Below are 72,089 nucleotides of genomic sequence, written 5' to 3' on the forward strand. Positions count from 1 at the left end.
TCTATCAGTGTGATAACTGCCCCCCCCCCAATTGCTAATATAAAGGATTTGTCTTCAAAGTGCTTAATAATTTATCTTGTAATCCAAATGGAGGAAATAAATCTTTCTGGGTCTGTTAAAACATCAGGGAATATTGAATGAGAACACATTACCTGAGAAAATCACTGCTGAAACCCAAGTTTAAACATTTTTGAATAGCATGTACCAAACATAACCCCGTTGTCATGGCCTGATAGAAATAAGAAAGTTCTTCAAAGTCTTAGAGCTAAAAAGTAGACCCTGGACAGCAAATGGCTTTTGAATCTTATCCCTTGACTATTGTAGGTTTGATTTTTTATAGAAGGATTAAGTCATAGTTGTACTGTTGACGTTATATTTTTCATATTCAACTTCTTTACACTCATTCTCAAGAAGAGGGTAAAAGTAGAGAATATTATTAGTACGGAAGTGTTGCTGGAATATTTTCCTCTCCTATTACTTGTGTGTTTCACTGTCTCTTCTTATTATTTGCATTTCTTCTTACAGTATATGGGAGAGCTACAATGAAAAAGTTGTGTAGTGGATTAAACGCTTTTACAGGTCAGTGGGAAGTTATATAAAACCAAGATCTGCAGACTTTATATAGTAGTATAGTTTTAAATCATATTTTTTACCATTCTATTGCTGGTTTGTAAATTGTAGCTTTCAACCTTTTCTAATGAAACATTTGCTCCTAATGTCCCCCAGTTTACCTTTATATATAGTAATTAAAAGCCTATAATTTACTAATAACTTCTGAACTTTCTGGAGTTTTTATACTAATAATACTCACTTCAACATTATTAATAGATTCCCAAGTCAGAGTATATCAAGCAACAGCAAAATAAAGCTTTTTTTTCCCATTCTTGGAACTGGAAAGAATTATGCTGAGTGAAATAAGTCAGAGGAGGACAGATATCATATGTTTTCACTCATATGTGGATCTTGAGAAATTGAACAGAAGATGATGGAGGGAGGGAAGGGAAGAAAATAGTTACAAACAGAGAGAGAGGGAGGCAAACCACAAGAGCCTCTTAAATACAGAGAGCAAACTAAGGGTGGATGGAGGGGTGGGGGAGAGGGGAAAATGGGTGATGGGCATTGAGGAGGGCACTTGTTGGGATGAGCACTGGGTGTTGTATGTAAGCCAATTTGACAATAGATTATATTCATTTAAAAAAGCTTATTTGTTGTCAGTATCAAGAGCAAATAACATATTTCAGAAAAAAAAATTTAAATATATAGTATTCTCTGGTAAGATGTATAAATGAATTGATGTTGATATTTCATTAATCAGACAGTTATTTAGGTAAAATCTATTCTCTTCGACTTTGACTTCTTGTCAGATTAAGAAATCATACTTTTCAGTATTTTTAAGCAAATTTGATCTATGACCCTTCTCAATTCTGTATGGATGTATATATCTTATTATATCTTTGAACTTCCTCAAGTTAGGAAGAAACATGCTTAACAGTATTAAATTATTACTTGAAATAATTCTATAAAATTCTTGAATGATCACGTTTCATATTTTCAAAGGAAAAAACATTAATGTGCAACATCTATCAGATTTTGTGAGGAACATGGGTATTGAGCTAACAGATAAAGAACAAAAGAGGCTGCTAAAGAAGCTTCCAGTTGATGGTGAGCCATAAAGATACTTTAGTAGCTTTCTAGAATACTTAGCTTTATGATACCATGGGAGAAGTTTTAAAAGTTCTCTTTTAGGGGCGCCTGGGTGGCTCAGTCGGTTGAGCGTCCAACTCTCGATTTTGGCTCAGGTCATGATCTCACAGTTCGTGAGACTGAGCCCTGCTCCAGGCTCTGTGCTGGCAGCATGGAGCCTGCTTGAGATTCTTTCTCTCTTTCTCCCTAGCTCTCTCCGCCCATCTCCCACTCACTCTCTCTCTCTCTAAATATATAAACTTAATTTTTTTTATTTCTCTTTTAGCATTTAAAAATATATATATATATTTAAAGTAATTAGAAAAGGCAGATTTTAAGTTATATCTATCAATCTATATATCTCTATCTCTCTATATAACCCAGGCCACCAGGGGCAAAATAAATGCTGTCATGTCATGCCCTCTAGCCAATGACAAAACTATAAGAAAAAAAATGAAGGAATGTGATTAGGGGAGAGAATTTTAGAAGAATTGGACAAGAGAAATCAAAGGATAAAGAAACCAGCATAGGGAGACTGTCAAGTGTTCTGTCAGGGGTTTAGAATGGCATAATTGTCACTATTGTATCCCGTCTCATTTTTTTGTTGTTATTAGAGGATGAATAAGAACATATTTACTCAGTAAATGAAAACCCTCCCTGAAATTCTGAAGTATATGTATTATGTTTCTGAGCATCTATATAATGCTTTGTCTGACATAGAGTGTGATTTGCATTGTAGCTTCTGGGAAGATCTATCAAAATAGATTGTTGGATGGTCTGAAGTCTTTCAAAGGTGAGTTAATGAGCAGTTTGAGATTTAACATTTTAATTTATATCATTAGAGCTTTACCCAAGCCATCCTTTTATGAACTGATTTTTAAATGTAGTTTCTTTATTTTAAAAGAGGTATTTTGTGATGAGTTTTTTTAAATCTTTGTAGGTCCCACATTTTCTTGTATTTTTCATAACTTAATCTTGAAAGTGTAAATTGAATTCTAGGTAGATAAAACAAAACATGAAGAGAATGGTAGGTAGTCTGAAAATTAGTTAAGCAAAGAAAATAAAAATAGTTTCTATTGTTAGAAATATTGGACATTGTTTCCTGATAGAATCCAAATCATAAATTAATGTTCATTATAATTCCCCTAAAAAGAATGTGTTTTTAGTGTGAGATTCAGTTAAGACAAAAAAAAAAAATGTAGGCAAAGGTACCAACTTGTGCCTAGGATTTGTTTTGGTTTTGCTTTCCCTCCTAGTGCTTAGTCCAAAAGAAGAGAAGAACATAAAGAGAATGAAGAAATGACTTAAAAGCTCTGCCACTTGGTACCTATTGAGAGGAGTCACCTGTCAAAAGAAGAGTGCCTCTTCGCACTCCTAGGCCCTCCAGAAGAGTGGGAGCAGGATTATTTTTTAATTTAATGTGGAAGTTGTCCACCATGCTGCCCATTTGATAGCATCTTGCTATGTGTCTTTATCAACTAAATCGTCACCTTAACAATGAGACAATGATAGCCAGATACTTGTCGGCCTCCCTGTAGTTCTCTTTCCCTACCTATCTAGTTTTTCTAGTCTCTAGGCCTCCTGTTTTACAATTTTAATAATAAATTTTCCTTTCCATGCACTCTGAGCCTCAGCTCCTGCTTCAGCTTCAGAACATTTTTAACTAAATTTTTAACATTTTAACTAAAGCCCTCTGTAAACTACCATGCTAGGTAGTTTACAAGATAATTATCTATTCTTTTTAACTAATACAAATAGTTTTCTATCTTAAAATATTCACCAAAAACTCGGTGTTCATAAACTGTTTCACAGTATGGATAAACCAGGCATAAAGTAATTGTCAGGTTCCAGTGGAAAGCAGTACAAGTTTTTTGGCAACTGAGAGTTTTTTTTTCAAAATCCTTCTCTACTGCAAATTCAATTAGTTGTCTTTAGCTTAAGTTGCAAAATCCCTTCATAAATTATTTCTTGTCCATAGTTTCATCAAGGTAAAGCTTAAGGCTCTTTAACACAATGTTAAAATAGAGTTTGGTACTCATGTTTCAAAGCAATATTAATAGTACTGAAAAGGATTCTATTTTTCCTTATTCCTAGTTTTTTCATATTAATAGTAAAAACATTTTCAATATAATAGTAACAGAGCACTGATAGATTTCTAGTATTTAATGTTCTTTCATATTTTAATATTTTTTGTCATTCTTTGTGTCTCTTTCCTAAGGAGGGAAGGTTGAAAGAAGTAAGGTCAATACTGTTCTAGAAAACATGGGAATCGTGCTCACAGGAGAGGAGCTTCAAAGTCTAACAGATAACCTACCAGTTAACGGTAAGCACTGTGGTTATTACTCTGTGTTTCTGCAGAGCTTTGCCTGTGAATGTGCATATGAGAATTTTTGAAATTAGGATTATTTGATGCTGAAAGGAAATGTATCTTAGAGTAGAACCCATTCTAAAGTAAAAAGAAATCCTGCCTCATTTTTAAAATGTAAAGTTATCAACATGTTTTCATATAGAAACCAGAGAAGCCAGAATGTTTATCTGAGGAATAGTCAGAATGTAGAATAAAACTTCTACGGATTAAATTTAAAAGTGATCATACGCTTGCTAACGCTTCATTTCTTAGTTCTTCCAATCTGAACCATTTGCTTTTTTGCTTTATGTGTTCTCCCTGAGTGATTTTATGAACCCCTACTTTTAACCATCTGTTTGAACCATCAGTTATATTCTTTCCAGTCTTCTCCCCAGTCTTCAAACTATTTTATTCTAAATCTTCTGAGACATTTCTATTTAGTCCACCCCAAATAGCTGTTCAAGGATAAAATTCGTAATCTAATATATTCCATATCTTTTTAAACTGATCATCCTTTTTTCTCCTTCACTGACCCTGCCAGAAATCTCTGTCCACTTAATTACTTGCTGCTGCCTATTTAAACTCCTAAATATTTTTAAAATCCATTCCTACTCTTTAGCCCTGTATCACTACCCTTATTTCTATTTCTTTTTATCTCTTCTTAGACTGCTAGATAACTCTCTCTCTCTCTGCCTATAATTTTGTTACTTTTAAATCCACTCTACACACAGTGGGCAGAATGATCCATTTCTATGAAACTAGTTGGGGTTTTTTTCTCCCCATCTTATCTTCCCCTCTTCTACTTTTCTGTACCTTCTTTCAAAACGTTGAAATAACTCAAGGCTCTGATGGGTTCTCTAAGTGATCTTACCTACTTTTTGAGCTCTGAATTCTATCTGTATGGTAATGAATCACTGATAGATATTCCTAACCTAAAACACTCCTTGGATCTCTATTTGGCTTATTTACTACCTATTTGCAATCTCCACTTGGATAGCTCAAATAACTTGTAACTTAACTTGTCTTAGTCTGAGCTCTTGATTTTTCTACTAAAACTCATTCCTTCCCAGTATCATTACAAGGCATCACCACTGGAGTTTGTCTTGTGATGTCTTTGTCTAGCTTTCATATTAAGGTAGCACTAGCCTCATAGAATGAATTGGTGTTTTTTCCCACTTCTGTTTTCTGAAATAATTTATGTAGGACTGATATTATTTCTTTAATTATTTGTAATAATTTACCAAAGAAGCCATCTGGACATAGTCCCTTCTCTCTGAGAAAATTTCCAATGCTTAATTTTCTTGTGTGTTACAACACTATTCAGATTTTCTGTTTCTTTTTTATTCCATTTTGGCAGCTTGTGTCCATTTTGGAATCTATTTCATGTAAGTTGTTTAATTTCTGGCATAAAGTTGTTCACAGTATTCCCTCTTTAGCCTTTAAATTACTGTTAAGTTCAATAGGTTAATCCTTTCTTTCATTACTAATTTTAGTCATCTGTGTCCTCTCTCTTTTTTTCTTGGCTAGTCAATTTTGATGATGTTTTCGAAGACTAAATGTTTGGTTGCATTGAGTTTCTCTGTCATTGTTCTCATATCCACTCTAATCTTCATTATTTTCTTCCTTCTGCTTGTCTTTGGTTTGGCTTGCTCTTACTTCCCTAGATGAAGATAAAGACTTAATTATGGATTTGAGATCTCTCTTCTTCTCTAACATAGTTATTTAAGGCTATAAATTTTACTTTAAGCGCCACCTTCACTGTGTCTCATGTATTTAATTTTTATTCAGATAAAAATACATTCTAATTTCTCTTGTAATTTCTTCTTTGACTCATGGATTACTTTGAAATGTGTTGTTTGATTTCAAAATATTTGAATTTCTCGGATTTCCTTTGGTTGTTCATTTCTAATTTAACTCTGTTGTGGTCAGCGAGCATACTTTGCATGATTTCAGTCCTTTGAATTTTGTTAACACTTGTTTTACGATTTAGCATACAAGACAATCAGACGCTCTTTGGAGTCTCCAAAAACTTCTAACAGCGTAAAGGGATTCTGTGACCAAAATATTTGTTTTAGAGCCTTTTTTTTTTTTTTTTTTTTTTTGATAATTCTAACACTTGAGTCATCCAAGGATTGGCATGTGTTGATTGCCTTTTCACTTGATAATTGATCTCATTTTCCTAACTTTTTGTATGTTAAATAATTCTGAATTGTATCCTCAACTTTGTCAACTATTTTGTTGTGTAGACTCTGGGTCCTTTTAAAATTCATTGAACAATGCTGGTGGGTTTTGTTTTAGCAGGTAATCAACTCTGAGATTCAGAACACAAATTCCATCTCCCATTTCTCTGGATGGTTCCAGTCTCAGTTCATTCTACAAAGCTTTGTTTTACTGCTGTGGGTCTGTCTGCATGTGCCACTTGGGTTAGTCTGAGACTTGGGCCCTGGTTTAAATCTTAATTCAGTTCTCAAAGCCGTTGCAAGAATGCTTTCTTTGTATCTGTCTCATGCATGCACAACTCAAAAGTGAGCCCAAGACTTTTACAGATTCATACACAGAATTAGGGGATCCCTTTCTCCATTGTTCTCTCCTCTCTGGAATTACGCCATATTTTCCAACCTGAAGGGGCCTCTTTTCCAGGTTTCCCTGGTCAAAGAGATGGAGTTTTTATCAATCTTAGCTTCCTGCTCTGCCTCGCAGTTCTGTGATTGGGGCCCCACCCTCAGGACAAAGACATTAGGGAAAAGAGAAAACAAAAACAGAAGGCTCACTCCCCTTGCCAGTCACTTCTGCAAGTTTTGGTTCTCTTCTACAGTCTAGTGTTGTTGCTTTTTGTGTTTTCTTTAGACTTTTAGTCTAATCATCAGGAAAAATAGATTGTAGAGAGCTGATACGGCCATGGCAGAATCAGAATCAGCCTCATATTTCATTATTTAAAAAATATATATTCTTTAAAATTAAAAAAAAATTAAAAAATATATATATGTAAATAATACTTTCACATTTTAGCATGTGAATCAGGATGCATCTTATAATTGTTACCAATCACATAGTAGAGTTATTACATTCTTGTCATTGAGTCTGCATTTGTGAATTTGGTTTTAGCCTGTCACTGTGGCACGTTACCACTTTAAGTTGTGTATTGTTGGTACCCCATGTGTGGAGTTTAATTGCTGTTTAAAAACTTCTCCAAAAAAATTGCGCTGTCATTAAGAATTGAAGGGAAAGTTGTGTCTACAGGAAAAGCATGGAAACAGTGGCAAAGTATAAATTTATGATTAGTGAAGAAAACATCTCACCATTGGAGGAAAGACCACAATTCTGTTTTTCAAAATTTTATTGCAAAGCTACAACAAAATGCTTTTTGGACCTAAGAAAGAAAGAAACCCACAAGTAGAAAATCTATACTACCTGTTGTTAATGATGCATACACAAAAGAATTGCCTATGATACACCATACAGTGTAAGTGAAGGCAAAAGAAACTGCCAAATCCCTCACAAAGGTAAAATAAAGTTCAAAGCAATGAGGATGGACATCAGACATCAACTTGTCAAAATTTCTTGTTAACTTTAATTGCACCAAAAAGAATGAAATGGGAATAAACTTAACCAAAGAGGGAAAAAAATCTGTGCTCTGAAAACTATAACACATTGGTGAAAGAATTTGAAGATGACACAACAAACAAATAGAAAGATATTCCATGCTTAGGGATTGGAAGAACAAATATTGTTAAAATGCCCATACTATCCAAAGCAACCTACAATTCAGTGCAATTTACCAAAAGCGCGTTCTACAAAACTAGAAAAAATAATCCTAAAATTTGTTTGGAACTGCAAAAGACCCCAAATAGCCAAAGTAATCTTGAGAAAGAAAAACAAAGTTGGAGATATCACAATTCCATATTTCAAGATCTACTTCAAAGCCATACTAATCAAAACAGTATGATGCTGGCATAAAAATAGACACATGGATCAAAGGAACAGAATAGAGAGCCCAGAAATAAACCCGTGATGACATGGTCAATTAATCTATGACAAAAGAGGCAAGAATATACAATAGAGAATAGACAGTTTCTTCAACAAATGGTATTGTTGGACCATTTGTCCGGAAAACTAGACAGCTACATATAAAATAATGAAACTGGACCACTCTTTAATACCATACACAAAAATAAATTCAAAATGTATTAAAAACCTAAATGTGAGACCTGAAACCATAAAAGTCCTAGAAGAGAACACAAGCAGTAATTTCTTTGATATCAGCTGTAGCAACATTTTTCTAGATATGTCTTCTAACACAAGGGAAACAAAAGCAAAAGTAAACTATTGGGACTACCTCAAAATAAAAGCCTTTTTTGCACAGTGGTGGAAACTCAACAAAACAAAAAGGCAACCTACTGAATGGCAGAAAATATTTGCAAATGATATATCCAATAAGGGGTTAATATCCAAAATATATGAAGAACTTATACAACTCAACACCAAAAAAAAAAAAAATCTGATTTTTAAAATGAGCATAGGATCTGAATAGATACTTTTCCAAAGAAGTCATACAGATGGCCAAAAGACACATGAAAAGATGCTCAGTATCACTATCAGAGAAGTGCAAATAAAAACCACAATGAGATATCAACTCAGACCTGTCAGACTGGCTAAAGTCAAAACAATGAGAATAATAAGTGTTGGTGAGGATAACAATTGTTGGTGAGGATGTAGAGGAAAAGAACTCTTGTGCACTACTGATGGGAATGTAAATTGGTACAGCTACTATGGAAAACAGTATGGAGGTTCCTCAAGAAATTAAAACTAGAAATACCATATAATCCAATAATTCCACTACTGAGTATTTACCCAAAGTAAACAAAAATACTGATTCAAAAAGATAGATGCACTCTATGTTTATTGCAGCATTATTTATAATAGCCACAATATGGAAGCATCCTAAGTGCCTATCAATAGATGAATGGACAAAGAAGACACACACACTGGAATATTACTCAGCCATATTCATCAAGAAAGATGAAATCTTGCCATTTGGGACAACACGGATGGACCTAGAGGGTATTATGCTAAGTGAAGTAAGTCAGAGAAAGACAAATATATCAATTCACTCACACGTAGAATCTAAAAAAAAAGTCAATAAACGAACAAAAAAACAATCAGACCTGTAAATACAGAGAACAAACTGATTGCCGGAGGGGTGGGGATGTGAGTATTAGCAAAATGGATGCAGAGGAGTAGGAGATGCAGGCTTCCAGTAATGGAATGAATAAGTCATGCAATAAAAGACACTGTATAAGGAATATAGTCAATTGTATTGTAATAGTGTTGTATGGTGACAGATGGTAGCTAGACCTGTGGTGCTATGGCATCACGTGTAAAAACCTATCAGATGACTGCGTTGTACACCTAAAACCAATGTAGCCTTATGTGTCAACTACTCTCAAAAAACATTTTTAATTTCTTGTTAGCTTTAAATAAAAAACTCTAGTGGAGCCCTCATCTAAGAAATGCTGTGTCACCAGTGCTGTTGATAGCACACTGGACAATATTTTGGAGACAAAAGCAGACACCAGTGATTCTGAGTTGAAGAGCTGAATGGCAATTTAAAAGAATTAGATTCTAAATATGAAATTATAGTAATTGCAAGTTTATCTCGCATATTTTTATGTTTACATAAGCATGACATTTTAATTTTTTTTAATTTTTAATTTTTTTTAATGTTTCTTATTTATTTTTGAGAGAGAGAGAGAGAGACTACAAGGAGGGAAGGGGCAGAGAGAGAGGGAGACACAGAATCTGAAGCAGGCTCCAGGCTCTGAGCTGTCAGCATAGAGCCCGAGGTGGGGGGCTTGACCTCACAGACTGCGAGATCATGACCTGAGCCGAAGTCGGATGCTCAACCAACTGAGCCACCCAGGCGCCCCTGCATAAGAGTGATATTTTAAAAATCGGTTTAACTCTAAACATCATTCAATGATATAAAATAAATATTCTAAATTATAAGGAAAAAAAAGCAAGTTAGCCGATTTCCAGGCCTAGATGATTTTCATATTCTTCTTACAGTTTGTAATCTATCTTTTACAATAGGACATATGTATATTTAAAATACTTTGCTTAAAGGCAACAACCTCTTTGACCTCAGCCACAGCAATTTCTTGCTCGACACCTCTCCAAAGGCAAGGAAATTAAAAGCAAAAATGAACTATTGGGACCTCATCAAGTTAAAAAGCTTCTGCACTACAAAGGAAACAATCAACAAAACTAAAAGGCAACCGATGGAACGGAACGGGAGAAGATATTTGCAAATGACACATCGGATAAAGGGCTAGTATCCAAAATCTGTAAAGAACTTGCAAACTCCACACCTGAAAAACAAATAATCCAGTGAAGAAATGGGCAGAAGACATGAATAGACACTTTTCCAAAGAAGACATCCAGATGGCCAATGGACACATGAAACGATGCTCAATATCACTCATCATCAGGGAAATACAAATCAAAGCCACACTCACGCTGAGATACCACGTCACACCAAGTGATCAGAGTGGTCAGAGTGGCTAAAATGAACAAATCAGGTGATTATAGATGCTGGCCAGGATGTGAAGAAATGGGAACCCTCTTGCACTGTTGGTGGGAATGCAAACTGGTAGAGCCGCTCTGGAAAACAGTGTGGAGGTTCCTCAGAAAACTAAAAATAGAACTATCCTCTGACCCAGCAATAGCACTGCTAGGAATTTACCCAAGGGATACAGGAGTGCTGATGCATAGGGGCTCATGTACCCCAATATTTATAGCAGCACTTTCAACAATAGCCAAATTATGGAAAGAGCCAAAATGTCCATCAACTGATGAATGGATAGAGCAAATATGGTTTATATATACAATGGAATACTACTTGGCAATGAGAAAGAATAAAATTATGCCATTTGCAGCAACGTGGATGGAACCAGAAGGTATTATGCTAAGTGAAATAAGTAAGTCAGAGAAAGACAGATACATGTTTTTACTCATGTGGATCTTGAGAAACTTAACAGAAGACCATGGGAGATGGGAAGGGGAAAAAAAAGAAATAGTTAAAAACAGAGAGGGAGGGAGGCAAACCACAACAGATACTTAAATACAGAGAACAAACTGAGGGTTGATGGAGGGTGGGGGAGAGGGGAAAGAGGGTGATGGGCATTGAGGAGGGCACTTGTTGGGATGAGTATTGAGTGTTGTATGTAAGCCAATTTGATAGTAAATTCTATTAAAATATATATATAAATAAATAAAATACTTGACTCAACAATAATAGATAATAATCTCCTAATTTAACTTGTTATTTATGGAAAAGGAAAATTACTATGTGGTGTATATGGGAAAATTTCAGGCAATTTGATCAGAGTCTTCCATAAAAGTACACTATCTCTGAATTTTATTTACTCAGCATACCAGTTTTTCTAAACTCTGAAGTCCTTGAAAGTAGAAAGTGTACTTTAATTATCTTTGTACCCTTAAGACCTAGCATATTTCAAATATTAGATATGTAATTTGAGGGAAATGGTTCTTCTCTAACAACTTTGCACATCTCCACCTAGGCCACATAAATATATCTTGACCACAATCTTACCAAAGTCTTTCTTGAAAGCGTCACACTTCCTCCTGGAATAAGGAGAAGTAGACAGCCTTGTGAAGAGCTGCCACCAAGCAGTGTCTCCATCTGTTTCCCTATCTACAGGAGACAGTCACAGGTCATTTCTCATTCATCTCCCTAGTTTCAGTTGAACACAACTTTCCGCCTCTCTCCCTTAGGATACAGCTGCAGATTTCTGTATAAGTCTATAAAACTTGCTGCGTACCATTTGAGTGAGCTCCCCAGCAGCAGAACAACTCATCGTATGTCCCACCAGTCCACTGTCCAGCTGGTTCCGTGTTGTACTCTGGGACTAAAGTGTCAGAGATCCAACACCATGCTGATCTTACTTCTTGGGTATAAGTAATAAACTATCTTAATCCATTTGGGCTCATTGTCTCATTACCATCAAAATCTGTGGAAATGTGACGAGCCAACCTAGCAGTTTCAGTGGCAATCTTTGTGATCCTGTTAAATACCATACCTCTTCTTAGGAACTTCTTGACCACTTGTCAGTAACTAATGTATGATGACTAAGTAAATAAAAGTAGTGGAAAATAAGAAAAAAAAAAAAAGGGAAATTTGCCTATAATGAGATGAATGAAGTTTTTTAACAATTGCTTCAAAAATACACCAGTCATATGTCACTAGCCATTCCATGATTATCATAGTAATTGAAAAGACTTTTTTAAAAAATTATATTGGGAATATATGAAAGATTACTTCATTTTTCCTTTTATTATACAATGATAGGTAGGATTTATGGATATACCATAATTGAGGAGGGTCATAGAACATGGCCAACATCAATAATAGTTTCTTCCAGGTTTATAAAGTAGGGTGAATCTAAACAATTCAGGAGTATAAATTGCCTCTGAGTGGACTCTATCTTCTAGGGCAGGGTCAGCAATGTTTCTATAAAGGGCAAATAATAAATACTTCAGGCTTTGTGGATGATGTCATACTTCTCAATTATGTTGGTGTAGTACAAAAGCAGCTGTAAACAATGTGTAAACAAATCAGTGTGGCTGTGTTCCAATAAAATTTTATTTATGGACACTAAAATTTTAAATTTGTGTAAGTTTTATGTGTCACAAATAATATCCTTTTGGGTTTTACAATCATTTGAAAATGTAAAAATGATTCTTAGCTCATGGGCCATATAAAAATAGGTGGTGAAAAAATAAAAAGATACGTGGCAGTGGGCTGGATTTGGCCAATGGACGATAGTTGGCTCATGTCTGACAGGGAATAGGGCACGTCTTCTATCACAGGATTTCTGAAGAACTGGATTTATAAGTTGAGGATTGACATAGAGCACAACGAAGAGAAGTGGACTTTCACAATATAAGGTTTTCATACTCTGTTTTTCTGAGTCTGCATCATTTTATTATTTTTATCTTTACCTTTTTTTTTATAGATAATGGGAAGGTTGATCTTGATAAATTGATGGATGGAGTGAAAACTCTTACAGGTGAGAAGTTAATATAAATCTAAGAATATACTCAAAATTATATTTCAAAGACTTTTATTTCTTTGCTTATTCTACCATTTTATCCTTCATTTAATAGATCGTTTTTTATCTAATTTCTTAGAGTTAGACTTTTAAATCTCTGCATGTTAGTAATAAAATTTAAATTCTGGGGTGCCTGGGTGGCTCAGTTGGTTAAGCAGACGACTTTTGATTTTGCCTCGGGTCATGGTCTGAGGTTCATGAGATCAAGCACCACATGGGGCTCTGCCCTGAAAACATGGAGCCTGCTTGGGATTTCTGTCCCTCTCTTTATCTCTGCCCCTCCCTCACTCATTCTCTCTCTCTCTCTCTGTCTCTCTTTCTCTTTCAAAATAATAAATAAGAGTAAATAATTTCAATTCTGTGTCTTGGTAGCAAATTCTTTTTTTTTAAATTTGACATTAATATATGACACCTCTTCTATGTTGGGGAAAAATATTCTGTATTAAATCAGTGAATAATAGAGTTAGGACGGAGGGGAAGATGGCGGTGTAGGAGGATGCTGGGCTCACCGCGTCCTGCTGATCACTTAGATTCCACCTACACCTGCCTAAATAACCCAGAAAACTGCCAGAAGACTAGCAGAACGGAGTCTCCGAAGCCAAGCGCAGACGAGAGGCCCACAGAAGAGGGTAGGAAGGGCGGAGAGGCGGTGCGTGCTACGGACTGGCGGGAGGGAGTCGGGGCGGAGGGGCAGCCCGCCGGCCACGCGGAGCCCCCCGAGTCTGGCTGGCAGAAGCAGAAGGGCTGGACGGAGTGTGTTCCGACAGCAAGCGGGACGTGACATCTGGAAGGTTATAAGCTAACAGCTCTGCTCGGAGAATGGGAGGGCTGGAGGACAATGGGAGGGAGAGTTGCTGAGCCCCAGGACGACAGAGCTCAGTTTGGCGGGGAAGAAAGGCACTCGCCAGCGCCATCTCCCTCGCCCACCCCCCAGCCAAAATCCCAAAGGGAACCAGTTCCTGCCAGGGAACTTGCTTGCACCACGCAAACACCCAACGCTGTGCTTCTGCGGACCCACACCTCCGGCGGCGCACCTGACTCCCTCCAGCTGCCGCAGGGCCCCTCCCAAAGCGGATCACAGAAGGAGAAGCGAGCTAAGCCTGCCCCTCCCGCCCCCATGCACCTTGCCTATCTACCCCAGCTAATACGCCAGATCCCCAGCACCACAAGCCAGGCAGTGTGCAAGTAGCCCAGACGGGCCACGCCACCCCACAGTGAATCCTGCCCCTAGGAGAGCGAAAGAGAAGGCACACACCAGTCTGACTGTGGCCCCAGCGGTGGGCTGGGGGCAGACATCAGGTCTGACTGCGGCCCGCCTGCCAACGCGAGTTATTCAAGACAGCACAGGGGAAGTGCCCTGCAGTTCCGCACCACTCTAGGAACTATCCAAAATGACCAAATGGAAGAATTCCCCTCAAAAGTATCCCCAGGAAATAACAACAGCTAACGAACTGATCAAAAAGGATTTAAACAATATAACAGAAAGTGAATTTACAATAATAGTCATAAAATTAATCGCTGGGCTTGAAAACACTATAGAGGACAGCAGAGAATCTATTGCTACAGAGATCAAGGGACTAAGGAATAGTCAGGAGGAGCTAAAAAATGCGATAAATGAGCTGCAAAATAAAATGGAAATGACCACGCTTCAGACTGAAGAGGCAGAGGAGAGAATAGGTGAACTAGAAGATAAAATTATGGAAAAAGAAGAAACTGAGAAAAAGATAAAAAAAAATCCAGGAATATGAGGGGAAAATTAGAGAACTAAGTGATGCACTAAAGAGAAATAATCTACACATAATTGGTATTCCAGAGGAGGAAGAGAGAGGGAAAGGTGCTGAAGGTGTACTTGAAGAAATCATAGCTGAGAACTTCCCTGATCTGGGGAAGGAAAAAGGCATAGAAATCCAAGAGGCACAGAGAACTCCCTTCAGACGTAACTTGAATCGATCTTCTGCACGACATATCATAGTGAAACTGGCAAAATACAAGGATAAAGAGAAAATTCTGAAAGCAGCGAGGGATAAACATGCTCTAACATATAGAGGGAGACCTATAAGACTCATGATCGATCTCTCTTCTGAAACTTGGCAGGCCAGAAAGGAATGGCAGGAGATCTTCAATGTGATGAACAGGAAAAAATATGCAGCCGAGAATCCTTTATCCAGCAAGTCTGTCATTTAGAATAGAAGGAGAGATAAAGGTCTTCCCAAACAAACAAAAACTGAAGGAATTTGTCACCACTAAACCAGCCCTACAAGAGATCCTAAGGGGGATCCTGTGAGACAAAGTACCAGAGACATCGCTACAAGCATGAAACCTACAGACATCACAATGACTCTAAACCTGTATCTTTCTATAATAACACTGAATGTAAATGGACTAAATGTGCCAACCAAAAGACATAGGGTATCAGAATGGATAAAAAAAACAAGACCCATCTATTTGCTGTCTACAAGAGACTCATTTTAGACCTGAGGACACCTTCAGATTGAGAGTGAGGGGATGGAGAACTATTTATCATGCTACTGGAAGTCAAAAGAAAGCTGGAGTAGCCATACTTATATCAGACAAACTAGACTGTAAATTAAAGGCTGTAACAAGAGATGAAGAAGGGCATGATATAATAATTACAGGGTCTATCCATCAGGAAGAGCTAACAATTATAAATGTCTATGCGCCGCATACAGGAGCCCCCAAATATATAAAACAATTACTCACAAACATAAGCAACCTTATTGATAAGAATGTGGTAATTGCAGGGGACTTTAACACTCCACTTACAGAAATGGATAGATCATCTAGACACACAGTCAATAAAGAAACAAGGGTCCTGAATGACACATTGGATCAGATGGACTTGACAGATATATTTAGAACTCTGCATCCCAAAGCAACAGAATATACTTTCTTCTCGAGTGCACATGGAACATTCTCCAAGATAGATCACATACTGGGTCACAAAACAGCCCTTCATAAGTATACAAGAATTGAAATCATACCATGCATACTTTCAGACCACAATGCTATGAAGCTTGAAATCAGCCACAGGAAAAAGTCTGGAAAACCTCCAAAAGCATGGAGGTTAAAGAACACCCTACTAAAGATTGCATGGGTCAACCAGGCAATTAGAGAAGAAATTAAAAAATATATGGAAACAAACGAAAATGAAAATACAACAATCCAAACGCTTTGGGATGCAGCGAAGGCAGTCCTGAGAGGAAAATACATTGCAATCCAGGCCTATCTCAAGAAACAAGAAAAATCCCAAATACAAAATCTAACAGCACACCTAAAGGAAATAGAAGCAGAACAGCAAAGGCAGCCTAAACCCAGCAGAAGAAGAGAAATCATAAAGATCAGAGCAGAAATAAACAATATAGAATCTAAAAAAACTGTAGAGCAGATCAACGAAACCAAGAGTTGGTTTTTTGAAAAAATAAACAAAATCGATAAACCTCTACCAGGCTTCTCAAAAAGAAAAGGGAGATGACCCAAATAGATAAAATCATGAATGAAAATGGAATGATTACAACCAATCCCTCAGAGATACAAGCAATTATCAGGGAATACTATGAAAAATTATATGCCAACAAACTGGACAACCTGGAAGAAATGGACAAATTCCTAAACACCCACATGCTTCCAAAACTCATTCCCATTGTATATATGCCCCATATATACCCTCATATCCCATTGTATATATACCCCACATTTGCTTTATGTATTCCTCCATCAATGGATGCTTAGGTTTTTTCCATGTCTTTGCTATTATAAATTATGCTATAATGGATGTGAAGATGCAGTTATCTCTTCAAGACAGTGATTTTGTTTACTTTAGATATATACCCAAGTCATAATTTCTGGATCATATGTAGTTCCATTTTTAATTTTTTGAGGAACCTTCATACTCTTCACGTTGACTGCACCAATTTACACTTTCACTAGCAGTGCACGAGGCTTCCCTTTCCCCCACATCCTTACCAGTACTTTCTATCTCTTGTCTTTTTGATGATAGCCATTCTAACAGGTGTGGGGTGATACCTCATTGTGGTTTTGATTTACATTTCCCTGATGATTAGTGAGGATGAGCCACCTTTTAATGGACCTGTTGGCCATTTGAATATCTTCTTTGGAAAAATGTCTTCTCAGATATTTCACCCATTTTTAAATTGTGTTATTTGGTTTCTTTGTTATTGAGGTATATGAGTTCCTTATATAGTTTGGATATGAACCTCTTATAAGATATATGGTTTGTAAATATTTTCTTCCATTACATAGGCTGTCTTTTCATTTTGTTGATTCTTTTTTTATTATTATTATTCTCAAGTTAGTTAACATACAGTGTAGTCTTAGCTTCAAGAGTAGAACCCAGAGATTCATCTCTTACATATGACACCTAGTGCTCATCCTGAAAAGTGCCCTCCTCAGTGCCTGTCACCCATTTACCTCCCCTCCAAACCTCATCAACCTCAGTTTGTTCTCTGTATTTAAGGGTCTCTTATGGTTATTTTGCCATGCAGAGAAGCTTTTCAGTTTGATGTAGCCCTACTTATTTGTTTATTTTTTATGTTGTTGCTTGTGCTTTATAGGAGTCACATCCAAAAAATCATTCCCAAGAGCAACATCAAAGAGCTTTTTTCTCCGTTTCCCTTGGGAATTTTATGTATGATTTCAGGCCTTACATTTAATTCTTTAATTCATTTTGAGTTGATTTTTGTGAACAGTTTAAGACAGTGGTCTAATCTCACTCTTTGTCATATAAATATCCAATTTTCCTAACACCATTTAATGAAGACACTCTTTTCTCCATTGAGTATTCTAGGCTTGCTTGAATATTGTTGGCTTCTGTGTCAAATAGAAGTTGGCCATATATGTATGAGTTTGTATCTAAGCCCTTGATTCTCTTTCATTGGTCCAAGTGTGTGGTTTTATGCCAGTGCCATACTGTTTTGATTACTATAGCTTTATAATATGGTTTGAGGTAAAAAATTGTGATCCTCCAGCTTTACCCTTCTTTTGAGGATTGGTTTAGCTTTTGTGGTTCCAAATGAATTTTAGGATTATGTTTTATGTATGTGTAAAAAATGCCATTGGAATCTTAAGAATTACATTGAATCTATAGATGGCATTGCCTTAGTGTGGACATTTTAATGTTAATAATTCTTCTAATCTATGAACACAGGATATCTTTCTATTTGTGTCTCTTCCAAATTTACTCCTAAGTACTTTATAGTTTGTGATGCTGTTGTAAGTGAGATTATTTTCTTCATTTCTTTTTCTGATAATTCATTGTTAGTATATAGAAACACCATTGATTTTTGTATGTTGATTTTGTATCCTGCATCTTTACTGAATTCATTCATTAAATTTAACAAGTTGTTATTTTTTTTTTTTGGTTGAGTCTTTAGGATTTTCTATACTTAAAATAATGTCATCTGCAAATAGACACACTTTTACTTCTTTCTTTCTTTCTTTCTTTCTTTCTTTCTTTCTTTCTTTCTTTCTTTCTTTCTGATTCTGGTGACTTTTATTTCTTTTCTTGCCTAATTGTTCTAGCTAACACTTCTAGTACTATACTGAATAGGAGTGGTAAGAGTGAGCACTTGTCTTATTTCTGATTATAGAGGAAAAGCTTTCAACCTTTCACTGTTAGAGTATGATGTTAAGTATTGAGTATTGTCATACATGGCCTTTATTATGTTGAGATTCTTTCCTTCTATACCTAAATTAGTGACAGCTTTTATCACGAATGGATGTTGAATTTTGTCATATGCTTTTTCTGCATCAATTGAGATGATCATGTGATTTTTATCTTTCATTCTATTAATGCAGTATGTCACATTTATTGATTTGCACATGTTGAAATACCTTTGCATCCTAGGGATGAATCCCACTTAATCATGCTATATTATCCTTTTAATGTGCTATTGAATTTGTTTGCTAGAATTTTGTTGAGAATTTTTGCATTTATATTCGTCAGGGACATTGGCCTATAGTTTTAATTTTTTTGTAGTATCTTTGTCTGGCTTTGGTATCAGGGTAAATGCTACCTTGTAAATGAGTTTGGCAGTGTTCCCTTCTCTTAAATTTTTTGGGAAGAATTTGAGAAGGATTGGTATTAATTCTTCATTAAATGGTAAAAATTCAGCAATAAAACCATTTGTCCTGGACTTTTGGGGAAGAAGATTTTGATTATTGACTCAATATCCTTACTTGTTTTTGGTCTCTTCAGATTTTCTGTTTCTTCATGATTCAATCTCAGTAGGTTGTATGTTTCTGGGAATAATTTATCCATTTCTTCTAGGTTGTCAGTTTTGGGGTCTCTGCTCAGGCACCATTATAACCAGATCTGTAGGATGGACTATGCAACTTCCCAGGTGTTCTGGTTAGGCTTCTTGGTCAGATAAGGCTGGAAGCTATATTCATCCCTGGTCAGGGCTTTGAATTTCCTTCCCAGCCCAGTCTCTGTATCATAGGCTCCTTTGCTGATAAGGCTTATTGGCTGGGTACCTGAGTCAGGCAGGAGTATCCATCAATATCCCTGGCCAGATAGTGCCACTAGCTCAGTTCTGCAGAGAGGCAGAGCCAATGAGTGGGCTCTTCACTCAGGCACTGCTGTAAGAGGGGCTGTAGGGTAATCTACACAGTCTCTGGGATGCTCTCAATAGGTTTTCTGGTCAGGCAGGACAGAGGACTATCTATACTCAGCAATAGGCAGGAGCCATGAATTTGCTTCCTCATCTGGATGGGGTGATAGAAGAGGCTCCAAGGCCAGAAAGGCTTATTGGCTGGGGACCCAACTCAAGCAGAATGGTTCCCTGGCCAGAGGGACCACCATCTTGGCTCTGCAGATGGGCAAAACCACTGTGTCAGATATCTACTCAGGCACTGCTGCTAGGAGAAACAATCTGCCAAGATCCAAGTGCTGGTTAATGTTTCCCTTCTCCATCTCATTCTGATCTCAAATGGTTAAGACCCACGGATACCTCCCCCCCCAATACCTATGGGACAGGACCCAAGTGGGCCTTCCAGGAAGCAACCCCCAACTCTGGAGGAGCTGGATGTCTACCTTGGGCTCTCTTTTTCCCACCAGAGAAACCATAGCTCTGGGAAGCCCTCTCAGTGCAGCACTATACTAGCCTGGGAGAGGGGCAGTGCAGCCAGAGCATAGCTGATTGTCTTACCCTTCTAATGTGGTCCTTCTCAGTCTCTGTGGTTCAGGGAGATTCATCAGCCTCACAACCATATCCTGGGATTTTCACAATGGTGTCTTGTCTGTGGATACTTGCAAGATGGTCTTTTTGTGAGGGGGACTGAAGTCAGGAAAAACTTATGTCACCGTCTTGATGACATCACTCTCTATATATTTCAATATAAATGTAATTTTGTAATAATAAAATTAATTATAATTTAAAGTTAAAGAAAATTAAAATAAAATGCAAATTGGTCCATATCATTCCTGAACTTATAACCACTCAATGATTCTATATAACCTAGTAGATAAAGGCTAAGCTTCTTAAAATTACTTACAAATCCCTTAATAATCTGAGTCCAACCTACCTCTCTTGTATGAACTTTCCTTTCCCAAATCCATACTTTATTCTTCTGCAGTGCTGAACCGACTATAGTTCTCCATGCACTGCATATGTATATGTTGTATATGTTGTACCCAGGTGTGGTTTTACTTTATATTTCTCAGCCCCTCTTCCATGTAGAAGACTCTTTCTATGCATTCCCCTTTCCTTTAGTTAAAATCTGATATTTTAACTTGTCCAGGCACTACATACTCTATGATGTATACATTTAACAGTCTAGTTTGAATTAGTGGTTCCTATATGAGCTATGGCACTCATGGCTCACAGCAGTACCTGAAGTGCTACCAGAGAGCTGATAAATACCAATGATCCAGAAACACTGGAAAAATAGATCAGCTTAAATCCTTGAAATTCACAGATTTAATATAAGTATGTATAAAATTATGATATTAATGGAATTTATGTGGAATTTTCCATCAACATATATCCTTTGTATATGTTTTTTGGAGCTCATGACATTGATTACATGTCTCAATTGTCCCTTCTCTTCATAGCTAATGGAAAAGTTGATCTGAATAAAGTGATGGATGGCGTGAAAGCTGTCACAGGTGATTGAGAAGTTAATGTAAACATAGGATCCTAATTTTTACAGTACTGTTTTTCTTCATGCCTTAATTGCTAGGCTAATTCTATCATTTTTACCTCCTATTTGTTTAAGGTTTTCATAGCCAGTAGCCCAGAAATTGGAGAATTTTCTGATGTATTCTTCACGAATACGCTTCATTTTCCTTATTTTAAGACAGCCAAAACGTACAATAAAGGGTGAAATGAATCTTTGGAAAAGACCCTGGTAATTACTTAAAGGAGAGGTGATACATTCTTCATGTCAATAGAATTATGAAGATAAGCCATCTGCAGCTTGAAAATTGGCAAAAGAGATCTATAATACCCACTTTGTGTCATTGTCATTTTGAGTATGTTAGTCCAAGCCTCCCAAGAAGCAAAAGCCGGGGCAGGGTTAAACATGCCAGGACATTATTAGGGGAAATGCCTGCGTAAGAGAAAATAAGGAGGATGCCTGAAAGGCTGGGAGGCTGTCAGACTGCAGGGCAAATCTGGCACCAGGTGAAGGAAAGAGGAAGAAATGTTTGGGCGGAAGCATCCTAGATTGTCATGCAGTCTGAGGAGGGCCTGGCAAAAGTGCTTTCAAGAATCCTCTGGTTAGAATCACCATTCTGTATCTTCCAGGAACAGGGCTCCCCTAGTATCTTGGCTGCACTTGTGATTGGCCAGTGCCAATGATACATATGGCATTAGTGCAAAAAAACACAGGTTAATTTCAAAGCAGAAGGTGGGGCCCTTGGTTAATTATGTTCTCCATAGTTGGAACTCCTGTGGATACATTCTCATGACCGCCGTTGAGAGTGCCATCTCTCTCTCTCTTGTTTTTTTATTAAGTATAATTTATTGTCAAATTGGTTTCCATACAACACCCAGTGCTCATCCCAACAGGTGCCCTCCTTGATGCCCATCACCCACTTTCCCCTCTCCCCTACCCCCGATCACCCCTCAGTATTGTTCTCAGTATTTAAGAGTGAGAGTGCCATCTCTTATTAGCCTTTAGAAAGCTGGGGCACCTGGGTGGCTCAATCGGTTAAGCGTCTGACTTCAGCTCAGGTCACGATCTCATGGTCCGTGAGTTCGAGCCCTGCGTCGGGCTCTGGGCTGATGGCTCAGAGCCTGGAGCCTGCTTCTGATTCTGTGTCTCCCTCTCTCTCTGCCCCTCCCCCATTTATGCTCTGTCTCTCTCTGTCTCAAAAATAAATAAACTTATTTTAAAAAAAGGCAATTATGTTTCCATAAATGACATTATCTCCATGTATTTGGGCAGAGCTCAGTGATCATTACTTTCCCCAGCTCATAATCCTATTGTTTTAGCATCATAATTTAGTTTAATTATTTGCAATAATTTGATTGTACTTAAATTCCATGTATGTCATTGTTTTGATCTTTTTGTTAAGGAGAAAATGTTGATGTCAGTAGCGTTAAAGCTGTTCTGGGAAACATGGGGATCGAGCTCAAAGGTAAAGAATGCTTGGAGCTGGTGAAAACTCTTCCTTTTAAGGGTAAGCATTTTAAATATTGATGTATTCAAAGAGTGGTTTTTTTTAAGTTTATTTATTCATATTGAGAAGGTGAGAGCATGTGTGAGTTGGGGAGGAGCAGAGAGAGAGGGAGAGCGAGAGAATCCCAAGCAGGCTCCGCACTGTCAGCACGGAGCTGGACTCGGAGCTTGATCTCACAACCCGTGAGATATGACCTGAGCCAAAACCAAGAGTTGGATGCTTAATTAACTGCGCCACCCAGCTGTCCCCAAAAAGAAGTTTTAGATTTCTGCGTCTGCGAGAAGCTCTAAAATTACCTCCATTTCCTAAGTTCTAGGATATAGAAAATCCATTTCAAAAAAAAAAAAAATGTTTTTTTAGAAAGTCCACTTATACCTGAAATGAATCCCTAGGTGGTTTTACTTTTAGATTAGGAAGCAGCATTTCCATTATGATGAGTCTTTTTATCAATAGGGAAAAACAAAAAAGGAAAAAACAAAGGTTAAACTGGGATTTGTGAAAGAAGAAAGGATTAATAATTGGAAGTGAATAAAGGCAGGATTGGGAAGAAGAACAGAGGTGTGCATGATGTGCTAAATTTCACCCAATTTTCTCTCAAATTTTATTAAAATAAGAGAAAACTCTCGAAAAGTCATTTTTCCTAATTTCTCTGTGATTTTCCACATTTCTCTGTGACTTAAATTCTGCCTTTTCTTACAGATGATGACAAGATCTTTCAAAACAGGTTGCTAGAAGTTGTGATGTCTCTAAAAGGTACGTGAGCGGCATAATGAGAGTGTAGACCAATATGGGATCCTTGCTTTTATACTGTTTCCAAGGTATCAGTGGTTGCTGCTATACTGATCGTATATACTGATTGCAAATTTATGCTCCCACTGAAGATCAAGCTTCACGGTAGCTGCTGATCTTTTACTTTATATCTAGGAAGAAAGCCTTCTACTTTCTCAAGATTCTTCCAAACTTTTCAAGAGAAAAAATACCAGATTTCAAGTTTGCATAGCAAAATGTGACAGACAAGAATTAGTACTGATTCAGGGAATTTAATCAGCTGCAGATAAATACTAAACTGGGAATTCAGTCATCAAAACCTATTGTTTAGAAGTAAAAAATGTTTGCCTCCAGAACTAGAATTCACTTAGCATTTATTCAATGATATTTAAAACTTTGTATTTTGTAGTCTGATCCCCAAGACAAATCTCACGAGAAGTGACCTTCGTTCTAATGTCATAGTTGACTTTCTCTATAGGCATAATAAGGTCCTTAGTCTCTTGTTCTAAAATTGCTGTGGTTTTTTTTTCTCCACATTTTAGAACAAGGATTATTAACCTTACTACTAAGGGGGGTCTGTGAATAGGCTTTAGAGAATATATGCCCCCCCCTGAAATGATATGTAATCTTTGTGAACACTAGCATATAGCTCATGAAATTCACAACAGGGCATGTGTCTCTAAAAGGTTTATGAACCTCTTTTTTGAAGTTACATAATTTTCTTCATGGACTCTCTTTCCTTAGATGGGAAAGTCAATGTCAACGACTTGAACGCAATACTGGATAATATGGGAATCAAGCTCTCAGATAAGGAACTTGAGGCTCTGACTCAAAATCTCCCTGGTGATGGTGAGCAAGTTTCCAGATACCATAGTTCCATGTTGGGAGAGCTTGGACAATAAAGGTTGCGGGGAAAGGGCCCTTAGGAATGGTAATCTACACTGATAGTAAGAAGCTATAAATATGGGCAAAGCATGTAAAGAGCATATAAGCAGCCAGCTACCAAGTCACCGTGAAAACATTGCCCTTTGTATGAATGTCTTTTATGTTCTTTACCCATATTATGGTCACTAGAAGACAGTCTTCCACATTTTAAAAAGAAAAATGCAGGCCACTTAGATGACAGTACTTCTGAATTTCTTCCCATTACTAATGCATATAGCTTTGAAATAGTATAGAACTATAAGTAAAATTAATATTTTTGAAATGGCATGTTGTTATGTTTAGGCTTTTCTTTCTAGTATTAATGAAGCCAATGAAAACTGAATAAATTAATAGCCTAGAAAGATATTCTTCAGTAAATAGTTCTTAAGTAAGCATATATAAAGTACTTAAGATAATGCCTGGCACATAGTAAGTTAGGATTTATTATATTTACTCCGACATTGTCTTTCACAATATTTCATGAGTCTTTTATATCTCATTATGACTTTAATTTTCTTCTACAGTTGATAGGAGGACTTCTCCTAAAACACCGATGAAGGAACTGCAAACTTTTACAGGTAAATGAGAAGTTGATGTAAATCTAGGGTTTCAGTCCTTTATAATAGTTTTTTTCAGTGGTATTTCTGGTATCTTATAAATTCTGATGTTTTATTTTTAAATATATGAATCATGGATTGACATTAGGAAAGTTTCTACACTAGGATACAAGACTATATGTCAATTTTAAATCCTAAGTTTTCTGTTACTTGTGCAAGTAATATGCTTCGGGTCACAAATGTTTAAATGAAAAATATCTAGAAATGTATAGAAAATGGCATGGTGAAGCTTAGAAATGATCAAGATAATGTATTCCTGATATCATCAATAATTCTTACCAAAGCAAATGTTTTTGAAGAATAATTTATATAAGAATCTGCGTTATCTTAATTCACTCATCAGATTTTATTCTGAAAGTTGTTTTTTTCCAGCTTTAGGAAAAATGGTCTTCAATTTATAATAAATGTGGTATTTTATTACCATAAGATACCATAAGATACGCTCATAAAGATATGCTTTATTACCATAAGATATGCTCAAGGGTTCTGCAATTGAGAATATCTTCGCCTAACACCTCATCTTGAAATTAGGATATCATTAAACTTCATAGTACATATTTTACAACTTGATATAATACCAGAGTTCCGAAAGCTTATATGTCTATTGTTCCCTCTCTTAAAAGATGAGAAGGTTGATTCTAATAACCTGAAAATTTTCCTGGGAAGCCTGGGGATTGAGCTCACAGATCAGGAAAAAGAGAAGCTACTGAAAACACTGCCAATTGATGGTGAGATTGATAGAGGTGTCATGGAGGTCTTTTGTTGGTCTTTAGGTCTGTGCAAATATTTTCAACTTTGTTTCTATTTATTTTTCCCCAAAAGTATAAAAGAAAAAATATTAAATTGAGTTATAAGTATATAGCAACCTGTCACTGTCGCTTAGAATTTATATTGGAAGTTAAATAACCCTTTAGACAAGAGTTGACATTAACAGATAAACATATTGTTACCTATCAAGCTACTAATTTGTTCATATCATGAGAAGAGAAAAAAAAAGAAAGATTGGAGATCCATGAAAAAAAAATAAAGATGGGAAGCAGAAATTTAAAAGCAAAGGGAAGCTATACTCATGTTTGAGCAAGGAGACTTCCTCAGGTACTGGAATAAAGAGGTTTGTCACAAGGAGAGAGGTTTCTGTTTCCAACCTTCATTATATTAGATGAAATAAACTAAAAATTAGAGACAACTCTTCTTAAAATGTTATTTTTGAAATTGTTTATTTAAATTATTATTTATTTCACACCATTTTTGCGATTTCATGTTAATTTCCCCATTGCATGAATTATGGCTTTTCTTACAGCTGCTGGAAAGGTATATCACAACAGGTTGCTAAAGGGTGTGAAATCTCTCAATGGTGAGTAAGACCTAATTAAAAGTCATACTGTCTGACATTCCCCAACTTGACAATTTTATTCCAATTATGAATCCTGGCTCCTCACTTTGGTATCATTCCTTATTTATGATTCTTGCAGTCTACCCACATTTTAACTGATAACAGCGTATATTTTATCTTGTAGGAAGTTCCATATGGAACTTGCATTTTTTTTCAACTCTGTACACCCCTTCTCTATGCACGAAAAAATCACTTCACCTTAAACAAACAAACATAATAAATAAATAAATAGAAAGTTGATATGCATGCAGACTTTTGGCATAATACACTTTTTTTTCATGTTCCTACCTTCTATCTTTCCTAAGGGGGAAAGGTTCATGTCAATAACCTGGACAACACCCTTAAAAAATTGGGACTTGAGCTCACGGAAGAGGAACTTGCAAAGCTGTCAAAAAATCTACAAGTTGATGGTGAACACTACAGATGACCTCAGGCCGTTTTTTAATTTTTCCTTTATATCTGATATGTTTGAAAATAGATTTAATTGACAGATACATGTTAGAAAGCTTGGAGGAGAGCCCAATTTTATTTTTTTTACTGAAGTCTTTAATTTTAATTCCAATGTAGTTAACATAGAAAATTATATTATTTCAGGTATATAATATATTAACAATTCTATATATATGTGATAAGTATACTCTTTAGTCCCCATCACCTGTTTCACCCATTCCCGCACCCACCTCCCCTCTGGTAACTACCAGTTTGTTCTCTATAGTTAAGAGTCTACTTCTTGGTTTGTCTCTCTCTTCTTTTTTTTTTCTTTGTTTACTCATTTTGTTTCTTAAATTTCACATATGAGTGAAATCATATAGTATTTGTCTTTAACATTTCTCTTAGCATTATACTCTTTAGCTCCATCCATGTTGTTGCAAATGGCAAGATTCCATTCTTTTTTAAGGCTGAATAATACTCCATCATACACACACACACACACACACACACACACACACACACACACACACACACATGTTCTACGTCTTTATCCATTCATCTATTGATGGACACTTGGAGGAGAGCCCAATTTTAAAGTCAGAATAAATCTTGGATCTTCATTACAATTAACCTAAAACAGCATCACCTCTCCGTAAATATACCAAAAACTGCAGAGGGTGCTGTCAGGACTCTAATAGTCTAAACAATAAGAAAGCAAAATAATAGGGATCTGAAAATCTATTTATAGAGAAGTCAACAAGCCATTCTTCTATCTATCCTCCTGTCTAATGAAATCTTCATTCGAAAACGTGTTCAAAGATTTTTATCATAGTGCATGAGACCTTCAAGCTCCATCTGCCTGTGTGGACATATCTTCTCTCATTTTTCTACTGTTCCAGCCATGTTGAGCTGCTTGTAGTTTTACCCACATAGCATGATGTCCCTGGACATTTTTCTCAACTTCTCCTCCATGTGAAGGCTCTTCCATCCTTCCATATTTCGTATCAACTGCTCTGATACATTAATGTAGTTCACACACATCTCCTGCAGGAAGCAATCTTAGAACATACCAAGCTGGATTAGTGGTCCCTTCCTCAGCTGTTTGTGGGTACATGAAGTAAAGTTACCAGAATACCTGGCCAACTCCAATAGTATCTTCAGCTATGGCTTATAATGGCATCCAAAATACTAGGAAGAGCACACTTTTCCTGACCCAGTTTCTAGTATACAAGAGACCTTTGTATTGATGGAGATCATCTTAACTCCCTGAGATCCAGGCATTTTCTAAATGGTCTCAGGTAAAATGAAGATGTAAGGAATTTTTAATGGAATTGTTTCCTTAAAATATATGTCTTAAATTTGTCTTCTGGGCTTCTGACATTATTTTCATTGTGCCTTTTCTTGTAGCTAATGGAATGGTTGGTCTGAAAGAGGTGATGGATGGAGTAAAAGCTACTACAGGTAAGAGAGAAATTATGAATCTAAAACATTTAGTATTTATAATAATTACATTTCATCATTATTCCTCAATTGCCATATTAGTTATGGCATTTATTTCTTGGTTCATTAAATTACTAGCAACTCATTTGTTTTCTGGTATATTTTTTATTTGTATATTTTGTTCTTCTCTTTTTTAGAATGGCCAAACTCTGTACTAGTGAAATAATATATGAAGTAAAATTTTGATAAAGACTACAGATAACTGACAAAAAATGAGACTAACAGATCTTACCTTATTTTATACATTTATTTGAATAAGTAATTTATAATATTCCAATTGAATAGCAGATACATAATGTAAATCTCACAGGGTTCAGAGTTGCCTTGCCATTGTCATTGTGACTGTGACTTCTTTTATTAGCACTTAGAGATCAAATTCTTTTTCTGTGAAAGTCATCGTCAGTATATTTGGAGAGGTCTCATTGGCCTATGCTCTTTATTCTGTACCGATTCAATCTATATAGCCATAGATTAATTTTCCCTGTTTGGAGTCATTAGATGATCCTTTAAATTCGTATATGTAATGATGTCTATTTTTTTAAGGAGGGGAGGTTGATGTCAAAGATGTGAAAGCTATTCTGAAAAACATGGGAATAGAGTTCACAGATAAGGAACGTTTGAAGCTGCTGAAAAATCTGCCTTTCAATGGTAGGCATTTATATACTGATGTGACCTTAAAGTGTTCTTTGAAGCTTTTAAAGATTTTTTAATTTAAATTCCAGTTAGTTAACATACAGTGTAATACTAGTTTCAGGTGTACAATTTGGTGATTCAACACATCCACACATCACCCTGTGCTCATCTCAAGTGCCCTCCTTCATCCCCATCACCCGTGTCACCCTTCCCTCACCATCTTCCCCTCTGGTGACCATCAGTTTGTTCCCTATAGTTAGGAGTCTGTTTCTTGGTTTGCCTTTCTTTTTTACCCCGTGTTTGTTTTGTCCCCTCTTAAGCTTTTTTTTTTTTTTTTTAGAAACTCAAACTATCCCCATTTGCTAAGATGCAACAGTAAATAAACAAGCAAATGCCAAACAAAATAATTTAAATGTTCACTTATTGTAGAGGGAAATTTCCATCTATGCAGTTTAACTCTCTGTTTTGGAATAATCATCCCCATGATGCTGACTCATGCCATCAAGGGGACTACATTTCTGAGGCTACCCTTACCTTTTTAGATACCTATAGGCAGTTGTGGGAAGCAACCAAGGGAAAGAAGTGGTGTTAGACCGGAAGGGGATAAAAGGTCAGAGGTGATATTTTCCAAAAAAGCTGTGCATGTTATAGAGTGCCTTGTATGCTAAATTTTAGATAGACTTACCATATTATAAACTTTCCCTAATTTTCTCTCAAACTTTATTTTAATGAGGGAAGTTTCTAGGGCAAATCATGAAAATCTCAGTTTTACTAGAGTTTTAGTGAATAGCCACATCATTTCTCTATGACCTTAATTGTGTTCTTTTTTATAGATGATAACAAGGTCTTTAAAAACAGGTTGCTAGATGGTGTGAAGTCCCTTAAAGGTGAGTGAGAAACATAATAAGAATACAAATGAATATGAGATCTTCATTTTATACTGTTTCCAAGATATGAATTTGAATGCTGCCATCTGTCATATGTACTGATTGCAAATGTATGCTTTTTTGGACCTCAATCTTTACTTTAGCAGTTGAATCTGATGTTCTATCTTGGAAGTAAAGCACCACACTTTCTTGTCATATTCGAAATTTTCAGGAAGAGAAATATCAAATTTCATGTTTACATGGGAAAAAATATAAATGATTAGCAGTGATTCAGAGAACTTAATAAATAGAAAAAACTAAATTGGAAGTTCATTCATCAAAAGTCAACCTACTATTGTTTAGAACTACATAATGTTTGCCTCCAGTACCAGAATTCCCTAAGCATTCATTGAACATCATTTTTTTCAACCAGATTTTTTTTAATTCATTAAGAAAATTGAGGCTGGCAAGAGTGATAGCCCTCAGCTTTACATCTTCAATTCCTTTTTTTTAATTTTTTTTTTTTTTAATTTTTTTTTTTCAACGTTTTTTTTTTATTTATTTTTGGGACAGAGAGAGACAGAGCATGAACGGGGGAGGGACAGAGAGAGAGGGAGACACAGAATCGGAAACAGGCTCCAGGCTCCGAGCCATCAGCCCAGAGCCTGACGCGGGGCTCGAACTCACGGACCGCGAGATCGTGACCTGGCTGAAGTCGGACGCTTAACCGACTGCGCCACCCAGGCGCCCCAAAAAAAAATTTTTTTTAATGTTTATTTATTTTTGAAGGAGAGAGAGACAGTGTGAGCGGGGGAGGAGCAGAGAGAGAGAGAGAGACAGAATCGGAAGCAGGCTCCAGGCTCTGAGCCGTCAGCACAGAGCCCGATGCGGGGCTCGAACTCACGGACCGTGAGATCATGACCTGAGCCGAAGTCGGATGCTCAACCGACTGAGCCACCCAGGCACCCCTATGCTTATTTATTTTAAACGTTTTATTTATTTTTGAGAGAGAGAGGGAGAGAGAGCGCGCACGTGCGCATGCATGGGTGGGGTAGGGGCAGAAAGACGGAGACAGAGGATCAGAAGTGGGCTCTGTGCAGACAGCAGCAAGCCTGATGAGGGCCTTCAACTCACAAACCGTGAGATCATGACCCCGTCAACCAACTGAGCTGCCTGGGTTCTCTTTAATGTTTATTTATTTATTTTGAGAGAAAGAGAGAGCACACGCAGTGTGCAGGGAGGGGCAGAGAGGGAGGGAGGGAGCGAGAATCCCAAGTAGGCTCCACGCTGTCAGTGCAGAGCCTGATGCGGGGATCAGTCTCATGAACTGTGAGATCATGACCTAAGCCAAAATCAAGAGTCAGACACTCAACCAACTGAGCCAGCCAGGTGCCCTGAGATGCTTGGCTTTGACCAGCCTTTGCCTCTTCATCTGTCCCTGGAGTTCACAACTGGGTTTGTGTTGCCACTTAGTCCATTGCCTCACACTGATCATGGCGTGAAAAGGTTTCAGCACCACCACCGTCTGGGCCACAGCCCAAATCAGCCAAGTTCTAAGGTGTAGAATTCAGGTGAATTCTTAACTGACTTCCACATCCTCCCATTTTACAGGATTATCCCTCTCTGGGGCTGATGACCGAGAAGCTATCCCAGAAAAACATCAATTTGATCTTTGCTGTAACGGAAAATGTAGTCAGTCTCTACCAGGTGACTGTGCCTTCAGGGATTTCGGGAGTGGGGTCTGTATTGGGTGGAGCCGTCTCTGGGAACCCAGGCACACTAGCACGGGCCATGCTTCCCAACCAGGAAAGCCCCTCCTCCAGCCTATTCCCAGGGGCAAATGGTTCCTTTTTATGGTCTCTCTCCTCCAACCTTGAACCTCACGGGATGGGTGTGTTGGTGTTTGTGGTGCTGGAGGGGAGTAATTTATTGGGGGAGAGGGGTGTGAGAAGTTCTTTATAATTTTTCTCAGGGCTGCAAAACTGCTAGGTTTGTTCCTGGAAGTGACAAGTAAAATATCCCATCCTTCCCTCAATCTTCGTTTCAAGACCCTCATTCTGATTTGGGGAGGGCTTTTGAGATCACCCTCTTCATTTAGTCAGCCTTGTACATCTCTCTGTCTTACCTTCTAGAACTATAGCGAGCTCATCCCAGGGACGACAGTGGGGGTTCTGTCTGCCAATTCCAGCAACGTCCTTCAGCTCATTGTTGATGCTTATGGGGTAAGTGTCTCGCACTGGGGTTGGGTCTGCTAAGAATCCACCTCACTCGGCATTCCCCAGGAGGGAACGCAGATTTTGGAGTCCTGGATGTGAGTCCACGATGCAGCCTTCACTGCCTTCCTCTTATTCTTCTAGAGGCTGGCTGGTGGCCAGCACTGGGAGGAATGCAGCCTTCTGAGAGGGAAATGGCTCAGAAAGAATTGCCAGGGAGTGTCAGGAGCAGTGGGTGGAAGAGCTTAGAGAAGGTGGAAAGGAAAGAGAGGTTGGGGGTGGTGATGAGGAAGGACAGGGTGAGGGATAGGGCTCCAACAATAGAGAGAAGAGGGAGCTGAGCCAAGGGGAAGATGAGGTTGGTTAAAAATTAGGTAAAAAAAGCTACTATCCAAGGTGACCAGTGCTAGCCCTCCCTTTTTGCATGTCTCTGAGGCTTGCAGGAGGGTGTGGCTGGTTTAGATTTTACCCAGATTCAACTAGACACCAGGGGGCACAGAGAGAGAGAGAGGAGCAGACCTTGGGCAGGAAATATTGTAAGAAATAGGCTCCTAAGGATGCTCTCCTCTGGCAGCTTCTAAGCAAACCCCAGCACCCAGCACTGCCGCGGTGAGTCCATGGCCACCTGGTATTTTACTTGGGGTGGAATTGGTTCCTGTCTACTTCCTCTCGGCTCATCTCCTTAACCTTCTTTTGCCCCCTTTCTGCTCAGAAAATCCGCTCTAAAGTAGAGCTGGAAGTGCGGGACCTCCCCGAGGAGCTGTCTCTATCCTTCAACGCCACCTGTCTCAACAACGAGGTCATCCCTGGGCTCAAGTCTTGTGTCGGACTCAAGATTGGAGACACGGTGAGGTGGGCTGGGCTGGGCAGGGGCTGAAGCTTCAGCTCTGGCCCTGGCCTTTGCCCCTGAGCGTCTGTGGGCACCCTTCCATTCCTCCCCTGCACCTTCTTCCCGAAGGTCATTACAAGTTGGATATAACGGAGCTGCCAACCTTTTCCTCTGACTCCTGTTGTCTAAACTTCTCCGCTACGTGGAGATCTTTAAAAAACTTGCGTTTAGCTTACCTCTGTTTGTTTATGCACAGCTGATTGCAAATGAAAATATTTCTTACCTTTGGCCCAGTCTCCAGCCTCCCCTAAGGTAATACCTGTCTTTCCTCTACAATGTGAAATGGCAGTCACATCTACCGATAGTTGCTGAGCGCCAACTTTGTGCCAGGCATCATTCGCTGCTGGAGATTCAACAGCAAATGGAACAGGCAAAAATACCAAATACCCACTGTCATAGACTTCCAGAACGCAAATGTTCATTTTGCCTCTCAGGTCCCTCTGTGGCCTCTATGGCTTTCTTTCCTTACTGGTTCTCTTCTGCTTCTGCCGATGGGGGGAGGGGTTGGTGAAGAGGGAGGGAAGCAGAAAGGGGGATAGCTATATCTCTATCACCGGTATCACCTGTATCTCTATCATTTCTGTATCTAGGTCCATCCATCTGTCCGTACACCTATCTATATTCTAGAACATGTGCACATATCCTGTCTAAGAAATATTGGCCGGAAAGGTGTTTGACTGCACAAGTGATGATGTACTATATGGAAATTAAACAGTAGATCCTGAGCCTTTGGTCACTGTGTGGCATCGTGTGGTGCCATATAGTGCTTTGTGTGTCTGGCTGACTGACCTTGTGTATAATCAGTCCAGCTGGCTTCATTGGCCAGAGAAGAATTTTTATAAGATCACAGGTTCTGTTCTGCTTGAGCTGGCTTATTTCACAGGTGGAATTAAAACACACACACACACACACACACACACACACATATCCAGGGGCACCTGGGTGGCTCAGTTGGTTGAGCATCCAACTTCAGCTCAGGTCATAATCTTGTAGTTCGTGAGTTCGAGCCCCACCTCAGGCTCACTGCTGTCAGTCTGTCAGCGCAGAGCCTGCTTCAGATCCTCTGTCCTTCTCTCTGCCCTTCCCCCACTTGCAGTCTCCCAAAAAATAGATATATATATAAAAAAAACCAAAACCAACCTCTCTCCTGACTGTAAATTATGTCTGTGCACCCAACCAGATACAACTGGACAACTGTCCCCAGGCTTTTCTTTTTGCTTTGCAGACCTTGGTCATTTGGAGGCTGAGGAACTCCAGGTTGCTGGGGGATGAGACACCCAGTTTGGATATTCCCGGGCAGGGCAGGGCGGGGCAGGGCGGGGCAGGGCGGGGCTTCTTTCCCTCCAGGGCTGGAGTGATAACAGGGTGCGCCTGTGTTTGAATGCGGTCTTCCTTTCCACCCAGGTGAGCTTCAGCATTGAGGCCAAGGTGCGAGGCTGCCCGCAGGAGAGGGAGAAGTCCTTCACCATCAAGCCTGTAGGCTTCAAAGACAGCCTCACCGTTCAGGTCACCTTCGACTGTGACTGTGCGTGCCAGGCCCATGCTGAGCCTTACAGCCGCCGCTGCAACAATGGCAACGGGACCTTTGAGTGTGGGGTGTGCCGCTGCGGGCCCGGGTGGCTGGGGTCCCAGTGCGAGTGCTCCGAAGAGGACTACCGCCCCTCGCAGCAGGAAGAGTGCAGCCCCCGGGAGGGCCAGCCCGCCTGCAGCCAGCGGGGCGAGTGCCTGTGTGGCCAGTGCGTCTGCCACAGCAGTGACTTTGGCAAGATCACGGGCAAGTACTGCGAGTGTGATGACTTCTCCTGCGTCCGCTATAAGGGGGAGATGTGCTCAGGTGAGTGAAACTGCACACCCTCCCGCCCCTGTACCCGCGCACGCTCGCTCGCACATCCACAGCCTCTGGAAACTTAGGCCGGGGCTTAGGTGGGCACAGGAAGGCCCAGCAGGCAGAGCCGAGTGGATGGTCCTTCCACTCCAACGGCAGAAGACAGGAAGGAGGTTCTCTGTAATTCCGCTCTGCTCCCCGCGTCCTTGCTCCTGGGGTACACAGCGGAAGGGAGCCTCTGCTCTCCTGGAGCATGGGAACGAGTGGGGGAGCCTGAAGGTGAAGACCGTTATTTTCTTTTCTTCCACCTGCCATCCTGCTAATACTTTAAATCACTGGCTCTTGATCATTTCAAGGATGCGGAACAACTCCCTTTTTAGGTTAAAAAAAAAAATCTCTGGCTGCTGGTAATTAGATTTTTAGTAGTTACAGATTCGGAAACTGCATGGTATCAGAATGCGTAGTAAAGTTGGTAGTAATTATTTTACATGAATTTGTCTTTTCATGACAAGACTTGGAAAATAGTAAAAAAGCAAGGCAATGGAGCACGTTTAACAGCCAATACACTCGGAACAATGAGTGGAAAATCATAAGCTCTTTTTACATGCTGGCACTATTTTGTTATCGCTATTGGCACTATAACGTTTTGGATTCTAGATCTGTGCTGTCAGATATAGTAGCCCCGTGTGGCTATTTATTTGTAAATTAGTCACATTGAATTATAACTTAAATAAAATTTAAATAAATTTAAGTTAAATGAAAAATGAGGGGCGCTTGGGTGGCTCAGTAGGTTAAAGCTCTGACTACACTGCCAGGGTGTTGACTGCATAGAGCCCGCTTGGGATTCTCTCTCTCTCTCTGCCCCTCCCCCATTGGAGGTTTTTTTTTTTTTCCTCTCTCTCAAATGAACTTAAAAAAATTTAAAAAATAAATGAAAAATGAAAAATTCATTTCCTCTGTTGCTCAGGAGCTCCACGTGGCTCGTGGCATGCTGGACAGCACAGACATGGGAAAGGATTGCCATTGAGAGGCCCAGCCTGCAAACTGGGGGTTACGATTTTGGCTCCTTCTACCTGCAGGATACTTTTTGTCCTTCTCATTACAAAATTCAGTAAAGTCTTGAGGCCCACGGAAAATCTCAACCTGGTCTTTCCTTGCCCTAAAGACTGCTCCTAGGCTACTTCCCCAGCTAGACCAAGTGGAACTAATGTGAATGTCGTCTGTATGTGCTGACAATACTTGCAGAGGCAACTAGGCAGCCTGAGTAGTTCCTGGGGCACTGGGGATAGGTTTTCACTGGATTATGGTCTCTGAGGCTTGATTCCTCTTGTGACAGAGAGATCAAAGACATTTGCAAGTTGTTTAGGATTGGTTTATGGGTGTATTGTGTGGTTAATTAACACAGATTATAATTGGCTTCTTTGGTGATCAAATCTATGGCGGAGATTGGCTTCCTTTGCAATGGGGCTTAAAGGAGCCGAACTAATCCAACCAGATGTTCACTTTAACATCTGCCTTTAAGAAAGCTTGATTAGAAAGGGCTGCCAGTGTGGTTCAGATGGTTAACTGACTCTTGATTTCGGCTCAGGTCACAATCTCAGGGTTTGTGAGTTTAAGCCCCACGATGGGCTCCTCCCTGACACTGTGGAGCTTGCTTAGGATTCTCTCTCCCTCTCTCTCTGCCCCTCTCCTGCTTGAACTCGCTCTCTCTCTCAAATAAATAAACTTTAAAATTTATATATATATATATATATGTATATATATATATGTATATATATATATATGTATATGAAAACTTGATTAGAAAGGTAAATCTATGTCATTCTTTTAAAAAAAAATTAAAAAGGGGGCACCTGGTGGCTCAGTTGGTTAAGCATCCTACTTCAGCTCGGGTCATGATCTTGCAGTTTGTGAGTTTCAGCCCTGCGTCAGGCTCTGTGCTGACTGCTCAGAGCCTGGAGCCTGCTTCAGATTCTGTGTCTCCCTCTCTCTTTGCTCCTCCTGTGCCCATGCTCTGTCTCTGTCTCTCAATAAGAAATGTTAAAAAAACAATTTGATTCTAAAAAAACTTAAAAAATTTTTTTTAATGTTTATTTATTCTTGAGAGAGAGAGAGAGAGAGAGAGAGAGAGAGACAGAGACAGAGCATGAGTGAGGGAGGGGCAGAGAGAGAGAGAGAGAGGGAGACACAGAATCCGAAGTGGGCTCCAGGTTCTAAGCTGTCAGCACAGAGCCCGACATGGGGCTCGAACTCACAAACCTTAAGATCATGACCTGAGCTGAAGTCGGAGGCTTAACTGACTGAGCCACCCAGGTGCCCCATAAATCTATGTCATTCTAAAACATGCCCAAGTCACATAAAAAAGACTTCTTTTTATTATCTACAACATTGTTTCCTTTATTCATGTCAGCAAAATTTGACAGAGATTGGAAAAAAATGGTAGCAGGGAGATTAGGGGAGAAAGAGATCAGGCACGGACCCCCCAACAGCAGTTTGAATTAGAGGGTGAGGGAGGCATTTCAGCTCATTTTACTAGTGAATAGTACTTACATCATATTCAGAGTACCAAAAGGAATGGTAAGTTTGATGTGGGAGACCACGGGGAGTAGGGTGGGGCTGAGGGGAAGAGGGTTGTCCTACGTGAGGCCTACAGATAGCCCCTTGGGGGCACCAGGGACAGAGGGAGGGCCACTTGTCCTCCAAGCCTCCTGGTTCCTGGTCTGGTATGAGGCAGGGTGGGAGGGACCGCGGGCAGAGTGTGTTTCCTTCAGCTGCTGGCCCCACCGATGCTGCGAAACAAAGCCATCGGGTTCAGCAGCCTGCTTCCTGCCTCTCACTGGTGCAAGCACAGCTCGTCAGCAATGCGCTCCACCCAATTCAGGAGGGAACCCCAGGCAGCAGCTCAGAGGCCTCCCTCCCCCACTGCCAGCCCGGGTGTTGTGTGCCTACTGGCTGCAGGTCTGGATCCTGTGGTGCTGCCGTCACACTCCCCAGTGACGGATGCTCAGGGACACACACTTATTGAGCACCTGTTCTGTGCCAGGCGCTCAGTCCACACGGGTGAACAGGGGGCATGCGTGATTCCTGACCACTCAGTTTGTAGACCAGTTCACCATTGTCTCTTCCCTGGGCTGCTGGCCTGGTCTGTTCTTTGCTGCAAGCAGTGGCTCACGAGGGGGGCATGCTATGACTTAGCCATTTCCCCAGCCTCTGGCCTTCCCCCTCCCCGCTGGAGGCATGGTCTTTTGTGGTCATCTGTTATCAGCACTTCCTTCGGAAACATCAGGGAGTGCATCCTTCTCCCCGAGGGACTCCCCGAGGGACTCATCCTTCTCCCCGAGGGACATCCATGAGCATAGATTGATCAGACACCCCTGAGCCAGGTTCTGTGCTGTAGTGTTGTGGGATAGGGAGGCATGAATAAGACAGTTTTGCCCTTAATTAACTTACCTGAGGATAATTCACAACATGAGGCAGAACGTGCCAGATCTTAGAAGTGAGGCGTCCTTGGGGCGCCTCGGTGGCTCAGTTGGTTAAGCGTCCAACTTCGGCTCAGGTCATGATCTCGTGGTTTGTGAGTTTGAGCCCCGCGTTGGGCTCTGTGTTGACAGCTCAGAGCCTGGAGCCTGCTTCCGATTCTGTGTCTTCCCCTCTCTCTGCCCCTCCACCCACTCTCACTCTGTCTCTCAAAAATAAATAAAACATTTTTAAAAAATTAAAGAAAAGAAGTGAGTTGTCCCTAGGGAATGTTATAGGAGTCTCCTGGAGAGAGACCCAGTGTGAACAGAGGAGGCCTGGGTGGCTTCATGGAGGAAGTAGGATGTCAGACAAAGGGTCGGCTCATAAGGCAGGGAGGAGTGGGGCTGACATCGGCCTGGGAGTCACGCTCTATAGGGAGAGGTCATTCCCTCTGACCTAAAATACTTGCTCCTCCCTTACCCCTCCCCCTCCCTCATCTCCACCCCTCCCCTGCTGCCTTCTTTTCTATTTCCCTCCTCTTTCTTACACTCTCTCTTCATTTCTCACCCTCCTCCTCTGACTTTGCTGTGAACCCAGGCTCAGCCACCCTTTTGCTGGAGGGATGCCAGTCCTGTGACATTACCGCACTGTAGCTTCCTTCTGAGGGCTGACCCTGCCAGGGCTCGGGCTCGGCCTGCCGGCTCCGGCCCGCCACTCTACTTCCAGCCTCGCTCCGTGGCTGGCCTGGCAGACCATCTTCTCAAAGGTTACTTTGTTTGGCCTCACAAAGGAAACACTATGGGACAAGGGTTTCTGAGGAGGCGGAGGCCTCCGGGTGCTGCCAGACCTCTGTGGCGTCTGCCTTTCCCTGTTCGGGAGCCATCACTGAAAGCTGCTTGTAGTAGACACTGTGGGGCCCCTCCAGCTGCTGTTAGGGCTGCTGATAATGGCTCACAGCTGCCCCTTCCTTGGAATTATCTTCAGCTGACAGGAGCTGTCTTGCCCTCAGACCTGGGCCAATGACTGGTGGACAAAGGTTACACAAGACCATTCCCTTTGCCTCCGGGTGGAGCGGGCTCTACTCTCCAGATATTTGGAGCTGGGGCAGCTGACCTTATGTTTGCCATCCAGAAAGAAGCAGACATCTCTTTCCAAGGCAGCAAAGGTGTGTCTGAGTCTTGAATAGAGGATGGTGCTAGGATCACTGGCAGAGAGACTCATTGACCAAGGGCCTCTAGTCAGACCCACTGGGGTCCCTGGGGAGCAGAAGATGCCAGCTAGTGTCTGTTTGAGCCTATGCACCTCGCTCTCCTCCACCATCTTGGGGCCCATCCGCTCACACAGTGACATGATTTTGAGACCCGTTGAGGTTACTTCCCCTTGGCTCCCTGCCTTTCCTCTGATTAACAGTCAGATTTTTATTATTCATCCACTTCTTCCTGATTCGGAATCCTTGAGAATGAGTCACCCTTTCTTCTGAGTTTGGGAGAGCCAAGTTTTCAAGCCTTGTTAAGTGATTAGGGGGATGTAGCACTGAGAGTTAACACCTGCATTTAACCAATCTACCCCCTACCCCAATCTCTCTTTCCCATTCCTACATTCATGCAGTAAAGTGAGTAGGTCTTTCCTACTAGGGCTGATGGCTCTCTGCAGTACTGTGATGATACAACACAGGGCACATGCTGGTGAATGTGTGTGTGGTTCCCAGGATTTTTTTTTCTTTTTTAATGTTTATTTACTTATTTTGTGTGTGAGAGAGAGAGAGAGGGAGAGAGAGAATCCCAAGCAGGCTCCAGGCTGTCAGCCCAGAGCCTGATGCAGGGCTTGACCTCACTAACCAAACCGTGAGATCATGACCTGAGCTGAAATCAAGAGTCAGATGCTTAACCAACTGAGCCACCAGGCACCCTACCCAGGAACTTAACTAGGACACAAGCTCCACGGTAATAGGGACCTTTCCTGTCTCATTCACTGCCGAATCTCCAGTGCCCAGTGTGAGCTCAATAAATATTTGTTGCATAAATGGATAAAGAAACATTAATTGCATGCCTACTGTATTTCAGACGTTACGCTAATCCCTGCCGACGGACAAATTGATATGTCCTCTCTCACTGTGGAGCTCAAAATCTAGAAAGAGAAACAGATAGGCAAGCAAATGGGCTGGTCATGAGGGTTAAAATAGAGGCATATGTAAGTGCTGGGAGAACACGTAGTAGACAATTTGCTCCGGGGAGGTCAGAAAAAGTTATGGAGGGGAAGGAACTTTTGAGTTGAGCTTCGAAAGGTAAGTGGGAGTTTGGTAGCGATCACAGGACGAAAGGGCGTCAAGGCAGAGCTAGCAGCATGAGGCTAGAAGGATAGAAGGTGGTGACGCTTCCGTGGGGTGTTAATGAGTGGCCGTGGGAGGAGGGTGGATGAGGGTAAAGCTGGAGAGCAGGCTGAGCCACGGGTTGGGGCCCCTCACCTGCTGCCCGCCCCCTCGGGCTGTGTGCTTTCAGGTCACGGCCAGTGCAGCTGTGGGGACTGTCTGTGTGACTCCGACTGGACCGGCTTCTACTGCAACTGTACCACGCGCACCGACACCTGCATGTCCAGCAACGGGCTGCTGTGCAGCGGCCGGGGCGAGTGTAAGTGCGGCAGCTGCAAGTGCATCCAGCCCGGCTCCTACGGGGACACCTGTGAGAAGTGCCCCACCTGCCCTGACGCCTGCACCTTTAAGAAGTGAGTGGGCAGAGAAGTGAGTTGGAGCCAGTCGGGTGCTAGAAGGAGGGAGGGGGTCCCCCAGGCTAGAATCCCCAACCCTCCAGGTTCTTACTCACCAAAGCTTCAGGAGGAGGCGTCCGCTGCAGCTAAGAGGCTAGCTTTCCTCTTCCCACGGAAAAGTTTGGGCAAAGAGGGAGGGAGAGCCAACCATGCAGGGGCCAAAGTAGCACCCGCTGGACTCCAGTTGGAGAAACCCCTCTCCTGGGATGGCATCCTGAATCCCTGAGTTGGGAGGAAGGCTAAACCAGGGAACTTCTGGGGAACGTTCTCATGTTCCGATCGTGTGGGAGAGTTGGGCTGGAGTTATGAAGGATTCTGTGAAACAGGAGATGTTCGCTAGTACAAACTCCACTCATCTGGGGTCAGGGGAAGCTCCTGCCATTTCTCTTGCCACTTTCAGCAGGGCTGGGCTCATAGGCATGCAACCTGTGCATTTGTACAGAGCCCTGTGCTTAGAAGGGCCCCATGCTTGGTTTACCGCTCTGCTGGCACTGTCTTGTAATGCTTAGGGATTTTTGAACAAGGGGCCTGACATCTTCTTTTGTGCTGGGTCCCCAGATTACATGACCGGTTCTGCCTTTAAGGCTCCTCGAAGTGGCACACGCCTTACCTCCTGTCACACTCTCGGATGGGACATGAAGAAGTTTAATGAGGGGACTGGGGCCTTCTGCCTGCCAGGCTCTGCCTCTGGGTGAGGAGGAACTCCCACCCCTGAACTCCAGACCCGACCCTCTGGGTCCCCCAGAATTGTCTTACAGGGGTTTTTGTTTCGGTGTTTGTTTTCCAAGGTGGGGCAGCTTTCTGGTGTGTGGATGTCAGAGCTGGACTGACACACACGTAGGTTTGCTCCTCTCTCGTCTTTTTTGTTTCTTTATTTTTGAGAGAGAGAGAGAGAGACAGAGTGCAATTGGGGAGGGGCAGAGAGAGGGACACATAGAATCTCAAACAGACTCCAGACTCTGAGCTGTCAGCGCAGAGCCTGACGCAGGGCTCAAACTCACAGGGCTCGAACTCGAAGACGGCGAGATCATGACCTGAGCCGAAGTCGGATGCTTAACTGACTGAGCCACCCAGGCGTCCCTCTCCTCCCTTGTCTTAATCTCTGTGTCGTCTCTCTTTTAGGAAGTGTGTGGAGTGTAAGAAATTTGACCGAGGAGACCTACATAAAGAAAATACCTGCAGCCGTTACTGTCGTGATGAGATTGAGCCTGTGAAGGAGCTCAGTAAGCTCAGCATGTCTTAGAATTGTGCACATACGCGGCTGCTGAAGTTTTCAGTTGATCCCAAAACGTGTCTATGTCTCATCAGTAAAATGGAAGAGTAATCCCTGCCTCAAAGGCATGTTGTACAGACCTGATGCACACTAGGCACTTAATAAAGGCCAGCTTCCCTGAGTCCTCTTGTGCCCTCTGCTAATTTGTTCCACAGTCCCTCCCCATTCTGCTGCTTCCCGGCACCCACAGACTCAGCAAGACCCTACAGATAACTTTTAAAGTATGTAGAAATCAACCCTAACTTGACCTCCCCAGGGAGAGGAAGACAATGCATCCCATTTTACGGATGAAGAAACCTAGGCTAGGTGATGTCAGTTTAGGAGGCTAGTAACCATTTACTGAGTTTACTTAACTGAGAGTGTTCAGCAATGCCCAGGCATACTGCTCTGCTGGTTTGGAGGGAAACCTTCACCCTTATGGATTTTAGCTAAAATCATAATGCTGTAGCCTTTTTTGGCTCTCTGGAGCCCTTCCTAGAATAAGACAGATAAAAATACAGTGGTGAGCAAAACTCTTGCCTGCAGTCATTGTAGTTTGAATTTCTTTTTTTTTTTTTTTTTTTTTTTTTTTTAAATTTTTTTTTTTTTCAACGTTTATTTATTTTTGGGACAGAGAGAGACAGAGCATGAACGGGGGAGGGACAGAGAGAGAGGGAGACACAGAATCGGAAACAGGCTCCAGGCTCTGAGCCATCAGCCCAGAGCCTGACGCAGGGCTCGAACTCACGGACCGTGAGATCGTGACCTGGCTGAAGTCGGACGCTTAACCGACTGCGCCACCCAGGCGCCCCTGTAGTTTGAATTTCACCTTGACCAAAAAGGGGATAATCTTTGTTGCTGTCAGCACATCTGATGTTATCTGGGTCAGCTAGGCATTGGTTGGTCTAGGGAGATGGCAATCTCTCCTGAGATAGCTGTCTCTCACGAAGGCAGGAAACATGTTTTCAGTGAGAGCCACAGTGAGACACAGCCAGTCAGTCGGCTTCTGGCTTGGGGTGTTACAGAAAAGGGTCAGCTCTCTGGATCCTTTGGCTAATATCAGAAGTGGGGCTGGTGGGGGGGGGGGTGAGGGGCATGATTTGGGGATTGAGTTTGAAGAGACGGCTTTTCCTCCTGAGGAGAATCGGTATGCTGTGATTAGCTCAGGCGGGCAAGACTGCTGAGAGAGATGTGAGATGTTTTTATTACCTAGACCAGAGGGGAATCTCAGGTTAGTTGAAAGTATTTCTCTTACCCCCACCCCCGTGCCATGATAATCATAAAGATAAATGCTTGTTTGTATGGAATTGTGTAACTTATAAAAGTTAGGCAAGTATCTTTTCATACACATGATCTTGTCTTTTTCTCAGCCACCTAGTAGAGTAGAACTGTGGTACTGTTGTTATCTTCATTTTGCAGATGAGGAAACTGAATCTCAGGAAAGCTACATAACTTGCCCGAACAAGTTAAGCTTAGAATGAATCTGGAAATCCTTACTCTTTCCACTGTACTCTTATACCACTAGTTTTCGGGCGGCTCATTGAGTTCAAGTCTGATACTACACTTGATCTTAGCCAAAAGGCCGAGAAACAATCATTGAGTTCAAGTCTGGTGTGCTCTGAGACTCCTGTTTTAGTTCTGTTCCATCACGTACTTGTGTTGTGATCTTGGTGCATTTGCTTAACATCATCGTGTGTCAGTTTTACCTGTCTGGTTGCATCACTATAGGACGTGGTGCAAATGATAGAGGGGCACCTATAGTTTCCCTGTCAGAATAAGAGGCTTCAGAATTAGAAGGGGTGAAGCCTACAAAAAAGTGATGGGAGTCAGAGAAGAGAGGCTGGCTCTGGAGAGGAACACTGGATCAGACGCAGAAACGGAAGAAATGTAAGGGCTTTGCCAACAAACTATTGAGAATAGTTGAGCCAGGAGGGAAAGGAAAGAGAGGGAAGGGAACACCCTTCTCTATTAGGTACTGTTCACTTGACATCATTTAGTTCTCTACCAGTGTTGTGAGGTGGGTTATCCTTTTCCTTTCATAGATGAAGAAAGAGCCAATGAGGTCAAGTAACTTCCCCAATATTACGCAGCTGACAGGTGGTAGAGCCAGGCTTTGAATCACACTGTGTCATGTGTTCTGTCATGTCCCTTCCAAGGGAAGGAATACGAACCAAAAAGGGTCTGGGAGGGACAAAATTCAGCAGCGAGGGTCATCTAGAGGCAATTGCCAGGCACAACAGCCATCTCAAGTCTAGGCATCTTGCCTAATGTCAGGCATAGGGTTTCCTGTTGCATACTTTCTCAGAAGTCCCATGACTGGGGTTTGGGGATGGCCCCGTCTTCCAGGAATTGCCTTGTTTTTCACTCTCCCATATTTTCCCCTTCCTCAGAGGATACTGGCAAGGATGCAGTGAACTGCACGTACAAGAATGAAGATGACTGTGTTGTCAGATTCCAGTACTATGAAGACTCCAGTGGAAAGTCCATTCTCTATGTGGTAGAGGAGCCAGGTACGTGAACCGCCAGGGCCCCTGACACTGCACCTATAGGGAGAGGGAGAGCCACGTTAGGCAGCAATTTCCACCCATTACGCCTCTTACACAGAACAGCCAAGTTAAGACTACCTTACAAGTGGTAAGTTAGGGCCTGTCATCTGGGGGTGGGAGATATTTAAATACCAATCTTTGTGAGAAAGTGACTTGCTAATTGAGGAGGCAGAAAAAGAAGGTGAGTAAGGAAAGGAAGAAGGTAGATATGGATCCCACGAAGGGACAAAATACATCCTGGCATTTTTTTGAGGTGACAGTATTAAGAAGTGAGGAATTTAAAGTCTGGGACTCTTCAGCATCCGCTCCACTTAAGGTCAGGTGGTTGCCAAGGGCAACCTGTTCGCTGCTTCAGAGGAAGGCCTGATGCTTTGAGGTGTTGACCTTACCAGGGTCACCATGAGACACAGTACTGGCTTTGAGGCACCAAGCCAAGGTGTTCTGAGCACTGAAAAGATAGTGCTTGCTCTCACAGCCTTCTGGAAGCAGGAGGAGCTCATCCGTCATACACAGACCAACCACAGGTTTGTCGCCATCCAGTGTAGTAGATTAGCTCTCTTCCCCTTACCACCCCCGTCTCCTTCCTTTCTCTTACACAACAGACGAAGCGATGAATCACTAGAAAATATTTTCGAGTACTTATTGTATATCAGCCAGTAGACTAGGTGCTGGGAATATAACAATAAATCAAGCAGATGTGGCACTCACAGGCCAGGGGGAGAGGGACATGTAAATTGATAGTGATACTGCTGAGGGACAAGGGCTGTGCCAAGGCGGGGGGTAGACAGGAGCTTCTATGAGTGAAGGAACAATGTCTGAAGGCAGAGACTAAGTCAGTTGGTTGCTCGTCAGTTGATTCCTACAGCTGTAGAAATTTCTTCAAATCCTCCTTCAGACCAGGGTCCAGCAAACACTTTCTGTTCAGGGCCAGGGGTTAAATATTTTAGGCTTTGGCGGCACCTGGGCGGCTCAGTTGGTTAGGTGTGTGACTCCTGATTTCAGCTCAGGTCATGATCTCATGGTTCATCGGTTTGAGCCCCACATTGTGCTCCGCACTGACAGTGTGGAGCCTGCTTGGGATTCTCTCTCTCTCTCTCTCTCTCTCTCTCTCTCTCTCTGCCCCTCACCCACTCGTGCTTTCTCTGTCTCAAAATAAATATTTTAGGCTTTGTGGGCCTTGTGGTCTCTGCCATGACTACTCTGCCATTGTAACAGGAAGGCAGCCATAGTCTATATTTAATGCACAAGCCTAAGTATATTTAGAAAGACAGGTGGCAAGCCACATTTGGCTCCCAGACAATAGCTTGCTGGCCCCTGCTTTAGGAAAGTGGGTCTCCAACTTTTCTATGTTCCCCTTGCTAAAAAATCGAGAGTCCTGAGCCCCATGCTGCTTCCATGAGCCTCTATGTTCTTTTTATTTGATTTTTTATTACATTTTTAAATGTTCATTCATTTTTTGAGAGAAAGATGGAGCACGAGTCGAGAGAAAGATGGGAGGGGCAGAGGGAGAGGGAGACACAGAATCCGAAGCAGGCTCCAGGCTCTGAGCCCAACGCAGGGCTCGAACCCATGAACTGTGAGATCATGACCTGAGCCAAAGTCAGACACTTAACCGACTGAGCCACCCAGGTGTCCCCAGCCTCTGTGTTCTTGAATAGTGCTCCTGGCAGTTGTGAGACGCCCCAATATTTGAGTGCCTCTGCTTTGGACACATCACTTCCCCTAGTGAGCCTTCTCAGACCTCCTCCATCATCCTTTCTTCTGATTCGGTTGGGTGCTCCTGTTTGAGTCCCAGAGCAGCTGTGTTTCCCTTAGATGGGCCTTCATTCCACCATTAACTTGCTTCTTTAATCACCCATCTCCCTCAGTAGATCACGTGCCCCACGAACACACGAACCATCTGTCTTATCTATCGTTATATCTCCATACTTGGCTCAGTCATCTACAGAGAAGATACTTAGTAAACGGGTTTTGAATGAGTTACTAGGACTGATTATTCGAGTTGACAGGCAGGCTTGCATACATGTTGATAACCTGCTCGGAGAACTTTGGCTGCTTGGAGAAGGAAGCGGGTGACAGTGGAAAGAAGCTCTACTACATCCGGGTCAGCCAGGGTGTTGCTGGCTGCATGGGTACCGGAGAGCATGGCGCCCCCTACCGTGATATTGTTCACCTGCCTTTCCCAGGGCTCTCACCCTTCAGAAGGGAGAAGGAAGGTAAAGGAAAGGGTATGACCTTAATTTTATTTAGCGACTCAAGGGAAAGCTGACATGGGAAGGGGAGAGGGCAGAGTCTGGGTATGTATCTGTGGGGGAGCACATGTGGATTATTTGGCCATGACCCCTCACACTTTCCCGCCCACCTGTGTTAACACGTTTCATGGATTTTTCCACACCCGCCCTATTTGCACCTTTGTGCTTTCTCATTTTTGAAGGGCAGTACGTTCTTGCTTTGGGGTTTAACGTTACTTCATCTCTGCTATAACAATCCTTGCAGGTGCTTCTGCTGTAACACCAAAATCTTTTGGCTTGATATTCTTAGATGGAATCCACTACTTGGAATTATGGGGCAGAAAGATGGTGATAACCTGAGCTGGTACAAATAACCCCCCAGGGTGGGGGGTGGAGTAGCTTTTCTGATGTAGATTCCATCCTCCACATGAGGAGATGGGACCCCAGACCCATATTCCCTATCTTGTTGCCCTGGAATTCTGAATTTGACCTCTCTTCTCACCTACCGCCCCCAACTATTTTCAGGGGTTCTGGCTTTGTGCAGAATGTGTCATCTGAGGTCCCAGAGCATAGGAGGGGATTATTCTCATTCTCTTCCCCAACTCATGCCTTTGCGGATGGTCTCCCTGAAGGGCTGGGCCACTGCAAGGCAGTAGAGACAGCACTGCCAAAGGGCTTGGCCTTGACTGGGTGGTGTTCAGCCTACTATGTGGAGTGGGCTCCGCTGAGCTGGGTCCTTATCACTCCCAGATAGAGTTGCCTCGTCGAATACAATATGTCCCATTCAACATTTAGTACCTACTTAGGCTGAAAAATTATTGTTTATCTGAAATTCAAGTTTAACTGGATTTCCTGTGCTTTTGTCAAACCTGCCAGCCCTGCCCAGTCTTTCCTGACCTTGGGTCTCCACGATGGGTCCTCATCACCGTGGCTGAGAGAGCTCTCTAGAGACTAGCTGATCTCATCATCTTCTTCCGGGAATCCTGCCATCTACTCCTTTCAGGACAAATGCTTAATAGATGTTTTTGCCTGAAGACCTCTTGACATTCTACTTGTCCTGCCCATACTGACATGCAGAATTGAAGAGATTTCACTCTGAGGTTTGAGGGTCAGCCCTCTCTTCCCAAGAATTCATAATTGTTGTTCCCGGAAGAGCTGGTGCCCTTCACTCCTGGGAACTCAGACACTGGAACCTCACAGCCTCTCTCCAGATGCTCCTTTAATTATAGACAGGTTATAATTTGGTAGCTTGGGAAATAGCCAGCTTGGGTCTGCATCGGTGGTTGTTTTTGGGTCATGTGTGGTGAGCATAGGGTGTATGTTTAGAGAAGAAGGTGGGAGACAGTGTGGAAAGTAGGCATGACCACCTCTCCAGACCCATCAATACCCGTATATTCAAACACCTAATTACATAACACCTGAGAAGTTACTGGAGTGAGGTCACCCATCAGACACCTGTGGTTTATGGGAAGCAGAGCTCTGCAGAGCACAGTCAGCTTGGTCTTCAGAGGGGTGATGCACCTCTGTCTGTGTTGGTTGTTGACTAGGGTTGAACAGGAAGTCGGCTTTCAATAGGGTTAGGATTAAAGATGACGAAATATTTTGGGAAGGAACCCAAAATATTGTCTGGGTTGGCAGGCTTCCTGGTCTCTGTGCTAACAAGGACATTAGGTTCCCAGCCCTCAGAGATGTACATATCCAAACCAGAGAAACAAATACAAATGCCTAAGGAGCTAGGTAAATAAATTAGTGAAAACAGGTGTAACAAGAACACGAGTAATAATGGTAGCTGATAGTTATTGAGCACTGAGTCTGTGCTAGGCAGTGTTCTGAGTTCTTTAAATATATTTAACTTATTTGTTTATTTTTACAGGTTTCTTTTTTTTTAAATATTTATTTTGTGGGAGGGAGAGAGAGAGAGAGAGAGAGAGAGAGAGAGAGAGAGAGCATGCACGAGTTGGGGAGAGGGGCAGAGAGAGAGGGAGAGAGAGTCCCAAGCAGGCTTCATGATCAGCATGGAGCCCGATGCCTGGGTGGCTCAGTTGGTTAGGCGTCCTACTTCAGCTCAGCTCACGACCTTGCAGTTCGTGGGTTCAAGCCCCTATTGGGCTCTGTGCTGACAGCTCAGAGCCTGGATCCTGCTTCAAATTCTGTGTCTCCCTCTCTCTCTGCTCCTCCCCCACTCATGCGCACTCTCTCTCTCTCTCTCTAAAAAAGAAATAATCCTTAAAAAAATAAATAAGTTGGGGTGCCTGGGTGGCGCAGTGGGTGTTCGACTTCAGCTCAGGTCATGATCTCACAGTTCGTGAGATCGAGCCCCGCGTTGGGCTCTGTGCTGGCAGCTCGGAGTCCGGAGCCTGCTTCGGATTCTGTGTCTCCCTGTCTCTCTGCCCCTCCCCCATACATGCTCTGTCTCTCTCAAAAATAAATAAACGTTAAAAACAATTTTTAAAAGTATATATTTAACTTAACTATGCTTCATAAGTTTTGGAATTCAGTGCTATTACTTTCTCCATTTTAAACATGGAGAGATAGGAAACAGACACCCAGAAAGGTTAAATAGTTTATCAAAGGTCACATAGCAAAGTAAGTTGTCAGCCAGGATTCGAACCCTGGCGGTCTAGCTCCAGAACCCACAGTAGCACAGCCTCCATGACAAGTTAACATGTTGCCTCTGTTTAGTGGAGAAAAGAGGGTGGTGACAAGTCTGGCAAACTAGAAAATGTGTCCCATCTAAAGGGGACAGCAGCTACTCACATCTAACCAGAGCTGCCCTGTGGGTGCAGTGTTTCCAGACCTTTTTATTTATGTTTAAAAAATTTTTTTTTACTTTTATTTATTTTTGAGAAACAGAGTGAGACAAAGCGTGAGCAGGGGAGGGGCAGAGAGAGAAGGAGACACAGAATCTGAAGCAGGCTCCAGGCTCTGAGCAAGCAGTCAGCACAGAGCCTGATGCGGGGCTCGAACCCACAAAGTGTGAGATCATGACCTGAGCCGAAGTCAGACGCTCAACCGACTGAGCCACCCAGGCGCCTCTATTTATTCATGTTTTTAAAGGGAAGAAGAAGAATCTGAAGTTTTAGGGGGATAATCTCCTGATTATTCCATGCTGCCAACAAAATAAAAATTTAATCAAGCTTTTGTTTTAAATCCAGTAGAGTTAACATAAAATCAACTTTTTAATAAACACTTGAGTAGGTTAGATTCTACCGGGGGTGACCTGCTTATGACCTCTAATTTAAACTACTCAGGACAGATTATTGCTGTCTTAAATATTGGTGCTCCCCCCCCCCCCTTTAAAAATTTTGATTTATTTTGTAAGCCCTGTTTCCCTCAGAGAGATTTCTAGTAATTTCTTACTTGGTCAGGTTGCCTTTACAACGTCCCTGCTCTGTGCTCTCTCCTGACAGAGTGTCCCAAGGGTCCTGACATCCTGGTGGTCCTACTCTCAGTGATGGGGGCCATTTTGCTCATCGGCCTTGCTACTCTGCTCATCTGGAAGCTCCTCATCACCATCCATGACCGGAAGGAGTTTGCTAAATTTGAGGAAGAGCGAGCCAGAGCAAAATGGGACACAGTAAGAGTCGGGGCTGGGCATTTTCTTAAGTCATTGGTTTGAGAGCCTCAACTGGAAATAGTAGGTACTTAGGGGAGCCAGGTTCAGCCAGCACCATAATTTCCCAGTTAGTCTCTGTTGTGGAAATTGGGAGATGGTCCTGTTGTCTTTATTATTCCTGAAAACCACCTGAGTCTCTCACTGCCACACAGTGACCATAGGTCCCATAGGTGAGAACTGACTGAGTACAGGTAGGGCCCAGCTCTGCTCTGGACACTGACATAATCAAAAGGAAACATATTCTCTAATTGAGGAAGACAGGACAAATGATGGGGGGTGGGGAACGTTATTATTGCCAGTTTGTAGATAAGAAAACTGAGCACAGAGACGTTCAACAGCTTGCCCAATTGTGGGAGAGAATCAAGTTATGATAGAAATGACTCTTTGGGCCAGCCTCTTAAAACATATCCTCTCTGCAATTTATTCTGATTGCATTCAATCAAGCATCTATTGAGAACTTTCTATATACTTAATTTTGCTCTGTTCTCCTTTGGCTCATCTTCCACATTCTGACTTTTTTTTCTGGACCTTCCAAAATGGCTGTTTGAGTCCATGAATGTCTAGCGGGAGGCTGAAAGTTTGTTCTCATTTGATGGTCACCTCAGGCCTTGGTACTCAAGGGTCCCAAGAAACTTGAGATGTTTCTGTTCGTACAGTGTAGAAATCTGGAATCTCAGCGGCACATGAGAATGTGTTGTATTTCTTGAAATGGGACTCCTAAAGACGGCCAGATCTTATGGGATTTATCACTTTTTGTTAGAAAATAATTTGGGCAACCCAGTGAGGGTCTTATTTTTTCCTGCTAACATGACAGTGGGTAGCGCTTGGAAGGATGAGATGAGAACAAATTAAAATTATTTTGAGTGAAAGCTATCCTCTCTGTTTCAGCTACCACCTGCTACATTTCTCGTCTCTGCCCGCATCCGCCAGCATAGTCACAACAAAAGAAAAAAAAAATTGGAGAAGGGCAAAAGAGAGAGTTCAGGAGAGAAGCAGGAAATAGATACTGGCTACAAGTGGTACTGAGGTGTTTGGGGATCACCAAAAAGTAATGGGTTGAATTCAACCCCTTCGAAACAGCAGCACAATGGCATTCCACTTTCTCTCTCCTCTTATTTCCTACCCACTCCCATCTCAGGAGCGAATATGGGGTTACAATGAGCATTAAGCGATTCATGGATGGTGTAGCCCGGAGAAAGGTGTCTTGGGTAAACTCTTCAGGCGAAATGTAATCATTGAGGGCAGGGAACAATTGAGGAATTCACTGTAAGACACATTTCTGTTCTCTCCGCAGGCCAACAACCCACTGTATAAAGAGGCCACATCCACCTTCACCAACATCACCTACCGGGGCACTTAATGACAAGCAGTCATCCTCAGTTCACTGTCAGGCTGTCCCAGAATTGTGGACACATCTGCTGTCATGTTTACAGGGAACGAAATCCGTGGGGCAGGATCGGGGGCTGGGAGTGGGGTGGGTTACAAGAATGTCAGTATGTGGAGGTGTGGGTCTCTGTGCGTGTGTGCGCGTGAGTGTGCTGCATGTGGGGGAGTGTGTAATTTAAAACTTGAGGTGTGTCCAGACACGTGGAGCTCCTCAGCCTTTGTCCGCAGAATGCCTCCTTCAGGGATCCTTCCTGCTTAACCTTAGGGTGACCCACGTAGCTGAGCAGGTACTGTTCATTACCTCACTGAGAAGCCAGCTTTCCTTTTCCGGCCATTTCTCCCGAAGAGAAGGGCAGGGCTGAGCCTCTCGTTCCAGAGGAAGGGGCCTTGACTCTGCCTTGAGTTGACGGTTCTTGGGTCCGACGCTCAGCAGCTCTGATAGCAAATGCTGGGCTCCGCAGCCTTGTCGTGTCATCTGGACTTTGATCTCCTTTGCCTTCCCTCAGGCTGACGGAGAAATCAGAAGCAAGAGCAGCCATCGGAGTTGCCTATGTCTTTTGCTGTCCCCTCAATCCAGTATGGTTCTCTCACAAGGGGAGCCCTTGCCAGCAATTCTGTTGGGAGTGAGGATGGGAAGGCCACTCAGGGGTCATGCATGGCCTGGATGAATGTGCCAGAGTCCCCCAGTTCATAATCATCACCCTTCACATTTGTCTCCTTGGCACCCCACCCTAGAAGTTCGATTGGAGGACGCGTGTTACCCTTAGACCAGCATCACCTCTTTACCTGCTACGTCTACACTCTCACTGCTGTAGACATTTGCTACATACTGGGAATTTCTTTCATGACCGGACGCTTTTCCTCCCAGGGAGAGTGCTGTGATGAGAGCCAGAGATCTGGCCCCACCCTTCAGGCCCTCTGCCCCTTGTCCAAGGCACCCCCCCGCCCCTACACCCAATCTGGTGCTTCTGTGTGCTACATCCATCCATGGGGCTGATTGCACTTATCTACCTCTTGGCTGTCTTGTGAAGGAATCATTCCCATGGGTCTCTGAGTCTGCTGGGCATATGTGCCACATTTAGAATGATGGGCCAGTTGTATCAGCGTGTGTGGCCTATTCTCCTACGGGCTGGGCAACCTCATTTTAACTCAGTCTTTAATCTGAGAGGCCACAAGTGCAATTTTATTTTATTTTTCTCATTGGGTCACCTGAAACCATGATGAGGCTTGCTTAATCTAAAGGAACATGTACAGAAACACATTTGCATTATATTTTGTAGTTTTATTTGAGGAGGAAGGAGCATATTTAAAAACAAACAAACAACCCCACATAGACTTGGGATGGATACAGACCCTCCCACTTGGCATCATTCATAGGGAGTTGCTGCCCATTTGCTGGATCTGTAGGGGCTCTCTCATCCTGGGAGCCTGTGGGGATGGCCCCACGGGCATGCTGGGCCATTCTGAGCAGGAGGGGTACAAGTGGTTCTTTTCTCCTAGCAGTTGCTTCCTTGGTGTTCACATTGGTCTAAACATTAACAACCACCCTCACCCCCCATTCATCAAGAAAAAGGAAAGAGCTATAGACGATCTGTGGTCTGACGATCAGAAAATGTAAGTCCTGGCCTCATTGTTGCAGCTGAGGAAGTTTTACCCTTAATTAAGGCAAGCCTCTCTTCCTTCCCTTCGGGGCTCAGTTTTCTAGTTTGAAAAATGATAGTTTGGACCAGCCAGTCTGGAAGGTGTCTTTCAATATTGATAATCTGAGATGCTGGGATTTACTGTGGCATCAGACATACAGTCAAGATTCCATGAGATGTTGATACTACTTTTTTTGTTAAGTTGGGAGATCTGAGAGACCAGCTTTTGCAAGAGCAGATGTCATTCCACATCACCTTTCTCAATGAAAAAGCCTCATTCTGTCCTCTCTTAGAGCCCCTTCTCCAATGTTTGTTAGCAGTCACATTTCCTAATGTAGCACTTAAGCTCCACTTAGTTTATTATTCCTTAGCTCACTTTGCACACGTTTGCATCCACATATAAGGGAGAGGAATCCATTAAGAAGTAGCTGAAATGTGTATTCTGTATTCGTGTGTTAACACTGAGAATAAGCCTTGGAATTAGGAGTAGGGCAAATGACTGAGCCTTGTCTCACCCATGGATTACTCTTTACTGAAAGGGATGGTAGTACAGTAGAGGGGTAAATGGGGGAGGGGAGGGTCGATAATGAATCCCAGAAGTTTAGAACCTAACTATACCCTTTGGCTACTGAGACAAGAGTCCATTAAAGCAGTAGTTGGACCTTTTCTTTAGATAAGATGGTTTATATGAAGACACTATATCAAAGGAGGAAGAACATATATTTAAAGGATGAAAAAATCAGTAGGACTCTTTGAGCTTCTGGAAAGAGACTCCTAGGCTTTAAAAAGGCGCCGGGTGGTTCAGTTAGGTGTTTGACTTTGGCTGAGGTCATGAACTCACATTTCGTGAGTTCCAGCCCCACATCAGTCTCTGTGCTGACAGCTCAGAGCCTGGAGCCTGCTTCGGATTCTGTGTCTCCCTCTCTCTCTGTTCCTTCTCTGTTCACGCTCTCTCAAAAATAAATAAAGATTAAAAAAAAAAAAAGACCAATACTCTTTGTATGCGGGGAGAACCTGTAGCTGCGTTCGCAAGACAGCAAATGGCAGTCAGTTTGGGCATCACGTAGGGTGAACATCTAAATAGTATTTTGGTATCAGCACAGCCCAAAGAAGTTATTTATTTGTGCTCAGCTCATCTGGAGAGAATGTATGTTCAGTCTCAGGGTGTGTGGATAGTAATGGGAAGCTTGGGATGCTCCTGACAAGTTGTCACATAACGAATCCCTTCTTTCTCTCTCAGATATTCCTAGACCATCCATGATTTCAAGATCCCTCTCTTTGTTAGGTATTCCTGGTTGAAATGACTTAAGTGCCTTCCTGACTTCCTAACCACCCCCTCTGTTTGAATTGTGCAACAGTAAATTAAATGTGCTTTCCAAAAAGAATTGACCTAAGGCTGCCCAGTTCTTCCTGTGTTGTTATTTCTGTTTTCTTTGGGTGAAAAGAGTAAATGTCATCGCCTCAAAAATGATTATTTTAGAACAAGCCTGTTTCCAAATGTAACCAAATGATGACCACCACGGGGACTGAAGTTTACTCCAGAACCCAGAGCGTTTCTTTAGACTTTCATAATGTTTTCAAACTGAGTAGGTTATTGCTGTTCTAAGAGTTGGAGTTTTTTGTCTTTTAATTGGGGATTTTTTAGGAACTTGTGCAATCTCAATAGAACAGACTGTCAGTTTGGCCTAGGTTTTGTTTGCAGGAGGCATAAATCAGTACAATAAAGGCTTGATGGCAGATTATTGACAGGATCATTTAAATGCCCAGCTTTAGGGGGAAAAATGCCCAACTTTTATTTAAGGAATTGGGTCTCAAAATGTGGTTTGAGGACCAGCAGCCTCCATATCACCTGGGAAGTTGTTAGGAATAAAAATGCACAGGCCACGCCCCAGGGCTACTAACTCAGAAAATCTGAGATGGGGCCGGGCCCGGTGTTCTGTTTCAGCAAAGCCCTCCCTGTGATTCTGCTGCTTACTCAAGTTTGAGAACCACTGACTTAAGAAGTCACTTACCTGTCCTTCTGGCTTACTAAGTTTGCAGTTAAATCATCTCAGTTACTAAAAGATTATGAATACAGCTTGGCGGGTATATTAAGAGAACCAAATATCTACCCACACAAAATGAAAATGCACTTTTGATCCATTTTCCAAATTAAGTGATCAGAGGCTTCTGGTTCCCTCACAGCCACAAATTCCCATGAAAAACTAAAAGAAGTACTAGATCAAAATCACAGGGAAAGAAACCCAACTAACAGGATACTTGGCAGGCATCTAAGAAAACCTTTAATTCACAGGAGATGGGATGAATATCGAAATTATTAGCATTATCACTTTATAGGGTAAGACTCTAGAATTTGCAACTTCACTTTTTGCTATTTAAAATGTATTGAGCATTGACAGTGTGGGGTTGAAGTACTTTATGGCACACTCATCATCTTTGCCTTTGGGTCTTCCATTCCTTAAATAACGTGCATTTTTAAAAAACATGACGGTGCATGACGTCATAAAAGGATTATGTGAACACACACTGAGACCTTTTATGGTGAAATTTTGTAGGTACACTGTGTTTTATTTACTTCATGGTAACTGATGACTACATATCTGGGTAAAATGGAGGACTTTATGTGAAAATGAAATGAAAAGCTATATATCAAATCATATTTGTAATCCCCTAACTCTTGGCCTGTGTAGTCTGAACTCTATAGTGACAGCCATGTAATGACCACCGGGATCAATTACAAGCAAGTTGCCTTGGAATTATAGTGCAACTATAATTTTCATTTTTCACACTGATGTAAGGAAACAGTAACATATGCTGTGCAAGAAAACCATTTAATGCTTGTTGAAAAATAATTTCTATTTGGTTTTGTAACATATTTCTTGAAATATCTATTTCTGATAGTTTGTAGTTTGACTAAAGCACACAGGCAGTTTTAAATGCTTGTGATTGGGGTTATCTATATTGTTAAATTTTAAGGGGCGCCTGGATGGCCCAGTCGGTTAAGTGTCCGACTCGGTTTTGGCTTAGGTCATGATCTCACAGTTTGTGAGTTTGAGCCCCACATTGGGCTCTGTGCTGATGGTGCAGAGCCTGCTTGGGATTCTCTCTCTCTCCCTCTCTCTGCCCCTCCCCCACTTGCTCTGTCTCTTTCACAAAAATAAACTTAAAAAATTTTTTTAAAAATCCACTTAATGAGACTATCCAAGAATAGTTAGCATGTGAAAAGAAAATTATAGGTCAGTTAACATGATTGTGTTCCTTGCGATTGCTGCCATAGTGCTGTCTCTCTAAACTTTTGCACAGAGAAGACATTTTCCATCAGCTGTGTATTTTCTGACAATACACGGGAGAATGCTCACAGAATAGAAGCATTTAGAAAGCAACATTTAGGAGATTTAACAGCCTTCAGGCAAAATCTCCACAGTAAATTCTTTATCAGTGTCCCTGAAAAGAGCTTTGTAAGAAAAAAAAAATTTCGCAATTCATTGTGGGTTTTTTTTTTTTTTTCTATTAGTTGGGTTTTCCTGTGACTCATACAATTGGCATGATTTCTTTGGAGAGATCACAGTGCTGGGTGTGTAAATATCATTCGGTGGCCAATGAAGAGATTGGTTAGGAAAAATGTTAATGGATCTATGCTCAACTTTGCTTCTCCTGACCCTTATAATCCCCCATTGTGACAGAGGTTGCTAATTGTGCCCCCATATGTGTTTTCCTCTTCTCACATAGTCAGAACTCCTAATTTCCCGTTGGACACATGGCTGCCTGGAATAGATACTATGTCTCCAAGCTTCTCCTAGGCTGCCCTGTCCATCTTGTAGACAGATGTGAATGGAAGAGGTTCATACCACTTCCATCGCGTGCCATTTAAGAAGGGAGCATGCCTCCCCTCTCCCCTTCCTTCTTCAGGTAGGCCGACTGTAGAGACAATAGCTAGAACTTAAGCAGACCTCACGGAACAGGATGGGACCTGAGGGATTGTGGTAGTTATCTATTGCTGCATAATAAATTACCCCACGATTTAGCAGCTTAAAACCACAAACGCGATCTTGCAGTTTTTGCGGCATGTTAGCTGGCTTCTCCCAAAGTGCGGAAGCCAAGAGAGAGCCAGGAGGAAGCTGCAATATCTCTTGTGACGTAGTTTTGTACGTGTCACGTCAGCATTTCCACCATACTCTATTCGTTGTTAAGCAGCCCGCTACAACTAGTCCACATGCAAGAAGCGTGGACCAGATGCCACTTTTTTTTTTTAAATTGTTTTAAATGTTTACGCTTTGAGAGAGAGAGAGACAGAGACAGAGTATGAGTGGGGAAGGGGCAGAAAGAGAGAGAGGGAGACACAGAATCTGAAGCAGGCTCCAGGCTCTGAGCTGTCCGCACAGAGCCTGACGCGGGGCTAGAACTCATGAACCTAGATGCCACTTCTTGAAGGTATGAGCGCCCTGGTAGATAAAATTGTTGCCCCTGCCCATCCCCCTCTCCCAAAGGCACCCATGTTCTAATCCCCAGAACCAGCGGATATGTTACCTGGCATGGAATGAAGAATTTTGCTGATGTAATTAAGGGCAGAAACAGGGAAATTTCATGGATTATGTGGATAGCCTTAATACAATCATAAGGGGGTCAGAGTGAGAATAGGAAATGTAATGATGGAAACAGGTCAGTGTGAGGTTGCCACGAGTCAAGGGATGCAGAAGCCTCTAGAAGCGGGAAAAGGGAAGGAGTAGATTTTCCTTTAGAGCCTCCAGAAATGCAGCCTTTGTAAGGCCAATTTTGGACTTCTGACCTCCAGAAATGTAATACATTGTTGTTGAAGTTTGTGGTAAGTTGTTACAGTAACAAGAAACTAATACACCAAAGAACTTGTGGACATAGTTCAAAACTGCCACAGTCCACCCTCTGGTCACTCCTTATTCCTAGTTCCCTCACTTGCAACAAGTGCTCCCCCTTCCCAAGGACCCCGGGTCTTATCTCATTATAGCATTCACTCAAAGTCCAGAGTCTTGTCCTCTAAATAGGTCCTGGGGCAGAGGAGTCTTCTTGGATATAGTTCCTTACATTTGGCTACTTGAGTATAGTGCCTCTTAATCTGAAGTCCTGTGAACTAAAGGAAAAAGCTATAATGCTCTCTTCCTGCAACAACCAATTAAAATGGCAGGACAGATAGGGTAACTGTTATAGACATTCCAGTTTCAAGGGGCAGAAAACAGGTTTGCAGAAGCCCCCAGTCCATAGCAGTTCTGAAAGTCACTTGGGTATAGGCTGGCAGTTCCATATGAAAGGCCTGGGAATAATTCTCCATGGATTTTCATTCTATCTTCTAGGCTTTTGGTTTTACCCTTTAAGCCATCTTTATTCCATTAAAGGTAGCATATATTTACATGGAAATAGTTTTCTCAGCCTGCTTCCTGCTTATAGAGCTTGAGGGTCCAAAGACCTCTTTCCTTTTCATGCTCTGACTCCTTCAGCCCAAGCTGGCAGTGTTTCTGACAATTACAATACTCTTTTAAAAAAATTATGAATCTCCTGCAAATCTTAATTGGGTTTCAGTCCCATAAAATAAAAGCCCTACCCATAAATATCTTTGAGCTAAATCTTTTGCTACCTCGGGCTTCTGCAGAAGGACAAAAGCCTTAAGCTTCTTAGAAGCCATATTATTTGAATGAGAGGATCCAAGAAGCATAACCTTAAAATCTTTTGAGAGTCTTTTGCCTGTGATATCTCCCTTAAGCCACCACTGGAAAAAATGCCAGTGGAGCAGTAAAATAGAAGACTGTGTCCTTGCAACTATGGTTAGCAATATTCACCCTTGAGTGACCATCTCTGAACCTCTTGAATGTGAGAAATAAAATTGTATCTTGCTTAGGCCACTGTTATTTAGGGATTTTCTGTTAGGTGAAAGAATCTAATCCTAACTACTATACTCTTGGTGCTATTTGGTGAGCGTCTCTGAAACTGACTAATACAGTAACTAACTCATCAATAGACTCAGTACTAACAAACTACAAGTGCTCAAGATTGTGAAGCGTCCACAATCTGGTGATCAGACAGACTGAAACCATTATAATCCTTACACGTTAGAAGTTGATGTCTTATGAATAGATGGAAAATGGGCTCAGCTCATTAATAGAGGTGGACTGTAAACAGTGTGTGTGGGTAGGTGGGGAAGTAGGGAATGGAGGGTGGGGTGTTTACAAAAATAAAAGACATGGTCTCAGCACTCATTACTTACAGACTGTTTAGGGAGATAAAACACATACATGTTAAAATACTAAAGAATACTAAAAATACTAAAGAATACTAAAGAATGCCTACACAACAGGATTTGAGATATAAATGGGCACAAGTATCTCTGAAGTAATTAAATGTTTTAACATTTTTTGAGCACTGCATAAACATTTTTGAATTATCACAATTCTGAACGAATGAGAAAACTGAGGCTTAGAGAGCTTAGTTTGCCCCACTGCATACAGTAAATAATTAGGATAATTGACTCAATAATTGAATTTGCATAGATCCAGCTCTAAAGCCCACGCTGCTCACCACAATGTTAACAACGGAGAGCTCAGGTTGGCTCAATCAATGTGAATTTTACCTTTTTGAAAATTTACCTTTACACCTCAAATCATGAGCTTTAGAGGGAAAATATTTGCAAAACGCTCTCCGCTTGACAGAACATTACGACTCTAGTGTAGCAAAAACCTTAAAAATGATTAATTTCACTGTCTTGGATTCGTACAACGTTTTAGCGACATAATATTTGGGGCAAGCCGTGAAAAATCGCTTTGTTGTCTTTTACCAGTAACATTTCATCTGCAGCACGCACACACACAAGAAATTGATCTTCGAAGAAACACAAAGCATCTCTTCCCAAAGAGAGCGTTAGTCCTCTGAAGGGCAGCCTGGAACAGATTTCAGCAAAGTGTCGGGACAAAGAGCTCTGCGCTGTTGTCCGGTACAGAGCGGTAGAAACCAAGAAGGATGGAATGTTTTCGAAGGCAGGGCGGGAAGTATTCAAAGGATGGATACAGGATAATCCTGAAAAGATGTCAGACTGGGGCGGGACACTGCACCAGGGAACGAAGACAGCTGCAGGAAGGGTAGGGAGTGCGGGATGGACGGCGAAATCCAGGTGCCGGGAGGACAGCGCGCGGGGAGGAGCTCGCGTCTGGGCCGCCGAGCGGGGCCGGGTGAGGTCACAGGCCCTTGTGAGGTGGGGTGGAGCCGCGGGGCCGCAGCGCCGTCCAGTCGGCGCGGAGGCGGCGGCGAGCTCAGCCGCTCCCGGCTGCCCCGGAGCCCCTGCGCGGTGGCGGAGGCGGTGGCGGTGGCCGTGCCCTGGGTCCCGCGCTCTTCCAGCGCGGGCCTCTCAGTGGGCGGAGCGTCGGCCTCGGTCAGGTGACCTGGGGGCGGGGCTTCGTCGCGTGGGAGCCCGGGAAGGCGGCGCAGCGAGAGCGCCGGGCCACGCGGGGGGGCTGAGCGGCCTGCAGCTAGGACCTTCGGATCCCGTTGGGCTAGGGCCTCGGCCCGTGAGGCGGGAGGACGGGGACACCCTTGGGAGCCCGAGGGGGTTCACGGTGGGACACCCCCCCCCGCCCCCCCCGGGGGGACACAGGTGGAGAGGCAAGACTTGCCGAGGAGCGTGCCACCCGGTGCGAGGGACAAAGTAGAACAATTACGGAGATGGACGAAGGTTCCAGAAGGGGCAGCGATGTGACTGGGCGGGCCGGGCACTAAAGGGGCAGACGCGGCTGGATCCCGTGGTGCCTCGGAAATGGTGGTGGTTCTAGAAGGGTGGAGGTCATGGTGGCTGGGACGCTTCCCTGCTTCTTGAGCAAACCCTCAGACCTCTAGTAGAGCACTTGTTTTCATCTGGTGAGTGGTTTAACGTGTTCACAGGTCTACTCACTTTCTTCGCCAGAAGGCTAAACGAGCAGGGCCTGTTGGAATGTTCCACAGCACAGGTTCTTCCATGAAGTGGAAGTTCAGTCAGTATTGTTAAAGGTGGTAGTTGGGGGTGGTGCCGGTCATGTGTGAACGTTAAGGGCAACAGGTGCGGTGAAGAGGTGTCTGCAGTTGCTGTTAATGGACGTTTGCGGTCATCGCTGCAAGGGAAGTGAGGGAGGAAGTGAGGGGCGGTTTGGAAGGGAACCCAAATGGAAAGAGTAGAAAGTACTTTGCAGAAGTGGTGGGTGATGGGAGGGAAGCAGATGTGGAGGTGGTGGTAACTCAGCAAGTGAGAAAGTGCAGTTGTGAAAGCGCAGTGCAAACATCAGAGCGCTAAAAACAAAATAAAGTTAGATTCTCCATATTTCTGCCTAGCTGTGCCTCTGGGTTTACTAAGCAGCAGTGTAAATTTAGTGAAAGTATCCCTGGATTTGGGAGTCAGGGACCTGAATTTTGCTACTATTTTGTGTACGTTGTGTGAGCAAATCACAATCTTTCTGTGTATCAGCTTCCTTATATATAACTAAGGTATTGGACCAGAAAGATTTCTTTTTTTTTAAATGTTTATTTTTGAGAGAGAGAGTACAAGTGCGGCAGGGGCAGAGAGAGAGGAAGACACAGAATCTGCAGCAGCCCCCAGACTCTGAATTGTCAGCACAGAGCCCGATGTGGGGCTCGAAACCCCCCGCCCCGTAAGATCATGAGCTGAGCTGAAGTCAGAAGCTTAACCCACTGAGCCACTCAGGCACCCCTGACCAGAAAGATTTCTGAAATCATCCTAGCTCTGTTGTGGATTCTATGATTTCATGTAACAATAAGCACTCCTCCCCGACTTCATTTACGGCTTTTAAAGTTTGTTTATTTAAATTTCAATATAGTTAACATAAAGTGTTAGTTTTAGGTGTACAATATTCAGCAATTGTATACATTACTTAGTGCTCATCATAAGTGTACTCTTAATCCCTTCAGCTATTTGACCCATTCTCCACCCACCTCCCCTCTTGTAACCATTAGTTTATTTTCTATAGTTAAGAGTGTTTCTTGGTTTGTCCCTTTTTTTCCCTTTGTTTCATAACATATGAGTGAAATCTTGTGGTATTTGTCTTTTCTGACACATTTCACTTAGCATTATACTGTCTAGCTCCATCCGTGCTGTTGCAAATGGCAAGATTATTCATTCTTTTTTATGGCTGAGTAATATTCCAGTGTGTGTGCTTGTGTGTGTGTGTATATGTATACCACCTCTTTATCCATTCATCTATCAATGGATAGATGGGCTGCTAACACTTGAGCTGCTTCCAAAATTCGGCTATTGTAGATAATGCTGCAGTAAACATAGGGGTGCATATAGTTTTTTGTTTTTTTTTTTTTTTTTTTTTTTTTTTTAATATATGAAATTTACAGTCAAATTGGTTTCCATACAACACCCAGTGCTCATCCCAAAAGGTGCCCTCCTCAATACCCATCACCCACCCTGCCCTCCCTCCCACCCCCCATCAACCCTCAGTTTGTTCTCAGTTTTTAACAGTCTCTTATGCTTTGGCTCTCTCCCACTCTAGCCTCTTTTTTTTTTTTTTTTTTCCTTCCCCTCCCCCATGGGTTTCTGTTACCTTTCTCAGGATCCACAGAAGAGTGAAACCATATGGTATCTGTCTTTCTCTGTATGGCTTATTTCACTTAGCATCACACTCTCCAGTTCCATCCATGTTGCTACAAAAGGCCATATTTCATTTTTTCTCATTGCCACGTAGTATTCCATTGTGTATATAAACCACAATTTCTTTATCCATTCATCAGTTGATGGACATTTAGGCTCTTTCCATAATTTGGCTATTGTTGAGAGTGCCGCTATAAACATTGGGGTACAGGTGCCCCTATGCATCAGTACTCCTGTATCCCTTGGATAAATGCCTAGCAGTGCTATTGCTGGGTCATAGGGTAGGTCTATTTTTAATTTTCTGAGGAACCTCCACACTGCTTTCCAGAGCGGCTGCACCAATTTGCATTCCCACCAACAGTGCAAGAGGGTTCCTGTTTCTCCACATCCTCTCCAGCATCTATAGTCTCCTGATTTCTTCATTTTGGCCACTCTGACTGGCGTGAGGTGGTATCCGAGTGTGGTTTTGATTTGTATTTCCCTGATAAGGAGCGACGTTGAACATCTTTTCATGTGCCTGTTGGCCATCCGGATGTCTTCTTTAGAGAAGTGTCTATTCATGTTTTCTGCCCATTTCTTCACTGGGTTATTTGTTTTTCGGGTGTGGAGTTTGATGAGCTCTTTATAGATTTTGGATACTAGCCCATTGTCCGTTGTGTCATTTGCAAATATCTTTTCCCATTCCGTTGGTTGCCTTTTAGTTTTGTTGGTTGTTTCCTTTGCTGTGCAGAAGCTTTTTATCTTCATAAGGTCCCAGTAATTCACTTTTGCTTTTAATTCCCTTGCCTTTGGGGATGTGCCGAGTAAGAGATTGCTACGGCTGAGGTCAGAGAGGTCTTTTCCTGCTTTCTCCTCTAAGGTTTTGATGGTTTCCTGTCTCACATTCAGGTCCTTTATCCATTTTGAGTTTATTTTTGTGAATGGTGTGAGAAAGTGGTCTAGTTTCAACCTTCTGCATGTTGCTGTCCAGTTCTCCCAGCACCATTTGTTAAAGAGACTGTCTTTTTTCCATTGGATGTTCTTTCCTGCTTTGTCAAAGATGAGTTGGCCATACGTTTGTGGGTCTAGTTCTGGGGTTTCTATTCTATTCCATTGGTCTATGTGTCTGTTTTTATGCCAATACCATGCTGACTTGATGATGACAGCTTTGTAGTAGAGGCTAAAGTCTGGGATTGTGATGCCTCCTGCTTTGGTCTTCTTCTTCAAAATTACTTTGGCTATTCGGGGCCTTTTGTGGTTCCATATGAATGTTAGGATTGCTTGTTCTAGTTTCCAGAAGAATGCTGGTGCAATTTTGATTGGGATTGCATTGAATGTGTAGATAGCTTTGGGTAGTATTGACATTTTGACCATATTTATTCTTCCAATCCATGAGCAGGGAATGTCTTTCCATTTCTTTATATCTTCTTCAATTACCTGCATAAGCTTTCTATAGTTTTCAGCATACAGATCTTTTACATCTTTGGTTAGATTTATTCCTAGGTATTTTATGCTTCTTGGTGCAATTGTGAATGGGATCAGTTTCTTCATTTGTCTTTCTGTTGCTTCATTGTTAGTGTATAAGAATGCAACTGATTTCTGCACATTGATTTTGTATCCTGCAACTTTGCTGAATTCATGTATCAGTTCTAGCAGACTTTTGGTGGAGTCTGTCGGATTTTCCATGTATAATATCATGTCATCTGCAAAAAGCGAAAGCTTGACTTCATCTTTGCCAATTTTGATGCCTTTGATTTCCTTTTGTTGTCTGATTGCTGATGCTAGAACTTCCAGCACTATGTTAAACAAGAGCGGTGACAGTGGGCATCCCTGTCGTGTTCCTGATCTCAGGGAAAAAGCTCTCAGTTTTTCCCCGTTGAGGATGATGTTAGCTGTGGGCTTTTCATAAATGGCCTTTATGATCTTTAAGTATGTTCCTTCTATCCCGATTTTCTCAAGGGTTTTTATTAAGAAAGGGTGCTGGATTTTGTCAAAGGCCTTTTCTGCATCGATTGACAGGATCATATGGTTCTTCTCTTTTTTTTGTTAATGTGATGTATCACGTTGATCGATTTGCGAATGTTGAACCAGCCCTGCATCCCAGGAATGAATCCCACTTGATCATGGTGAATAATTCTTTTTATATGCTGTTGAATTCGATTTGCTAGTATCTTATTAAGAATTTTTGCATCCATATTCATCAGGGATATTGGCCTGTAGTTCTCTTTTTTTACTGGGTCTCTGTCTGGTTTAGGAATCAAAGTAATACTGGCTTCATAGAATGAGTCTGGAAGTTTTCCTTCCCTTTCTATTTCTTGGAATAGCTTGAGAAGGATAGGTATTATCTCTGCTTTAAACGTCTGGTAGAACTCCCCTGGGAAGCCATCTGGTCCTGGACTCTTATTTGTTGGGAGATTTTTGATAACCGATTCAATTTCTTCGCTGGTTATGGGTCTGTTCAAGCTTTCTATTTCCTCCTGATTGAGTTTTGGAAGAGTGTGGGTGTTTAGAAATTCGTCCATTTCTTCCAGGTTGTCCAATTTGCTGGCATATAATTTTTCATAGTATTCCCTGATAATTGTTTGTATCTCTGAGGGATTGGTTGTAATCATTCCATTTTCATTCATGATTTTATCTATTTGGGTCACCTCCCTTTTCTTTTTGAGAAGCCTGGCTAGAGGTTTATCAATTTTGTTTATTTTTTCAAAAAACCAACTCTTGGTTTCGTTGATCTGCTCTACAGTTTTTTTAGATTCTATATTGTTTATTTCTGCTCTGATCTTTATGATTTCTCTTCTTCTGCTGGGTTTAGGCTGCCTTTGCTGTTCTGCTTCTATTTCCTTTAGGTGTGCTGTTAGATTTTGTATTTGGGATTTTTCTTGTTTCTTGAGATAGGTCTGGATTGCAATGTATTTTCCTCTCAGGACTGCCTTCGCTGCGTCCCAAAGCGTTTGGATTGTTGTATTTTCATTTTTGTTTGTTTCCATATATTTTTTAATTTCTTCTCTAATTGCCTGGTTGACCCACTCATTCGTTAGTAGGGTGTTCTTTAACCTCCATGCTTTTGGAGGTTTTCCAGACTTTTTCCTGTGGTTGATTTCAAGCTTCATAGCATTGTGGTCTGAAAGTATGCATGGTATGATTTCAATTCTTGTATACTTATGAAGGGCTGTTTTGTGACTCAGTGTGTGATCTATCTTGGAGAATGTTCCATGTGCACTCGAGAAGAAAGTATATTCTGTTGCTTTGGGATGCAGAGTTCTAAATAGATCTGTCAAGTCCATCGGATCCAATGTATCATTCAGGGCCCTTGTTTCTTTATTGACCGTGTGTCTAGATGATCTATCCATTTCTGTAAGTGGGGTGTTAAAGTCCCCTGCAATGACCACATTCTTATCAATAAGGTTGCTTATGTTTATGAGTCATTGTTTTATATATCTGGGGGCTCCGGTATTTGGCGCATAGACATTTATAATAGTTAGCTCTTCCTGATGGATAGACCCTGTGATTATTATATAATGCCCTTCTTCATCTCTTGTTACAGCCTTTAATTTAAAGTCTAGTTTTTCTGATATAAGTATGGCTACTCCAGCTTTCTTTTGGCTTCCAGTAGCATGATAAATAGTTCTCCATCCCCTCACTCTCAATCTAAAGGTGTCCTCAGATCTAAAATGAGTCTCTTGTAGACAGCAAATAGATGGGTCTTGTTTTTTTATCCATTCTGATACCCTATGTCTTTTAGTTGGCGCATTTAATCCATTTACATTCAGTGTTATTATAGAAAGATACGGGTTTAGAGTCATTGTGATGTCTGTATGTTTTATGCTTGTAGCGATGTCTCTGGTACTTTGTCTCACAGGATCCCCCTTAGGATCTCTTGTAGGGCTGGTTTCGTGGTGACAAATTCCTTCAGTTTTTGTTTGTTTGGGAGACCTTTATCTCTCCTTCTATTCTAAATGACAGACTTGCTGGATAAAGGATTCTCGGCTGCATATTTTTTCTGTTTAGCACACTGTAGATATCATGCCAAGCCTTTCTGGCCTGCCAAGTTTCAAAGGAGAGATCAGTCACAAGTCTTATAGGTCTCCCTTTATATGTGAGGGCACGTTTATCCCTTGCTGCTTTCAGAATTTTCTCTTTATCCTTGTATTTTGCCAGTTTCACTATGATATGTCGTGCAGAAGATCGATTCAAGTTACGTCTGAAGGGAGTTCTCTGTGCCTCTTGGATTTCAATGCCTTTTTCCTTCCCCAGTTCAGGGAAGTTCTCAGCTATAATTTGTTCAAGTACCCCTTCAGCACCTTTCCCTCTCTCTTCTTCCTCTGGGATACCAATTATGCGTATATTATTTCTTTTTAGTGTATCACTTAGTTCTCTAATTTTCCCCTCATACTCCTGGATTTTTTTATCTCTCTTTCTTTCAGCTTCCTCTTTCTCCATAACTTTATCTTCTAGTTCACCTATTCTCTCCTCTGCCTCTTCAAGCCGAGCCGTCGTGGTTTCCATTTTGTTTTGCATTTCGTTTAAAGCGTTTTTCAGCTCCTCGTGACTGTTCCTTAGTCCCTTGATCTCTGTGGCAAGAGATTCTCTGCTGTCCTGTATACTGTTTTCAAGCCCAGCGATTAATTTTATGACTGTTATTCTAAATTCACTTTCTGTTATATTATTTAAATCCTTTTTGATCAGTTCATTAGCTGTTGTTATTTCTGGAGATTCTTCTGAGGGGAATTCTTCCGTTTGGTCATTTTGGAGAGTCCCTGGCGTGGTGAGGACCTGCAGGGCACTTCCCCTGTGCTGTGGTGTATAACTGGAGTTGGTGGGCGGGGCCACAGTCCACCCTGATGTCTGCCCCCAGCCCACCGCTGGGGCCACAGTCAGACTGGTGTGTGCCTTCTCTTCCCCTCTCCTAGGGGCGGGATTCACTGTGGGGTGGCGTGGCCCATCTGGGCTACTTGCACACTGCCAGGCTTGTGTTGCTGGGGATCTGGCATATTAGCTGGGGTGGGTAGGCAAGGTGCACGGGGGCTGGAGGGGCAGGCTTAGCTCGCTTCTCCTTAGGTGATCCACTTCAGGAGGGGCCCTGTGGCAGCGGAAGGGAGTCAGATCCGCTGCCGGAGGTTTGGCTCCGCAGAAGCACAGAGTTGGGTGTTTGCGCGGAGCGAGCAAGTTCCCCGGCAGGAACTGGTTCCCTTTGGGATTTTGGCTGGGGGATGGGCGGGGGAGATGGCGCTGGCGAGCGCCTTTGTTCCCCGCCAAGCTGAGCTCTGCCGTCCGGGGGCTCAGCAGCTCTCCCTCCCTTTGTCCTCCAGCCTTCCCGCTTTCTGAGCAGAGCTGTTAACTTCTGACCTCCCAGACGCTAAGTCGCGCTTGCTGTCGGAACACAGTCCGTCCGGCCCCTCCGCTTTTGCCAGCCAGACTCGGGGGCTCTGCTTGGCTGGCGAGCCGCCCCTCCACCCCAGCTCCCTCCCGCCAGTCCGTGGAGCGCGCCCCGCCTTGCCGCCCTTCCTACCCTCTTCCGTGGGCCTCTCGTCTGCGCTTGGCTCCGGAGACTCCGTTCTGCTAATCCTCTGGCGGTTTTCTGGGTTCTTTAGGCAGGTGTAGGTGGAATCTAAGTGATCAGCAGGACGCGCGGTGAGCCCAGCATCCTCCTACGCCGCCATCTTCCGGAACCTTCTATTTCTGGGTTTTCTATTCTGTTACATTGATCTATGTGTCTTTTTGTGCCAGTACCATACTGTTTTGATTACTACGGCTTTGTAATATAACCTGAAGTCCAGAATTGTGATACCTCCAGCTTTGCTTTTCTTTTTCAAAATTGCTTTGGCTATTTGGGGTCTCTTGTGGTTCCATATAAATTTTAGGGTTTTTTTCTAGTTAAAAAATGCGTTGGTATTTTGATAAGGATTACAATAATGTACAGGTTGCTTTGGGTAGTATAAACATTTTAAGAATATTTGTTCTCTCAATCCATGAGCATGGAATGTCTTTTCATTCATTTGTGTTTTCTTCAATTTCTTTCATCAGTGTTTTACAGTTTTCAGAGTAGAGGTCTTTCACCTCTTTGATTAGGTTTATTCCTAGGTATTTTGTTATTTTTGGTGTAGTTGTAAATGGGATTGTTTTCTTCATTTTTCTTTCTACTACTTAATCATTAGTGTATAGAAATACAACAGATTTCTGAATATTGATTTGTATCCTGTGACTTTACTGAATTCATTTATCAGTTGTAGTAGTTTTTGGTGAAGTCTTTAGGGTTTTCTTTTTTATTAGTATGTTTTATTTAAACTTTAACAGTTCCCCCTCCCTTTTTTCTTGCCATTCATTTATTAAAGAAACTGGGTCATCTGTTCTAATATTTCTTACATTCTAGATTTCATTGATTATATCTCCAGGGTGTTCCTCAAATTTTTTTAAGTGTTTTATTTATTGTTGAGAGAGAGAGAGAGAGAGAGAGAGAGAGAGAGACAGCACAAGTGGGGCAGGAGCAGAGAGAGTGGGAGACACAGGCTCCGAAGCAGGCTCCAGGCTCCAAGCTGTGAGCACAGAGCCTGATGTGGGGCTTGAACCCATGAACTGTGAGATCATGACCTGATCCAAAGTCAGACACTCAATCAACTGAGCCACACAGGCAGCCCTCCAGGGAGTTCTTTAAATGTTCCTCTACCACCTACACATTCTGTACACTAGGCAGACCTAAACACTTGATTAGATTTCAGGTTTGCTTTTTTTCCCCAGAAAGAATATTTACACCTAGTATCATGTGCTTCATATTGCATCACATGAGGAAGTGCATTAGCTTATATCTCTTTCTTTTTTTTTTGTTTTTTGTTTTTGTTTGTTTTTTTGTTTTGTTTTTTTTTTTTTTTTGTATCTCTTTCTATATGATGTGAAAATCTACATCTGGACTCTGATGATGTCATTCTGATCCCATCCATCATAATATTCTCTGTCAGCCTTTTACCTAATTAATAGTTTTTAGCAGCTATTGATAATCACTACTTAAACCCATTATTTCACTTGGAGTTGCAAAATGGTAAAAATTCTTCATTCTTCCTGCATTTATTAACTAAAATACTTCTGAAAGAATTCTCTCACTAGTTATTTGGATTTTTACTTTTTAAAAATCTGAAATCTGAATCACTTACATCTTCAACTTAAGAACAATGACTTAATTATTAGATTTATACAAAAAGAAATCAATGTTCAGTCTACAAATTTAGAAAAATATACAACTGTTTGGGTAACAACAAACATCCATATACTGGTATTGCAAAGCTCTTATTACAAGAATAATTCCTATTCTAGTTCAAAGACTTTTTCAACAAGAAGACTATATGACAATCTTGTAATTTAGAAGTAACTATGTATCATAGTCTCTTGGGCACCTGGCTGGCTCAGCGGGCTAAGCGTCTGACCCTTGATTTTGGCTCAGGTCATGATCTCAGGATTCAGGAGTTCAAGCCCCATCTCAGGCTCCGTGCTGATGGTGCAGAGCCTGCCTGGGATTCTCTCTCCCTCTCTCTCTGCCCATTTCCCACTTGCTCTTTCTCTCTCTCAAAATAAATAACTTTAAAAAAAAAAGAATCTCTGTACATCAACAGATGAAGTAAAGATAAGCACCTGTGGCAAATGCTATGTGGATATCTCTGAATCAAGAACAATATCTGCTAGTAATGGAAAGACTGCAGACCCTGGCCACCCCCATCCAAAAAAAAAAAAAAAAGTTGTTCAAAAGAGTGTCTGGAGATTTTGAACAAATCCAGACAAGCATGAAGAAGCGTGTCTGGAGCTGAGCCATGGTGAGGAGTATAGATAAGACTTGTCTACAGAAACATAGAGGGTAATAGTCAGACAACAGGTGCTCTGCTCTCTTAAGACTACAAAAAGAGGCAGCTCAAAATTAGCTTGCACACTGTCTTTCCTGGGGTCTCCTCAGCAATGAAAAACTACAAGGCTCCGGGGTTTTCTATATAGAGTATCATGTCATTTGCAAATAGTGAGTTTTACTTCTTCCTTACCAATTTGGATGCCTTTTATTTCTTTATGTTGTCTAATTGCTGTGGCTATGACTTCCAGTACTATGTTGAATAAAAGTGGTGAGAATGGACATCCTTGTCTTTGTTAGCCATGGATTTTTCATATGTGACCTTTATTATGTTGAGGTGTGTTCCCTCTAAAACTACTTTGTTGAGGGCTTGTGTCATGAATGGATGTTGTACTTTATCAAATTCTTTTTCTGCATCTAGTGAGATGATCATATGGTTTTTATCCTTTCGTTTGTTGATGTGATGTATGACGTTGATTGATTTGCGAATACTGAACCACCCTTACATCCTAGGAATAAATCCCACTTGATCATGGTGAATGATTTTTTAAAAGTATTGTTGGGTTCTGTTTGCTAGTATTTTGTTCAAGATTTTTGCATCTATGTTTATCAGAAATATTGGCAGTGGTGTCTTTATCCGGTTTTAGTATCAAGGTGATACTCACCTAATAAAATGAATTTGGAATTTTTCCTTCTTCTATTTTTGGAATAGTTGGAGTAGAATAGGCATTAACTATTCTTTAAATGTTTGATAAGATTCACCTGTGAAGCCATCTGATCCTGGTCTCTTGTTTGTTGAGAGTTTTTTAGTTACTGATTTAATCTCCTTGCTGGTAATCATTCACTTCAAATTTTCTATTTCCTCCTGCTTCCATTTTGGTAGGTTATATATTTCTAGGAATTTAT

General features: G+C 41.9%; 1 protein-coding gene and 1 pseudogene across 1 annotated transcript; one reads left to right on the forward strand and one right to left on the reverse strand.

Annotated features, from left to right (window-relative positions):
* Window positions 1–31,571: 31,571 nt before the first annotated feature.
* Window positions 31,572–55,163, forward strand: LOC145715186 (integrin beta-3-like). The gene is made up of 9 exons (XM_081794869.1): window positions 31,572–31,665; window positions 32,091–32,180; window positions 32,884–33,018; window positions 34,465–34,894; window positions 40,843–41,065; window positions 42,230–42,330; window positions 44,750–44,869; window positions 50,547–50,713; window positions 52,047–55,163. Exons 1-9 carry the CDS (start codon window positions 31,591–31,593, stop codon window positions 52,110–52,112), a joined length of 1,407 nt encoding a protein of 468 aa, XP_081650995.1. The 5' UTR covers window positions 31,572–31,590; the 3' UTR covers window positions 52,113–55,163.
* LOC145715191 (U2 spliceosomal RNA) lies at window positions 43,799–43,953 on the reverse strand (annotated as a pseudogene).
* Window positions 55,164–72,089: the final 16,926 nt, after the last annotated feature.

The sequence above is a fragment of the Panthera onca genome, assembly GCF_046562875.1.
Source record: "Panthera onca isolate mPanOnc1 chromosome E1 unlocalized genomic scaffold, mPanOnc1 haplotype 2 h2.Chr16_ul_7, whole genome shotgun sequence".
Classification (NCBI taxonomy): Eukaryota; Metazoa; Chordata; class Mammalia; order Carnivora; family Felidae; genus Panthera; species Panthera onca.

Coding starts and splice junctions, on each gene's coding strand:
- LOC145715186 (XM_081794869.1), top strand. CDS start 31,591: ATGACCGAGAAGCTATCCCAGAAAAACATCAATTTGATCTTTGCTGTA. Junction 31,666..32,090: donor ATGTAGTCAGTCTCTACCAG/GTGACTGTGCCT, acceptor CTTACCTTCTAG/AACTATAGCGAGCTCATCCC. Junction 33,019..34,464: donor GACTCAAGATTGGAGACACG/GTGAGGTGGGCT, acceptor CTTTCCACCCAG/GTGAGCTTCAGCATTGAGGC.